This window comes from Malus domestica, chromosome 02 (assembly GCF_042453785.1).
Source record: "Malus domestica chromosome 02, GDT2T_hap1".
NCBI lineage: Eukaryota > Viridiplantae > Streptophyta > Magnoliopsida > Rosales > Rosaceae > Malus > Malus domestica.
Window position 1 is genome coordinate 21005536 of NC_091662.1, and position 65514 is coordinate 21071049.

Sequence of the window (65514 nt, forward strand, 5' to 3'; positions counted from 1 at the left end):
TGCCAAGAGAGTACTTAGGTATATCTCAGGGACCTTGGACTATGGAATCAAGTATGAAAGGGGAGAAGAAGCAATTCTGGTAGGCTTCTGTGACAGTGATTGGGGTGGCAGTGAAGATGACATGAGAAGTACTTCAGGATATGCATTTACATTTGGTTTTGGGATATTTTCTTGGGCCTCTGTCAAGCAACAAAGTGTTGCATTGTCTACGGTTGAGGCAGAGTATGTGAGTACTACAATGGCTACCTCCCAAGCTATATGGTTGAGGTTTGTGTTAAAGGATTTTGGTGAAATGCAAGTGGATGCTACACCACTTATGTGTGACAACACATCAACAATAGCTATGACCAAAAATCCTATTTTTCACCAGAAAACCAAGCATATCAAAAGGAAGTTTCACTTCATAAGGGAAGCTTTGCAGGAGAATACAATTGAATTGATCTACTGCAAATCACAGGATCAAATGGCAGACATCTTCACCAAAGCTCTACCAAAGGAAATATTTGTCTATCTCAGAGGAATGCTTGGGATCAAAACCAGAATTCATTTAAAGGGGAGTGTTGGAATTAAATAGAATTTGGTTTTGATCGAATGGTTGAGAAGGAAGGAACCAACAGTTAAGTGCATGCTTAGTCTCATAGGACAAGTGTATGCTTTAGATTATTGTTTGTTAATCAAGGGCTGATATTGCTCTAGAGTAGCTTGTAAGAGAAAAATCCAATGTGTTGATATTTCAATGAAAATATATGTGCTTGCTCCAGACAGAGAGAGCACTGCACTTTCCTTAAAAATTCCAAATTCTTATCCCTTGTCAATCCCCGAAAGTCATCATATCAAACTACAAATTAACACTCAAGAATTTATCATTTACGACCAACAAAAGTCTTCCCTTGTCTTCTCTGCTAACTCCCCACCTCACATTATTGAAGAGGCATGTGGTATCTTCAATATGACCCCATCCCTGGATCCTCAAATATATCTTGGTCTACCTACTATTTGGGGTCAGCAAAAAAAAAATGACTTTAGGGTTGGTCAAGGACATAATTATTCAAGAAATTCAAAGTTGGAAGCATTCCGCTCTTTCTCTATCGGGTTGTGAAGTCTTGATTAAAGCTGTGGCCATGGCTATCCCTACTTATCCCTTGAACTGCTTCATTTTTCCCATTACTTTCTGCCAGGACATTGACTCTCTGATAGCTCGTTTCTCGTTTCTGTGTCCTCATTAGAGTAGTTAAATGATTCCGGGGTCCTATGGGTGGTGACTGGAGCTGCGCTCCTAGTCTTCTTTATCCATCCTTTAGGCCCTCGGCCTCCCTTATGTATTTGCTGCTGTGTACCTCCTGCTTTGTTCTATCTAATGCAAAACATTCTCGTTCAAAAAAAAAAAAAAAAAAGATATGCAATGGTATTAAATGCTGCCATGCATCTGAAGAAGCTGACTAAGCAAGTTGCTGTGTTTTGGCGACAGCAGAAGCAGCGTCCGAAAGGCTAATAAAGTTGATGTGATGACGATGCTTACGGTTTTGGTGGCATTGCCTACTCCATTTGTGTATATTATCTTTGAGTCCATTTTTGCTCACCCCCGATAACTGTTACCCCCTCCCTAAATTTACACCACATTTTTAAAAATCAAACTGTAGTTAGTATATTCATTAAATTATTTCTTAAAGATTATTCACTGTATTTAAAACATAAACAGACTTCAATTCTAAATAGATATCAACCTAGATCTATCTATATATTACATAATATTCGATCTAAGAGCTGCCTTAATTATATGGTCATACCAAAATTTTACTACAATCATCTTATTTATGAAATTATGTTGCATGTTGTTTCCAACTCTTTCCAACCTACTGCCAAAAATTTCTAAATATTTGTTTAAATATAATTTTGTCCTTGTACTACTATTTACTTGTAATTTGCCAAGAAAACCTACACAAAGTAATAAGTTGTCTTTATTTTCTATCATGTATAATTATCCAGTTCTTGCTTTAGTTGGTACTTTACTAAATCTTTCTAAATTTCTATTTTAGTTTATCCTGACCTTTCTTTAAATAATCTAAATTTTCAATGATCCTTTGATCTGTAAAGAGATGTTATTGGATATTTCAAAATACATGAATATATAATGTGAAGTTTATGAATTCTCATTAATCTCAACGTAAGCTATTACAACTGTTTTATACAGAGAGAACTCTTATCCAAGTGAGAGTCCTAGGGCTAGTAAACAACACACATTTGATTTAAAAAATACAACATCTAATCTTATCAACATTCCATCGCAAACTTGACTCCGTCAAGGAGATCAAGTTTGAACGTAGTAGTTGAAAATGAGATTTGGAAAGCCCTTTCGTGAAAAGATCAGCAAACTGCGATACAGATGGGCAAGAACTGAACCTTGTGGCTTCTTTCCGTAACACGTTCCCGAACGAAGTGATAGTCCAAAGCGATATGTTTCGTACAAGAATGAAAGACTGGATTCACAGCCATGTAAGTTGCACTTAAGTTATCACAGTGCATCAAAACAGGTGCAGAAACAAGAACTTGCAGCTCACGAAGCAAACTCATGATCCATATCGTATCAGCACTACGAAATATTTGTAGAAACAAGTTCATTTGAGCAACATCTATAACATGCAATTAACAATTAAAGGCGGAATCATGCTTGTATGCACTCAAAAACAAAACTTTACCCATGAAATTCAAGGCCTAGTGAGTGTGGTGAACCAAGACTCAACTCAAGAACAAAGTGAGTTGAGAAATATTATACATTTGTTGATTCCTCTTTGCATAAGCAAAGGCTAATCACCCAAGAGATAGGCCTTCATTCCTTACTTCTTAGCTCCATGGATTTCTTGGATGAGGATGGTAGAATGGATTCTCCAAGTTCCCAAAAAGGGAACCTCTAAGTCTCCACACCAAGGAGAGCATTGATGAGGAGATGAGTGACCTAGGAAGATTTAGATGATAGTAAACCCTTCATAGGGTGGCCGGCCTCTTAGAGAGAAAAGGGAGCTTGCGTTCTCATCTTTTCTCCAAAAGAAACCCTGAGGATGAAATGGCTATAAAATTGAATTTATACCACCTCACAATGGAGTGGCAAACTTGCAATTAAGCGAAGTTCACTACCCCTCTCTATATGGCCGGTCATTAAGGGTTCATTGGGCTTTCAAGCCCTCTGTGTTTTCAAGTTAACATACAACTTGAGTTAATGGGCTTGACATTCAAATCCCATTGGGCCTTGCGGCCCAAAACTAACCCGAGGTCTATAACGAACATATTCGTTTGATTAATTAACATATTAATTAATCCTAGGCATAAATAATTGAACCATTTAATTATCCTTACTCATCTCCGTTGTTTCTTCAATCTCTACCTTACTCAGTGTACGATCCATTAGGTTCCTTTTAGCGAGGCAGTGGGCGATTGTTACCTCTTAACGATCGATTGTGAATTGAAACATAATTTCAATTCTCCCTTTAGTGATTACTCACCTTTAGGGCTTCCACAAACCATGAGTGACATCTAGCAGTATGTCATGGTTACCCAAGCTAATCAGAAGAGGTGGAGAACCTATTCAGTTTAGGATTACAATGCAATACAGTCTTTCTCTAATACAATACTCTTGACCACTTTGTTTGGTTTGATAGTTTATTCATGTCTACTATCCAATGTGATTCTCTTACTTATATGATTACCTTGAATGTGATTTGGAACGACTTTCTAAATCTCATTCATACTCTAGCCAGAGATTCTTAATCATATCATAGAGTATTCTCCCTCAAAAGGTTTGAAGGTTAGAGATCCCTTGTTGCGCATTCACTTGTCTCCATGGCTAAGTGGTGTTGGAAATGTGCCCTAAAGCCAATCATATGATGATACTTTACGGACATTTCACATGTTAAACTAATCTAGTTTAATATCAAGGGCAAAGATTATTGTTTGAGCCGTCTCATATAAATGTTATATGCTTAAACGATAAGTCCAAGGAATATGTGATTGGGAGAATGCAATCTAAAGAAGTTAGATTCATGAGACCATTCTTTCGTAGACACATCCTAAACGTTCCTGATCATAGGATTGCCAATTGGGCATTGACAGTCCATTAAGATCAGTACGTGCTATGTCTTCTCTCAGGGAGAGTGACTAGTCTCGAGTCATTGGTGTGTGTGACATCAAGACAAGTACGTAGGTGCTCAATAAAGAATGAGTTCACTGAACACGATCAACGAAGAGTTCTCATATTCATGTCACATGAGAACTCATGGTTGGGATAATGCAAAGTAGTCATTTGACCTAAGGCATCATAGTTGTCTTGTGGTTAAGTCCTTGATCTTTGATTATGTCAAAAGTCACTCCAAAAGGAGGGTGTCCACGGCATAGTTGGGGTTAAGCCACTTAGCCATGGAGGCAAGTGAATGCGCAACAAGGGATCTCTAACCTTCAAACCGTTTGAGGGAGAATACTCTATGATATGATTTAGAATCTCTGGTCAGAGTATGAATGAGATTTCGGAAGTCGTTTCAAATCACATTCAAGGTAATCATATAAGACCACGAATCACATTGGATAGTAGACATGAATAAATAAACTATCAAACCAAATAATGTGGTCAAGAGTATTGTATTAGAGAAAGACCGTATTGCATTTGTAATCCTAAACTGAATAGGTTCTCCACCTCTTCTAATTAGCTTAGGTAACCATGATATGCTGTTAGGTGTCACTCATGGTTTGTGGAAGCCCTAAACGTGTGTAATCACTAAAGGGAGAATTGAAAGTAAGTTTCAATTCACAATCGATGTGAAATGGTTTTAATCGCCCACTGCCTCGCTAAAAGGAACCTAATGGATCGTACACCGTGTAAGGTGGAGATTGAAGAAACAATGGAGATGAGTAAGAATAATTAAATGGTTTAATTATTTGTGGCAAGGATTAATTAATATGTTAATTAATCAAACGAATAAAGTTCGGTAAAGACCTCGGGATAGTTTTGGACCTTAAGGCCCAATGGGCTTCGAACGTCAAGCCCATTGACTTAAGTTGTATGACAATTTAATGAATAAAGATTCACAAAGGCCCAAAAGCCCAAATCCCTTATGTTGCCGGCCATGTGTGTTGAATTAGTGTTTTTGGTTCTTTAGGTCATTTAAAGAAGTGACTATATAAAGAACTTTATAGCCCAAAATTCAAACAATGCAAAAAGGGGTTCTTTTGGAGAAAATTGGAGAGAACATGTCTCTCCTTTTCTCTCTAGGAGGCCGGCCCCCTTGGAGGGTGCATCTAGCAATCCCACTACTCCAAGGTCACTCATTTCTTCTCCAATCTCTCCTTGGTGTGGAGACTTAGAGGTTCTCAATTTTGGGAACTTGGAGAAACCTTTTCATCCATCCAAATCCATAGATTTTAGATGCAAGGAATGAAGGCCCTCTCTTTGGGTGATTAGCCTTTGCTTATGCAAAGAGGAATCTACAAAGGTATAATTTCAACTCACTTTGTTTTGAGTTGAGTTTTGGTTCACCAATCTACTAGGCTTTGAATTTCATGGTTAATGTTTTTTTTTTAATGCATGCAAGCATGATTCCGCCTTTTAATTGTTAAATGCATGCTATAGATGTTATTCAAATGAACATGTTTTCACAAAATCATCCTTCAAGTGGTATCAGAGCCTAGGTCTAGTAGTTGGTGAATCCTTTTGGGTTTTGTAGTTCATAGTTTGTGATTTAAAAGTTGTAATATGTTACAAGCTTTATTCTTGTTTCTTTGAATGTAAATTTTGTTAGAAAATTTGCCATCTCAAATGTTGTAGATGTAGTTCATATGAGCATGAATATTGGAGCTAAAATTTGGTGCCATGTTTTTGGGAATTTTCGGCCAAATCCAAAGGGTGGATTTTTGGGTTCTTGTTTGACTTGTTAAAAGTGTTTTCAAGTGACTTTTGGAACCCCTATGTACCCTAGTTTGGTTATATGTTATTTCCCTAAAGTTTGAATGGTTTTGGGATGTTTTTGGAGTAAAAATGTTCATGGAATTTTTTTGGGTTTTTCATGAATGTTCTTCATTGTTCTTGACATTTTTGCCAAGAACAAAAAGTTTTGTGTTTTGATTCAAAGTTTTGTTTTATTTCATAAAGTTTATGTTTTATGTTTTTCAAATGTTTAAATGTTTTAGATATTTGTTTAAATGGTGTAAGAGTTGTAAGAGATATTATGGTGGGTGTGAAAGGATTAATTCCCTTTCACACACACCACTTGCACCACTTGCATGCTTTATGTCAAAACTCACAAATCAACACACACATCACTCCATTTCTCTTCCAAAACCGGCCCTCCCTCAAGTGGGAGTACTTTTGGGACTTTTATGCAATTACATAAAGTTTTGATACTTTTGTGTATTTGCACTTTGGCCCAAAAGTTTACGCTTTTACGTTTAGGTCCAAAAACGCTAAAGGACAAATTGTTTTGCTCCTTTAATGAAGTTTTTGCATTGTTTAAATTTTGGGTTCTAGTGTAATTACATGAAGTAGTGGACTTTTGTGTTCTTACAAAGTGACCCCAAAAGTTTATGTTTTTGCAATATTGCCCAAAGGTTGTGGTAATTGCATTTTGGCCCAAATTAGGTTGAGAACAAAATTGTTTTGTCTCTTTAAATGAGAATTGGATTTTCATTTCATTTAGCTCCATTTAAATCAATTTTATGGATACAAAAACCAAATGAAAATGTTGCATTCAATTTAATTAGTTAAAGTGTTAATTAATTAAAGGGTGATTATGAACCTAAGCCTAATATAATTGAGCTATGTGAAAGGCCGTTTCAAATTTGTTTGAACCATGGGAATGTGTAGAATAGATTTTGGTTGTAATTTGATTTGATCAAATGTTGTAAAAGGGCATAAGCCCTTCTTTACTTTAAAGTAATTTGTTTTATGCAAATGTTGTAATGAGCATAAGCTCACCTTTACTTTGAAGTACTTCTTTCTTGCTTTATTTTATATGCATGAAAATGAAGTAGTTGGGTCCAACGCCCCTAAGACAACACGCCTTAATGTGATTAAACGCGTAACTAAAATCAATCACCATCCCTAGACCAAGATTCAACACAAGGCTCGTGTTGGATCTAATTAAAAGGTTCATAGTCATCCTAAGGCCCTAAGGCAACTATATAGTCCATCAAATGAATGCAAAAGTTTATGTTAGTAGTATCATATACTCTTGCTTTAAAAACGTTTTATAAGCATAGTGGGAGTATTATATACAACTAAAAACAATCATATGGACTATTAGTTGTAATAGGACCAAAATTGTTTTAATAGAGATTAAAATGTATGTTTATATGTGATGAGACCTAAAACCCTCAACCAAACCATTATTAAGTTGATAAGCGTGAGAGTGCTTTGAACAATCTTTCGTGGCCTTCCACCGTGGTAGGCTCCAATCGTTTATGACTTGTACACCGCCTTCACCCTATCATGGGGGAGTGCAAAGTGCATGCTTATACTCAGGAGGAGTCTATATACATACTTGATGAGGTGAGTGTAGGCAACGAGGATGGCCGACATCGTATCATCGTGAGGCTATTCTTGAACCCCTTCATGAACTAAGCATGGTAGGAATGACTTAACTAAGTGCAATGGAGCCAACATCATATCATTGTGAGGTGACATTCTCTAGAGGCCAAATAAGATGGGTACTTGCAAGTGATGCAAATGAGTAAGCGTACTCTCTCATTATTATTAATGCTAGCCAACATCATATCATTGTGAGGTGGGCTTGGTAGTAGTGAGTCTCCCATACCCTACTAAGAGTTTCATCCAAAACTCTCGAATTCCAATGAGGGATATGGAATTTGCCAAAAATAGTGGGTGGTGCTATTTGATTTAAAGACCCAAATCAAATGGCTTAAAATCAATCAATTTATATTCGTTATGTATTTGTTTACCAATATATTTGCAAACGCTATCCAACACTTGACAAATAAAAACCGAAAGCTTTAGTTTCCGGACTTGGTACTACAAAACCATAGATTGTCTTTAATGGCTTGTAAATGTACCTAAGTAGTCTCATCCTCACAATCTTCCTATTGATAATGTATCATTAGAAGAATATGTTAGAAAAGGTCTATCATAAAGAGGACAACACTTTTAATGTCATAATTCTTCAATTACAAATTGTTGTATGAAGAAATAAGAGTTGCTTTGAACAACCCTTAATCAATGCAAACATTAGTGCTTGTTTCTTTGTTACATGAACAAGGAACTTTAGAAGAAAGCACAAAGGCATGGACACTTAATGTGCCATGATTCTTCACTTACAAATTGTTGTATGAAGAAATGAGAGTTGCCTTGAACAACTCTTGAAAGTTTGTAATTATGTTTAGAACATAATGGTTGGTTGACAAAAACAGTCCATCAACATGGACTTATGATGATTTTGAATCATTGAGTGTTGAAGTGATAAACCACTTAACGAGACGGAAACTAGGCAAGGACTTCACCTTTGTGTCCATATCCTAATGGTTCACTTAGTTTATTGTAAACTATATAGTGACCAATATCCACACGCTCTTCAAAATTGTTTGATGTGTATAACACAATTGAAATAAGTTTCAAGAGAGATAGTGGGAGTTTAGGGACCATGACTAATGTAGTCAAAGGTGAAAGTCAAATAAATAAGATAAAAATAACTCCAAGGGAACAAACTTTCTTTATGAAAGGATGGACATTGGAAGGGGTATTTGCAAGAAATGTCTTGCAAGTGTCAAGAACACACCTTTCGAAGGTGTTGTAAATTGTTCTTGAATAGTTCAAAACAGTTGGTTCTTCTACTTGAATGCTTGATTCCGTATTAGTAACTATGTTTTACAATCGTTGTAAAAGTGTGACTAATAAGAAGTAGAAGATATATGAGAGAAGAAAAGGTACTTCACATTCGGAACGTGAATAAAATATAAATCTCTGCGAAGGCTGATAGTACTTACTTCCTCATATGAACTACCAAAGAAATTGGAAAAACCAAAGATTGTCTTTACATTCCAATTTTAAGGAATTTAATTCCGTCACTATAGTAGAGATGGATGAATGTTTTGTTTGACAAAACATTGTTCTTTATTAATCAATGATTGGATTATAGTAATCTAATTGATTGTCTCTATAGTAGAGATGATATGGTAGTGTTAACTGTTTAGAATATAACGATGCTTAAAATCCAAAAGGTTGCGAGGTAGTGACTAATCTCAACTAAATTGTGATACCTCTAAATCATAAATTACGAGTTGGTCAAAGATGGATGCTTTGGATCATTAGATCCGGATCCAATACCTTCTTGTTAAAATTGTATAGAGGTGAAATGTTCGAATCTTTATTCTTTTGGAAAGAAGAAAGAATCACAAAGTTGTTGAGGTTAATTCACTTAGATGTTAGTGGCACTTGTCCACAACATAATACTACTCATGTTATATGACATTCACCGAAGATCACTCTCGGTTGGACTATAGTTTATTTTGAATAAACACAAATCCGAATACTTTGCAAAATGTTTCAAAGAATTCAAGTAATGTAAGTTGATGAGTAAACGTCTAAAGTATTTACCTCCTTAGATTTGATCCAAGATAAGGTAACACTTTAGAACAGTTTCCTTGAAAGATATCAAGGAAAGAAGCATCATAAGATAATAAATTTCTCCATTAAGGAGAAGAACGAACTTAAATAAGATTTAGTTCGTTGGATGTTATCTATTACCCATATATAGGATATATACTTCTAAAAACAATATGATTGTCAATTAGAAGATCTTCCAAATTTTTCATAACTCCATAAGATGTAGTTGGATAGAAAGACAAATCTTAAGCTTATTAAGATTTGGGGTTGTGAGCTAATAAGCAATATTTGTTTGATAACAATCTTGTGGGATATCCTTAAATTAACTTTTGGATATCACTTCTATAAACCAACTAACAAATGTTGTTTTGTTGGGTAGTTCATTGTAATTCTACAATATGATTTGCCTAAACGCAAATGGACGAAAGATAGAACTCAAAGAATGGGTTCTTTGAGAGACAAGATAATAATCGACAAATATAACAACCTAATTCCTATACCAAAAGCTCCAAGGTAGTCAAGAAGGATTTATAAACCGTCTCAGTTGAATGGTTTGAACTTTATGACTATGTCATAGAGTTGCACCTCTTAATTCGAAAGAAATAAGAATGAAAATCCTTATGACTACATTGAATGTATATACGATATATACTCAAGGAAATGGTAAAGTACCATTTAACCCAAAATAATGAAACCTTCATAGCTAAATGGTAGCTTAAGGTGACTACAATCAAAGAGAATGGTTGACTTTGAAGAAACCATCTTTGAGATAGTCTTGGTTTCAATTAATTCGAAGAATGCTAACTACAACTAAATGGTGATTCAATGTTTGGACATAATATGGGTTTCTGAAACCATTATTAAGATAGTCTTGATAATATATGTCTAAAACTATAAATCACAAGACATGTAAGTTGTAGAGATCCATCCATCATGAATCTTAGCAAGCTAGTGGGAGCTATAAGCATCTTATGAGAAAAGGATCAAATCGTTTGATTTCTCATAAAGATTTAAATGAATCTTTTGTTTACTAGGTTTACAAAAGATTAGTGGCAGTTAATCATGTTCCTAAAATTTAAATATATATGATATATTAATTTTGGAAATGAAAAGAATACTTCTTCGTTAAAGTTATGACTTTAAAACATTATATGAAGATAGAATGTATATGGGAATTAATCATGTTCCTAAAATTTAAATATACATGATATATTAATTTTGGAAATGAAAAGATTACTTCTTAGTTAAAGTTATGACTTTAAAACATTATATGAAGATAGAATGTATATGGGAGACATAGTCTATATACATGGGATGTAAATCTATAATGATAGATTTTAGGATATAATTGGATTATATCAATTCCTAATAATAGACAAGAGATGCTAGGAAGTTTCTCATATAATGATAAACTTCAATTAGAAGGACGATTCTAGTGAGACTAGCAAGTTGCCCTTCTCAAAGGGAACGTACCCTTTGACTCCCAAAGAAATAATGCGTAAATAGAATCCTTTATGCGTAAGCAGAAAGGTGATTTATGTATTTCATATTGTATGAAAAACATTGATATGAGTTGTACCTAGAATGGTACAAGACGATATCAGTGAAAGCCCAGGATCAGAACCATGGCAACTGTCAAGTGAATCCTTAAGTATTTAAGAAATACTAAAGGATAGATTCCTCAAAGAAGTGAGGAAGAATTAGAGTAATGTAATGGAAGCGCAAATGTATTAGATTGTGAATCTAATCCATCATTGGATGTTTCTTCATTATGAATGAAAAGATAAACAGATATCTCTTTATTATGACTAAAGAGATATTTGGATGGAAACATTAAAGTAATGACTTTAGTGTGTTCCATTATGAATGCAAAATATATTGCCATATAGAAGTTTACAACACTGTTGTTTGGATGGGAAAGTTCATTTATGAACTCTCTATTCGGTTCCAACCAGAAAGTGTATCTAGTGTACTGACACTATGACACTAATGGGGCGATAGCTCAAGCCAGGGAATCAAGGTCTCATCAAGGTCCGAAAACAAATGAGAAACTGAACCACATGATTGAGAATCATGTATAATGGTGACGTCGTTATTCTCAAGGTTGCTTCTATGGATAACATATAGATATCCATTGTCTAGGCCTACTATTCAGCCATTTATGAAATGACTACAGAAGAGGTATCATAACTGATGATCAAGCTGATTGGCTCTAGTGCAAGTGGGAGATTGTTGGGAATGTGCCCTAAAGCCAATCATGTGATGATACTTTACGGACATTTCACATGTTAAACTAATCTAGTTTAATATCAAGCGCAAAGATTATTGTTTGAGCCGTCTCATATAAATGTTATATGCTTAAACGATAAGTCCAAGGAATATGTGATTGGGAGAATGCAATCTAAAGAAGTTAGATTCATGAGACCATTCTTTCGTAGACACATCCTAAATGTTCCTGATCATAGGATTGCCAATTGGGCATTGACAGTCCATTAAGATCAGTACGTGTTGTGTCTTCTCTCAGGGAGAGTGACTAGTCTCGAGTCATTGGTGTGTGTGACATTAAGACAAGTACGTAGGTGCTCAATAGAGAATGAGTTCACTGAACACGATCAACGAAGAGTTCTCATATTCATGTCACATGAGAACTCATGGTTAGGATAATGCAAAATAGTCCTTTGACCTGAGGCATCATAGTTGTCTTGTGGTTAAGTCCTTGATCTTTGATTATGTCAAAAGTCACTCCAAAAGGAGGGTGTCCACGGCATAGTTGGGGTTAAGCCACTTAGCCATGGAGGCAAGTGAATGCGCAACAAGGGATCTCTAACCTTCAAACCGTTTGAGGGAGAATACTCTATGATATGATTTAGAATCTCTGGCCAGAGTATGAATGAGATTTAGGAAGTCGTTCCAAATCACATTCAAGGTAATCATATAAGCACACGAATCACATTGGATAGTAGACATGAATAAATAAACTATCAAACCAAACAATGTGGTCAAGAGTATTGTATTAGAGAAAGACCGTATTGCATTTGTAATCCTAAACTGAATAGGTTCTCCACCTCTTCTGATTAGCTTGGGTAACCATGATATGCTGTTAGGTGTCACTCATGGTTTGTGAAAGCCCTAAACGTGTGTAATCACTAAAGGGAGAATTGAAAGTAAGTTTCAATTCACAATCGATGTGAAATGGTTTTAATCGCCCACTGCCTCGCTAAAAGGAACCTAATGGATCGTACACCGTGTAAGGTGGAGATTGAAGAAACAATGGAGATGAGTAAGAATAATTAAATGGTTTAATTATTTGTGGCAAGGATTAATTAATATGTTAATTAATCAAACGAATAAAGTTCGTTAAAGACCTCGGGATAGTTTTGGACCTTAAGGCCCAATGGGCTTCGAACGTCAAGCCCATTGACTTAAGTTGTATGACAATTTAATGAATAAAGATTCACAAAGGCCCAAAAGCCCAAATCCCTTATGTGGCCGGCCATGTGTGTTGAATTAGTGTTTTTGGTTCTTTAGGTCATTTAAAGAAGTGACTATATAAAGAACTTTATAGCCCAAAATTCAAACAATGCAAAAAAGGGTTCTTTTGGAGAAAATTGGAGAGAACATGTCTCTCCTTTTCTCTCTAGGACGCCGGCCCCCTTGGAGGGTGCATCTAGCAATCCCACTACTCCAAGGTCACTCATTTCTTCTCCAATCTCTCCTTGGTGTGGAGACTTAGAGGTTCTCAATTTTGGGAACTTGGAGAAACCTTTTCACCCATCCAAATCCATAGATTTTAGATGCAAGGAATGAAGGCCCTCTCTTTGGGTGATTAGCCTTTGCTTATGCAAAGATTAATCTACAAAGGTATAATTTCAACTCACTTTGTTTTGAGTTGAGTTTTGGTTCACCAATTTACTAGGCTTTGAATTTCATGGTTAATGTTTTGTTTTTGAATGCATGCAAGCATGATTCCGCCTTTTAATTGTTAAATGCATGCTATAGATGTTATTCAAATGAACATGTTTTCACAAAATCATCCTTCAAGTGGCTTAACCCCAACTATGTCGTGGCCACCTTCTAATGGAGTGACTTTGACATAGTCAAAGATCAAGGACCTAACCATAAGACAACTATGATACCTCATGTCAAATGACTACTTTGCATTATCCCAACCATGAGTTCTCATGTGACATAAGTATGAGAACTCCTTGTTGATCGTGTTCAGTGGACCCATTCTCTATTGAACACCTACATGCTTGTCTTGGTGTCAATCACACCAATGACTCGAGACCAGTCACTCTCCCTAAGAGAAGACATAACACGTACTGATCTTAACGGATTGTCAATGCCCAATTGGCAATCCTCTGATCCGGAACATTTAGGATATGTATACAAAAGAGAATGGTCTGATGAATCTAACTTCTGTAAATCACATTCTCCCAATCACATATTCCTTGGACTTATCGTTTAAGCATATAACATTTATATGAGACGGCTTTAAACAATAATCGTTGGCCTTTATATTAAACTAGATTAGTTTAACATGTGAAATGTTTGTAAAGTATCATCATATAATTGGTTTTAGGGCACATTTTCAACAATCTCCCACTTGCACTAGAGCCAATCAGCTTGGTCATCAATGATGATACCTCTTCTAAATTCATTTCATAAATTGCTGAGTAGTGGGCCTAGACAATGGATATTTATATGTTATCCATAGAAACAACCTTGAGAATAACAACGTCACCATTATACATGATTCCCAATAATGTGGTTCAGTCTCTCATTTAAGTTCGGATCTTGATGAGACCTTGATTCTTTGGCTTGAGCTATCGCCCCATTAGTGTCATAGTGTCAATACACTAGAGACACTTTCTGGTTGGAACCGAATGGAGAGTTCATAAACTTTCCCATCCAAACAACATTGTTGTAAGCTTCTATATGGCGATATATTTTGCATGTATGATGGAACACGCTAAGTCATTACTTATAACGTTTCCATCCAAATATCTCTTTTAGTCATAATAAAGAGATATCAAATTATCTCTTCATTTAAAATGAAGAGACATCCAATGACGGATACGATATTAGATTCATAATCTAATACATTTATGCTTCCATTGCGTTACACTAATTCTTCCTCATTCTTGAGGAATCTATCCTTTAGTATTTCTTAAATACTTAAGGACTCACTTGACAGTTGCCATGGTTCTGATCCTGGGCTTGCACTGATATCGTCTTGTACCGTTCTAAGTACAACTCATATCAATATTTTTCATACAATATGTAATACGTAAATCACCTTTATGCGTATGCATAAAGGATTCTATTTACGCATTATGTTTCTTTGGGAGTCAAAGGATACGTTCCCTTTGAGAAGAGCATCTTCCTAGTCTCACTAGAGTTGTCCTTCTTATTGAAGTTTATCAGCATATGAGAAACTTCCTAGCATCTTTTGTCTATCATTAGGGCTTGATATAATCCAATTATATCCTGAAATCTATCATTATAGATTTCCATCCCATGTTTATAGACTATGTCTCCCATATATATTTTATCGTTATAGAATGTTTAAAATCATAACTTTAACGAAGAAGAATTCCTAAAATTAATATATCATAAATATGTTCAAATTTAGGAATATTATTAACTCCCACTAATCTTTTGTAAACCTAGTAAACAAAATATTCATTTACATCCTTATGAGAAATCAAACGATTTGATCTTTCTCTCATAAGACACCTATGGCTCCCACTGGCTTGCTAAGATTCATTATGGATGGATCTCTACAACTTACACATCTTATGATTCCTAGTTTTAGACATATATTATCAAGACTATCTTGATAATGGTTTTGGAAACCCCTATTATGTCCAAACATTGAATCACGGTTTAGTTGTAGCTAGCAATCTTCGAATTAATAGAAACCAAGACCACATCAAAGATGGTTTCTTCCAAGTCAACCAATCTTGTTGATTGTAGTCACCTTAAGCTACCAATTAGCTATGAAGGTTTCACTATTTCGGGTTAAATGGTACTACACCATTTCTTTAAGTATATGTCGTATATACACTCATATGTAGTCATAAGGATTTTCGTTCTTATTTCTTTCGAATTAAGAGGTGTAACTCTATGACATAGTCATAAAGTTCAAACCATTCAATGGAGATGGTTTATTGATCCTTCTCGACTACCTTGGAGCTAGTGGTGTACGAACTTGGTTGTTATATTTGTTGATTATCATCTTGTCTCTCAAAGAACCCATTATTTGAATTCTATCTCTCGTTCATTTGCTTTATGTTAAGCAAATCCTATTGTAGGATTACAATGAACTACCCAACAAATAACATTTGTTAGTTGGTTTATAGAAGTGATATCCAAAGGTTAATTTAAGGATATCCCACAAGATTGTTCTCAAACAAATATTGCTTATTAGCACACAACCCCAAATCTTAACCCGATTAAAACTTGTCTTTCTTTCCAACTACATCCTATGGAGTCATGAAAATTTTGGAAGATCTTCTAATTGACAATCATATTGTCTTAGAAGTATATATTCTATAAATGGGTAATTGATAACATCCAACGAACTAAATCTTATTCGAGTTCGTTCTTCTCCTAATGGAGAAATCCATTATTTTATGATGCTATTTTCCTTGATATCTTTCAAGGAAAGTCTTCTAAAGTGTTATTTTTCCTTGGATCAAATCTAAGGAGGTAAATACTTTAGACATCTTACTCATCAACTTACATTCTTGAATTCTTTGAATCATTTTGCAAAGCATTCAGACTTGTGTTTATTCAAAATAAACAATAGTCCAACCGAGAGCGATCTTCGGTGAATATCATACAACATGAGTAGTATTATGTTGTGGACAAGTGCCACTAACATCTAAGTGAATTAACCCCAAAAACTTTGTGATTCTTTATTATTTCCAAAAGAATAAAGATTCGAACATTTCGCCTCTATACAATTTTAACAAGAAGCCATTGGATTCAGATCTAACGACCCAAAGCATCCATTTATGACCAACTTGTAATTTATGTTCATTAATAAAGAATAATGTTTTGTCAAACAAAACATTCGTCCATCTCTTAAAGTGATGGAATTAAGTTCCTTATTCAAATTGGAATGTAAAGACAATCTTTGGTTTTCCAATTTCTATGGTAGTTCATATGAGGAAGTAAGTATTATCTGCTTTCGCAGAGATCTATATTTTATTCACATTCTGAATGTGAAGTACTTTCTCTTCTCTCATTAATCTTCTACTTCTTATTAGCCACACTTTTACAACTATTGTAAAACATAGTTACTAATACGGAATCAAGCATTCAAGTAGAAGAACCAACTATTTTGAACTTTTTTAAGAACAATTTACAACACCTTCGAAAGGTGTGTTCTTGACACTTGCAAGACATTTCTTGCAAATACACCTTCAAATGTTCATCCTTTCATAAAGAAAGTTTGTTCCCTTGGAGTTTTTCACCTTCTTCATTTGACTTCTCCTTTGACTACAATAGTCATGGTTCCTAAACTCCCACTATCTCTCTTGAAACTTATTTCAATTGTTTTATACACATCAAACAATATGGAAAGTGTGCAGTTAATGTTCACTATATAGTTTACAATAAACTTAGTGAACCATTTGGATAGGGACACAAAGGTGAAGTCCTTGCCTAGTTTCCGTCTCTTGAAGTAGTTTAACACTTCAGCATTCAATGATTCAAAATCATCATAAGTCCATGTTGATGGACTATTTTTGTCAATCAACCATTATGTTCTAAACATAATTGCAAACTTTCAAGAATTGTTCAAGGCAACTCTCATTTCTTCATACAACAATTTGTAAGTGAAGAATCATGGCACATAAAGTGTCCATGCCCTTGTGCTTACTTCTCAAGTTCCTTGTTCATTTAACAAAGAAACAAGCACTACTATTTACGTTAACTAAGGGTTGTTCAAAGCAACTCTTATTTCTTCATACAATGATTTGTAAGTGAAGAATTATGACATTAAAAGTGTTGTCCTCTTTATGATAGACTTATCTAACATGTTCTTCCAATGATACATTATCAATAGGAAGATTGTGAGGATGAGACTACTTAGGTACATATACAATCCATTCAAGACAATCTTTGGGATTATGGTACCAAGTTCGGAAACTAAAGCCTTCAGCTTTTCTTTGTCAAGTTTTGGATAGCGTTTGCAAATATATCGATAAATAAATACATAATGAATATAAATTGATTGATTTTAAGCCATTTGATCCAGGTTTTTAAATCAAATAGCACCATCCATTATTTTTGGCAAATTCCATGTCCCTCATCGGAATTCAAGAGTTTTGGAGGAAAGTCTTAGTAGGGTATACGAGACTCACTATTACCAAGCCCATCTCTCTGACGACGAATTTCTAATATGTCGTTGTTAGGAGTACCCCTTTTTCATCAGGCTTCCATCATCAACATGGAGTGAAGCTGAAGATGTTGACCTTCACCAAAGCTAGGAGTCATTCGTGTTAACACGCGACAGTCCTTTGGACTGTGATGCTCGTCGAGCGAGCTGGGAAGTCTACTATCCCCATTTCACTGCTCAGCAACTCGACTATCTCCAAGGTTGCCTGGTGCCTCTATTCACTTCTTACTCCCTCCTAAGCTGAGGATGCCTCTCTGGTTCTTCGGAGAAAGAATGTAAGGAGACAGCAAGTGAATTTCAAGAGAGGTGCCAAAAATTCCATCTTCGACCGCACGTCCCTGAAACCCTCTGTACCGACACCTTCGTCGATTGGTGGGAAACATATATTCAGGACTTTTTTCACACACCGGTCGAGAACGCCATCAAAAAGGTTTTCAGCGACTGCCCAAAGAAAGCCCTTGCCCCAAAATCTAAAAAGATAGCTCGAGGTATTTATCTGCGTCTATCATTTCACTTTGGTCGTTTGTTCAAACTCCCTTTTGATTTGATTTTAGCTTTTTCAAGTAGTTATGCGGATGCGGCAGCTGCGGCCGTGGCCAAGAAAAAACTTGCCCTCTCGCTAAAGAAAACTGCGACTTCTTTGCCGACCTTGCCGAGTAAACGGTCTCGCCCAGAGGCCTAAACAGCTAGCGATGCTCCCCATCCTAAAAAACGTGTCAAGAAATTAACAAAAAAAAAGAGCGGGAGATTCATGTCATCTCTAGCCAAACCACAAGAGCAACCGCTGAGTCTTTTCGCGCTTTTACCGTTCAAGCCTCGATAGACATGCAACCAAACCCTCCTACCGGTCGAGCATCTGAGGTTCATCCCGTTCGACAAGTTGTGGTTGAACCAACCAATGATCTGGTGGTAAAGGAACCTGCAGCACCAGAGCTGGCCGTTGCTCCTGTCTTGGAGGAAGTGGCCACCTTGGCCGAGAAAAATCTCCCCCTAAATCCAAAAAAAAACCAGCGGTCATTCTGGAAGAAGAGGTATGATTATATTGCTGACAACTTCTTCTTCGAATAGATTCTGAATACTAATAACTCTTATTTCAAGACGACGACAGCGAAGAAATCCCACAACGAGTCACCCTCGACCAACTAAACCTCCTAGCACTAATCCTCCACATGTAATTGGGGTGACTGACCAGGTCGATCCTCCTATAGCTGATCATTGAAAAAGGCATCTTGTCGAACCTAAAGCGACAGCGGAGACACCAATCCATCTGTAAGATCAAGACATTGGCATTCCTCCACAAGAAATCACTTCGGTTTTTGTAAAGCTCGATCCCTTTCTCTCATTAATTTTACTATAACAAGTCTGAACCGAGAAAAATATTAAATGTCAGGTGCCCGATTATTCATTTCACCAAAAATTCTATGCGACGAAAGGTGTTATCTATATTTATTGGCCACCTCAATAGCCGTCAAGCGTAGATAACCTTCATCGGCTGCGTGAATTGAGAAACAATCTTAAACATTGGGCTTAGCCATTAAGCTCTCTAGGTTCGAGCAATGAACCAAGAGACATGGCCTAAGTCTCCTCTCAGCAAGTCTAAAACAAATTCTCTCTGTTATATTCTTTACGATTTTCCTTTTGCCTAAAACCTTTTCACGTGCAACCTTCATGGGAAGTCGAGCTCAACGCTCTCTTCTCAAATACTTTTGGAGTAGCCAGGCTATTTGCCGCGTCGGTCGAGCCTTCCGTGGCCAAATCCAATGCCTTCACCAAGTTGCAGAAACTCCTATCCTTTTCTACCTCACAAATCCTTCAATGTAAAGGCCTTAACTCTATATGAGCGTGCCTGAACGATCTTGCAAGTGGTGGCTTGCTGAGCACCACAAATTTCGTCCACCTATCCGATATTCTGGAGCGGACTCGGCAGTTCTTTACTATTTTTTAAAAGGCTTTCCGGGCCGAAAACTACCTAAAGGCTGCAAAGACCGCTCACGAAGCTAGTCAGCTGGAGGTTGAGGCCATTAAAACAAAGAAAACAGAGCTAGCCAACTTTGATCATCAAATCGCCGAGCTACAACGTCAAATAGTTGAACTTCAACGGTAAAGGTTGGCCGTTGCTTCGGATCTCAAAAAGAATTTTGAAGCAAATAAGGCTCGTCTAATAGACTTCACAGCTTACACAAGGCAGATCCAGCAACTTCAGTTTAACAAAAGGACGAGGCAAGCCGAGGTCACAATAGGCGAGGTAAGGTGGTTAGAACTGAAGACCACTCTTGAAGCCTTCCTTCCTTCGACCCCTTCGGATTTTGGCTTTTAGGAATCTTTTGTAACTTCACTTGTACACCCCTTTGAAAAATTAATGAAATGATCTTTTATTCTTACATCTCCCGAGTGACTGGATAATCACAACAAGAAAACAAGGCTTTTGTGACGACCAACATTCGTCACATAAAAATGAAAAATCATCACATTTGACTATATATGACGAAATTTCAGCGCCACAATTAACATCACCTATACAGCGTCACTGATAGTTTAAGTGACGAATATTGGAGTCGCCACATATTTTCTTTTTACATGACGCTTCTTCCATCACTTATTATTCTAATATGTGATTAAATTAGCATAAAAAAATACAAAATTTAGTGACCTATGTTTTTCATCTCATATCAGACTTATAAGTGACGCTTTTTGGGTCACTCAATATGATCCCAGAATTATATAATTATACTAAGTGACGCTAAAATCGTCACATATAACTATTTAGGAATAATATTTGAGGAATCCATTACTTATTCGTGTTTCGTAATCTAGAATAGCAACTCATAACAATTATAAGGTAATACTTCCCATTTTCATTAATCAACAATTAAACCACATAAGTTCGAATATGTTCAACAACTATACATTCAACAAAATAACATAAACATCCCAAAATCAATCTAACCCATGGTGACCTATCTTAATAATAGCAATTTGTGAAGAAGGGTACCAAGGTCTATACATGGACCGTTTAAGGTACTAACTAACAAAAGAAAAGTCTAAGACACATTGAGGTGCTAACAAAAAGGTTTACCATATGCATACTTAACTAATAACAAAAGACATAACTATCGAAATCATTCTTCTTTCGAGTAATGTTCTTCCATTTTAGGATAAACATTTTCACTAGAAGAGTTATTACCATCAGATTCCTTCGAGTTGTTGCTGGTTTGCCCTTGACTTGCAGCCAAAAGAGCCATAATTTTTTATGCCAAGGTTTCATCATCATTTTGTAAATTCAACTGAGCTCTCAATTGTTCATTTTCCTGTTGCAATTTGAGGAAACCATCTAATAGAATCTTGATCTGATCACTCATATTAGTTAACTCAGAACTTGAAGCCATAGAAGAAACACAGCTAAAGGTATCTGTATGAGGGAAAAGACCTACACCGTTAACAGATTTTCCCTTCCTTCCAAGGTTCTCAGCCATGATTCCAAATTCATTTTCCAATGGTACTTGTATGGAATCAAATATAGTACCCTGAGGCGCTTCTTGGATTAGCTTCTCCTTAAATTCATCCTTCTTTTTTTCATGTTATCCTTTCATATTAAAATACAAACAAATAAGTTTCTTTTGTTTCAAACAAATCAGCCACAATATGCTTAAGAAAACACCACTTAAATACTCGGATGTGATCCTGAACTGATGTAGAAGCAAACCATTGGGTATAAACTGTCTTTACATATGATTTTGTAGTTTATGCTTCAATGTGTTTTACATAGGATTAGGCAACATACAACGTATAAACTTTAAAGTAGTTTATGTTTGAATGTATGTTAGGTATAACCTTTTAGCTTCTAGCTAGTTATATTAAGTTTTTGTTCAATTCAATCTTGCATGTTCACTTTATTTTTGTTTCCTAAGTTGTATAATGTCAAATTTGATTTTTTTTAATCTCCATCTCCCTTAAAATGACACAAATGATAAGTCTGTGAATGACTTACATATTTGTCCCGGGCAACATCATTTATCCACTGACCGTTCTTGTCTTTATGGAGAGCCCCCCAATTGTCAATCACAGATAATGGATTTCCTTTCTGCTCAATAATGCAGAAACATACATTAGAATATGTAAATTCCATAATGAGTATAATAAGTAATTTAATTTCATTACCATTTGGGCCTTCCTAGCGTGTTGGATAAATGGCCTTGCCCTTCCTTTGTGGCGATACTTCTGTTTCTTCCTATTATCAGCATTTTGCTTTGAAAGCTCCTACATTACACATTTGGTACATAACATACAAAAGAAGATTTAGTTAGCTATACATGTGTACAATTTGGAAAGTTTCAAGCTCTCAAACTTGTTATATATAACGTCATGTATTTCAGTTGTACATATTCGTTCACCTTAGATGGCTATCTCACCTCACCTTCTATATTCTCTCGGTCAACAATGTTAGAAACATCACAAGCTAAGGAGAGAAATATATAAACACCAAGCTTAAGGAAATTGAATGGAAGATACTCTTTCTTCTACCAAGGGCATTAGGCTAACACAGTTAGTCAAATGAGTATATGATAACCATTTTCAAACATTAAATTTTAACTCTAAATTACCTAAGTGTCAAGAAGTAACAGTCAACAAACTTCAAATTTTGACTCAAAATTACCTAAGTGTAAAGAAGTAACAATCAATTTAACCACAAGGTGAAATTCATTAATGCATGTTAGGATATTTTTATTTCAAATATGGCTATTGAAACTATTAGACGATATGGGGTGACTGATGCTACATATAACTAATTTTACATGACAGATGATGTATACATATGGGGTGACTGATTATTAAACGATAAGGGGTGACTGATGTTGCATAACTAATGTTGCATATGACTGATGTTGCATATATATAGGGTGACTGATGCTGCATACTGACTGATTATTAGACAATATGGGGTGACTGATGCTGCATATGGATATTAGATGATACGGGGTGACTGATGCTGCCAAATTTTATGTTTCCTCTTTCCATGGGATTCTCTATTAAGTCTAGTCCCTTAATTTGAGGAAGTTTGACATCTAGATGACTTGTTGATAGTTGTGTGCTAGCTACTTGCTGCACTTTCTTTATTTAAGGAGTGACAGCTTTATGGTTTACCGGGTTAGTAGGATTTCCAAGGTAGGGTTACTTGTAACCTTCTACCTCATTATATATCCCCCCCCCTTGTACATTCAATCAATCTATGAAAAATACATTCAAACAAGCTTAAAATTTCCACTGAATCAAAGGTTATATTACCTTTGCCATATTCCTAATTCTAACCTAATTAAATAGGTGTTTGAGCATATTTGAAAATTACAAGTAAAAAAGTGTGTGGCTGTATAGCCAAGTAAGCTAAGATACATAAATCCTATCCTAATAAAATATAAACGTTATAGACAAACAACATGAGATCTTAATCACACTCAAAGAAACAAAATTCATTTAAAACAAACAGTTGAAACACTAATCGGTGGCCTGCAAAATGACACTAAGTAGATGAGTTCCATAAGAACAAATTAGATGAATAAAGCCACCAACTACTAGACAGGGAAAATCTCAATAAATAAAAGGAAAATATGAAACAAAAAGTAACAAAGCCAAGATGCAGAAATTTTAGCCATAAATACTGAATTTAAAGAACGAACACAAAAAATGTCTATGAATTTCACTTTGTAAGGATTGACCAGCCTACAACTAAAATGAAAATGAAGAAACATATAAGGTAAGAGCTAGAATGCAAGAGTTATAACTAGAAACACTATATTCGAAGAACATAACAAGTCACAATTTCACATTGGAAAATTAAGCAGATGACAACCAAAATGAAAATGAAGCATAAAAGGTTAGAGGTTCTGACTATAAAAATTGAATTTGTATAACATGACAAGAAGTCTTCATGTTGAAAGAATTGGTTTCTAACTTGGATTTATACTAGAAAATATTATATAGAATACATACCAAAAAGAGTGTAGTATTGCAAACATTATCACATAACCAATCACAATGACTCTTTGGTCTCCCATTCCATATCATATCATTTGGAAGCTTAGCTCGTCCTCTTGCAGGTGTCCCACATGACAAGTAGTGCAGATGCAACCGGTGCCTAAACTGGGAGTACAACTTTGCCATCTTCTTGTGAACATATTCAATAATCTTCGAATGGGATATGTCCACAACAAATAATACCTATTGTTAAACATAAATATATGCAAGTGAGTGCTTGAAATTACAATGAATAAATTGAATTAAATTCAAAAATCACAAGCAACTTCTCTTGCAGTTTCATCTTTTCTGAAGCTGGGACCTTAAACCATCTCTCATAGCAAACCGGTGAATAAGTCCGAACAATATTCCTTATCTCGGACGTGAAAAAACCTGACACAACTGGATCACTTGGAACTTGATGTTTAAAATCAAAGATGATTGGCATCTTCAGCCTGTTATTGGCCTCCAAAATATCATGGACGCCTTTCCCACATGAGTTTCCACAAGTCATCTTTTTTGCAAAAAAATCAATATCTGCCTCTAGAAAAATATACGTATCTCTAATCAATGTAATGTGTTGTTTAAAACTATGTTAATAAGGAAGAAGTAAATAATTGTAACTACCTTTCTTACCTGGGTTAGTGTTTATTGGCGAAGGTGCAGGTGGTGATGGAAAAGGTGTTGGTGCATGAGTTGCAAGTGCATCATTTGGAGGAGAAGGTAAGGGATCCCTCACCCGTTTCACCCTATTTCCTCGCAGAGGTGTAGGTGGTGGTGGAGGTGGTGGTGTGGTGGTGGCGGAGGAGGTGGCAGAGGAAGTGGTGGTGGCGGTGCAAATGCATCATTCGGAGGAGGAGGTAAGGGATTCCTCACCCGCTTCACCCTCTTTCTGAAGGATTATTTTGTGAAAACATGTTCTTTTAAGCAACATCAATAAGCATGCAATTAACAATTAAAGGCGGAATCATGCTTGCATGCACTTAAAAACAAAACTTTAACCAAGAAATTCAAAGCCTAGTAGATTGGTGAACCAAAACTCAACTCAAAACAAAGTGAGTTGAAATTTATACCTTTGTAGATTCCTCTTTGCATAAGCAAAGGCTAATCACCCGAAGAGAGGGCCTTCATTCCTTGCATCTTAAATCTATGGATTTGGATGGAAGAATAGGTTTCTCCAAGTTCCCAAAATTGAGAACCTCTAAGTCTCTTCACCAAGGAGAGATTGGAGAAGAAATGAGTGACCTTGGAGTAGTGGGATTGCAAGATGCACCCCCCAAGGTCTCTTCATTTCTCTCTAAAGAAACCCTTAATGAATTTTGGCTATAAAGTCATATTTATACCTTTATTCATTTGAGTGGCAAACTTGTAAATAAGTCCAAGTTCACTACCCTAAACTATATGGCCGGCCATTAGGATATTTTGGACTAATTGGGCTTTTGTGAATCATTATTCATTAAGTTGTCATACAACTTAAGTTAATGGGCTTGACGTTCGAAGCCCATTGGGCCTTAAGGTCCAAAACTATCCCGAGGTCTTTAACGAACTTATTCATTTGATTAATTAACATATTAATTAATCCTTGCCATAAATAAATGATTAAACCATTTAATCATTCTTACTCATCTCCATTGTTTCTTCAATCTCCACCTTACACGGTGTGCGATCCATTAGGTTCCTTTTAGCGAGGCAGTGGGCGATTAAAACCATTTTACATCGACTGTGAATTGAAACTTACTTTCAATTCTCCCTTTAGTGATTACACACGTTTAGGGCTTCCACAAACCATGAGTGACACCTTGCAGCATATCATGGTTACCCAAGCTAATCAGAAGAGGTAGAGAAAACCTATCCAGTTTGGGATTACAAATGCAATACGGTATTTCTCTAATACAATACTCTTGACCACATTGTTTGGTTTGATAGTTTATTTATTCATGTCTACTATCCAATGTGATTCATGTGCTTATATGATTACTTTGAATGTGATTTGGAACGCATTCCTAAATCTCATTCATACTCTGGCCAGAGGTTCTAAATCATATCATAGAGTATTCTCCCTCAAACGGTTTGAAGGTTAGAGATCCCTTGTTGCGCATTCACTTGCCTCCATGGCTAAGTGGCTTAACCCCAACGATGCCATGGACACTCCAGTGGAATGACGTTTGACATAATCAAAGATCAAGGACTTAACCACAAGACAACTGTGATGCCTCAGGTCAAAGGACTACTTTGCATTATCCCAACCATAAGTTCTCATGTGACATGAATATGAGAACTCTTCGTTGATCGCGTTCAGTGAACTCATTCTCTACTGAGTACCTACGTACTTGTCTTGATGTCACACACACCAATGACTCGAGACTAGTCACTCTCCCTGAGAGAAGACATAGCACGTACCGATCTTGACGGACTGTCAATGCCCAATTGGCAATCTTATGATCAGGAACATTTAGGATGTGTCTACGAAAGAATGGTCTCATGAATCTAACTTCATTAGATTACATTCTTCCAATCACATATTCCTTGGACTTTATCGTTTAAGCATATAACATTTATATGAGACAGCTCAAACAATAATCTTTGCCTTTTATAGTTAAACTAGATTAGTTTAACATGTAAAATGTCTGTAAAGTATCATCATATGATTGGCTTTAGGGCACATTTCCAACAATCTCCCACTTGCACTAGAGCCAATCAGCTTAGTCATCAGTGATGATAACTCTTCTGTAGTCATTTCATAAATGGCTGAATAGTAGGCCTAGGCAATGGATATCTATATGTTATCCATAGAAGCAACCTTGAGAATAATGACGTCACCATTATACATGATTCTCAATCATGTGGTTCAGTCTCTCATATGAGTTCGGATCTTGATGAGACCTTGATTCCCAGGCTTGAGCTATCGCCCCATTAGTGTCATAGTGTCAGTACACTAGATACACTTTCTGGTTGGAACCGAATAGAGAGTTCACTAAATGAACTTTCCCATCCAAACAACATTGTTGTAAACTTCTATATGGCAATATATTTTGCATTCATAATGGAACACACTAAAGTCATTACTTTAATGTTTCCATCCAAATATTTCTCTAGTCATAATAAAGAGATATCTGTTTATCTCTTCATTCATAATGAAGAAACATCCAATGATGGATTAGATTCATAATCTAATACATTTACGCTTCCATTACGTTACTCTAATTCTTCCTCATTCTTTGAGGAATCTATCCTTTAGTATTTCTTAAATACTTAAGGACTTACTTGACAGTTGCCATGGTTCTGATCCTGGCCTTACATTGATATCGTCTTGTACCGTTCTAGGTACAATTCATATCAACGTTTTTCATACAATATGAAATACGTAAATCACCTTTCTGCGTATGCATAAAGGATTCTATTTATGCATTATTTCTTTGGGAGTCAAAGGGTACGTTCCCTTTGAGAAGAGCTACCTCCTAGTCTCACTAGAGTTGTTCTTCTGATTAAAGTTTATCATCATATGAGAAACTTCCTAGCATCTTTTGTCTATTATTAGGGATTGATATAATCAAATTATATCCTAAAATCTATCAATATAGATTTCCATCCCATGTATATAGACTATGTCTCCCATATACATTCTATCTTTATAGAATGTTTAAAGTCATAACTTTAACGAAGAAGTATTCTTTTCATTTCCAAAATTAATATATCATATACATATTAAATTTTTAGGAACATGATTAACTCCCATACACATTCTATCGTTATAGAATGCTTAAAGTCATAACTTTAATGAAGAAGAATTCTTTTCATTTCCAAAATTAATATATCATATATTTGCATATATATATATATATATATATATATATATATTCAATTTTTGGAACATGATTAACTCCCACTAATCTTTTGTAAACCTAGTAAACAAAAGATTCATTTACATCTTTATGAGAAATCAAACAATTTGATCTTTCTCTCATAAGACGCTTATAGCTCCCACTAGCTTGCTAAGATTCATGATGGATGGATCTCTACAACTTACATGTCTTGTGATTCATAGTTTTAGACATATATTATCAAGACTATCTTAATAATGGTTTCGGAAACCTATATTATGTCCAAACATTGAATCACCATTTAGTTGTAGCTAGCAATCTTCGAATTAATTGAAACTAAGACTACGTCAAAAATGGTTCCTTCAAAGTCAACCATTCTCTTGATTGTAGTCACCTTAAGCTACCAATTAGCTTATGAAGGTTTCATTATTTCGGGTCAAATGGTACTTTACCATTTCCTTGAGTATATATCATATATACACTCAATGTAGTCATAAGGATTTTCATTCTTATTTCTTTCGAATTAAGAGGTGCAACTCTATGACATAGTCATAAAGTTCAAACCATTCAACTTAGACGGTTTATAAATCCTTCTTGACTACCTTGGAGCTTTTGGTATAGGAACTAGGTTGTTATATTTATTGATTACTTTCTTGTCTCTCAAAGAACCCATTCTTTGAGTTCTATCTCTCGTTCATTTGCTCTTAGGCAAATCACATTGTAAGATTACAATGAACTACCCAACAAAACAACATTTGTTAGTTGGTTTATAGAAGCGATATCCAAAAGTTAATTTAAGGATATCCCACAAGATTGTTATCAAACAAATATTGCTTATTAGCACACAACCCCAAATCTTAACATGCTTGAGACTTGTCTTTCTTTCCAACTACATCTTATGGAGTCATGAAAATATTGGAAGATCTTCTAATTTACAATCATATTGTTTTAGAAGTATATATCCTATATATGGGTAACAGATAACATCTAACGAACTAAATCTTATTCGAGTTTGTTCTTCTCCTAAAGGAGAAATCCATTATCTTATGATGCTTCTTTCCTTGATCATTTTTCAAGGAAACTATTCTAAAGTGTTATCTTTCCTTGGATCAAATCTAAGGAGGCAAAAACTTTAGACGTCTTACTCATCAACTTACATTTCTTGAATTCTTTGAAACCTTTTACAAAGTATTCGAACTTGTGTTTATTCAAAATAAACTATAGTCCAACCGAGAGTGATCTTCGGTGAATGTCATCCAACATGAGCAGTATTATGTTGTGAACAAGTGCCACTAACATCTAAGTGAATTAACCTCAACAACTTTGTGATTCTTTCTTCTTTCCAAAAGAATAAAGATTCGAACATTTCGCCTCCATACAATTTAATAAGAAGGTATTGGATCCGGATCTAACGATCCAAAGCATCCATCTTTGACCAACTCGTAATTTATGTTTTAGAGGTATCACAACTTTAGTTGGGATTAGTCACTACCTTGTAACCCTTTTGGGTTTTAAGCATCATTTTATTCTAAATAGTTAATACCACCATATTATCTCTACTATAGAGACAATCAATTAGATTACTATAATCCAATCATTGATTAATAAAGAACAATGTTTTGTCAAACAAAACATTTATCCATTTCACATAGTGACGGAATTTAGTTCCTTAAAATTGGAATATAAAGACAATCTATGTTTTTTTTTTTTTTCAATTTCTTTGGTAGTTCATATGAGGAAGTAAGTACCATCTGCTTTCTCAGAGATCTATATTTGATTCACGTTCTGAATGTGAAGCACCTTTTCTTTCTCTCATATATCTTCTACTTCTTATTAGTCACACTTTTACAACGATTGTAAAACATAGTTACTAATACGGAATCAAGCATTCAAGTAGAAGAACCAACTGTTTTGAACTATTCAAGAACAATTTACAACACCTTCGAAAGGCGTGTTCTTAACACTTGCAAGACATTTCTTGCAAATACCCCTTCCAATGTCCATCCTTTCATAATGAAAGTTTGTTCCCTTGGAGTTAATTCTTATCTTCTTCATTTGACTTTCACCTTTGACTACATTAGTCATGGTCCCTAAACTCCCACTATCTCTCTTGAAACTTATTTCAATTGTGTTGTACACATCAAACATTTTGGAGAGCATGTGGTTATTGTTCACTACATAGTTTACAATAAACTTAGTGAACTATTAGTGTAGGGAAACAAAGGTGAAGTTCTTGCCTAGTTTCCGTCTCGCTAAGTGGTTTATCACTTCAACACTCAATGATTCAAAATCATCATAAGTCCATGTTAATGGACTATTTTTTGTCAACCAACCATTATGTTCTAAACATAATTACAAACTTTCAAGAGTTGTACAAGGCAACTCTCATTTCTTCATACAACAATTTGTAAGTGAAGAATCATGGCACATAAAGTGTCCATGCCTTTGTGCTTTCTTCTCAAGTTCCTTGTTCATGTAACAAAGAAACAAGCACTAATGTTTGTATTGATTAAGGGTTGTTCAAAGCAACTCTTATTTCTTCATACAACAATTTGTAATTGAAGAATTATGACATTTAAAATTGTTATCCTCTTTATGATAGACTTTTCTAACATATTCTTCTAATGATACATTATCAATAGGAAGATTGTGAGGATGAGACTACTTAGGTACATATACAATCCATTTAAGACAATCTTTAGGATTGTGTTACCAAGTCCGGAAACTAAAGCATTCGGCTTTTCTTTGTCAAGTTTTGGATAGCGTTTGCAAATATATTGGTAAACAAATACATAACGAATATAAATTGATTGATTTTAAGCCATTTGATTCGGGTCTTTAAATCAAATAGCACCACCCACTATTTTTGGCAAATTCCATATCCCTCATTGGAATTCGAGAGTTTTGGATGAAACTCCTAGTAGGGTATGGGAGGCTCACTATTACCAAGCCCACCTCACAATGATATGATGTTGGCTAGCATTAATAATAATGAGAGAGTACGCTTACTCATTTGCAACTAATGCAAGTACCCATTTTATTTGGCCTCTAGAGAATGTCACCTCACAATGATATGATGTTGGCTCCATTGCACTTAGTTAAGTCATTCCCACCATGCTTAGTTCGTGAAGGGGTTCAAGAATAGCCTCACGATGATACGATGTCGGCCATCCTCGTTGCCTACACTCACCTCATCATATGTTTATGGATTCCTCCTGAGTATAAGCATGCACTTTGTACTCCCCCATGATAGGGTGAAGTCGGTGTACAAGTCATAAATGATTGGATCCCACCACGGTGGAAGGCCTATGAAAGAGTGTTCTAAGCACTCTAACGCTTATCAACTTAATAATGGTTTGGTTGAGGGTTTTTGGTCTCATCACATATAAACATACATTTTAATCTCTATTAAAACAATTTTGGTCCTATTACAACTATTGGTCCATATGATTGAATTTAGTTGTATATAATACTCCCACTATGCTTATAAAACGATTTTTAAAGCAAGAGTATATGATACTACTAACATAATCTTTGCATTCATTTGATGGACTATATAGTTGCCTTAGGGCCTTAGGATGACTATGAACCTTTGTTTAGATTCAACACGAGCCTTGTGTTGAATCTCGGCCTAGGGAAGGTGATTGATTTTAGTTACGCGTTTAATCACATTAAGGCGTGTTGTCTTAGGGGCGTTGGACCCAACTACTTCATTTTCATGCATATCATATAAAGCAAGAAAGAAGTACTTCAAAGTAAAGGTGAGCTTATGCTCATTACAACATTTTCATAAAACAAATTACTTTAAAGTAAAGAAGAGCTTAAGCCCTTTTACAACATTTGATCAAATCAAATTACAACCAAAATCTAATCTACACATTCCCATGGTTCAAACAAATTTGAAACGGCCTATCACATAGCTCAATTATATTAGGCTTAGGTTCATAATCACCCTTTAATTAATTAACACTTTAACTAATTAAATTGAATGCAACATTTTCATTTGGTTTTTGTATCCATAAAATTGATTTAAATGGAGCTAAACAAAATGAAAATCCAATTCTCATTTAAAGAGACAAAACAATTTTGTTCTCTACTTAATTTGGGCCATAAAGCAATTAACCTCAACTTTTGGGCTATATTGCAAAACTTTTGGGGTCACTTTGTAAAGACACAAAAGTCCACTACTTCATGTAATTACAATAGAACCCAAAATTTAATCAATGTAAAAACTTCATTAAAGGAGCAAAACAATTTGTCCTTTAGCGTTTTTGGACCTAAACGTAAAAACGTAAACTTTTGGGCCAAAGTGCAAATACACAAAAGTATCAAAACTTTATGTAATTGCATAAAAGGCCCCAAAAGTACCCCCACTAGGGGGTGGCCGGTTTTGGAAGAGGATAGAGTGATGTGTGTGTTGATTTGTGAGTTTTAGACATAAAGCAACAAGTGGTGCAAGTGGTGTGTGTGAAAGGAAATTAATCCTTACACACCCATCACCATTTCCATCACCATTTCCAAATAAATATCTATTGCAATAAATCATTTGAAAAACATAAAACATAAACTTTATGAAATAAATCAAAACTTTGAATCAAAACACAAACCTTTTTGTTCTTGGCAAAAATGTCAAGAACAATGAAGAACATACATGAAAAACCCAAAAATTTTCCATGAACTTTTTCCACCCAAAAACATTCCAAAACCATTCAAACTTTAGGGAAATAACATCTAACAAACTAGGGTACATAGGGGTTCCAAAAGTCACCTTAAAACACTTTTAACAAGTCAAACAAGAACCCAAAAAACCACCCTATGGATTTGGCCGAAAATCCCCAAAGTCATGGCACCAAATTTTAGCTCCAATATTCATGCTCATATGAACTACATCTACAACATTTGAGATGGCAAATTTTCTAACAAAATTTACATTCAAAGAAATAAGAATAAAGCTTGTAACAATTACAACTTTTAAATCACAAACTATGAACCACAAAACCCAAAAGGATTCACCAACTACTAGACCTAGGCTCTGATACCACTTGAAGGATTATTGTGTGAAAACATGTTCTTTTAAGCAACATCAATAAGCATGCAATTAACAATTAAAGGCGGAATCATGCTTGCATGCACTTAAAAACAAAACTTTAACCAAGAAATTCAAAGCCTAGTAGATTGGTGAACCAAAACTCAACTCAAAACAAAGTGAGTTGAAATTTTATACCTTTGTAGATTCCTCTTTGCATAAGCAAAGGCTAATCGCCCAAAGAGAGGGCCTTCATTCCTTGCATCTTAAATCTATGGATTTGGATGGAAGAATAGGTTTCTCCAAGTTCCCAAAATTGAGAACCTCTAAGTCTCTTCACCAAGGAGAGATTGGAGAAGAAATGAGTGACCTTGGAGTAGTGGGATTGCAAGATGCACCCCCCAAGGTCTCTCCATTTCTCTCTAAAGAAACCCTTAATGAATTTTGGCTATAAAGTCATATTTATACCTTTATTCATTTGAGTGGCAAACTTGTAAATAAGTCCAAGTTCACTACCCTAAACTATATGGCCGGCCATTAGGATATTTTGGACTAATTGGGCTTTTGTGAATCATTATTCATTAAGTTGTCATACAACTTAAGTTAATGGGCTTGACGTTCGAAGCCCATTGGGCCTTAAGGTCCAAAACTATCCCGAGGTCTTTAACGAACTTATTCATTTGATTAATTAACATATTAATTAATCCTTGCCATAAATAAATGATTAAACAATTTAATCATTCTTACTCATCTCCATTGTTTCTTCAATCTCCACCTTACACGGTGTGCGATCCATTAGGTTCCTTTTAGCGAGGCAGTGGGCGATTAAAACCATTTTACATCGATTGTGAATTGAAACTTACTTTCAATTCTCCCTTTAGTGATTACACACATTTAGGGCTTCCACAAATCATGAGTGACACCTTGCAGCATATCATGGTTACCCAAGCTAATCAGAAGAGGTAGAGAAAACCTATTCAGTTTGGGATTACAAATGCAATACGGTCTTTCTCTAATACAATACTCTTGACCACATTGTTTGGTTTGATAGTTTAATTATTCATGTCTACTATCCAATGTGATTCATGTGCTTATATGATTACTTTGAATGTGATTTGGAACGCATTCCTAAATCTCATTCATACTCTGGCCAGAGGTTCTAAATCATATCATAGAGTATTCTCCCTCAAACGGTTTGAAGGTTAGAGATCCCTTGTTGCGCATTCACTTGCTTCCATGGCTAAGTGGCTTAACCCCAACGATGCCATGGACACTCCAATGGAATGACGTTTGACATAATCAAAGATCAAGGACTTAACCACAAGACAACTGTGATGCCTCAGGTCAAAGGACTACTTTGCATTATCCCAACCATAAGTTCTCATGTGACATGAATATGAGAACTCTTCGTTGATCGCGTTCAGTGAACTCATTCTCTACTGAGCACCTACGTACTTGTCTTGATGTCACACACACCAATGACTCGAGACTAGTCACTCTCCCTGAGAGAAGACATAGCACGTACCGATCTTGACGGACTGTCAATGCCCAATTGGCAATCCTATGATCAGGAACATTTAGGATGTGTCTACGAAAGAATGGTCTCATGAATCTAACTTCATTAGATTACATTCTTCTAATCACATATTCCTTGGACTTTATCGTTTAAACATATAACATTTATATGAGACGGCTCAAACAATAATCTTTGCCCTTTATAGTTAAACTAGATTAGTTTAACATGTAAAATGTCCGTAAAGTATCATCATATGATTGGCTTTAGGGCACATTTCCAACACTTTCCTCGTTGTGTAGAAGTTGTCATCTAAATATGAAACATAAAAGTAAATAACACAACCAAAATATTAATATATACAAACACAAACCATTATAAGCATAGTGACTATTTGTAAAATGATAGGCAAATATATTTCCTCCTCCTTCTTATCCCTCTGTAGCCATAGCATTCTTCGAACCTCCTTGTTAATATTAAAAGATTCAGGATCAACATCATCTCTACATAATGATATATCAACTTCATCGTCATTATGGACCCACCTTGTAGAATTTTCAATTTTATCTGGATACTCATCATCGTCTTCGTCAGTGGCATTGTCCTCCTCGTCCTCATCATCATATTTCTCATGAGCATCCCAAATGTGTCTATGTTGTATCTTTTGCACAACTTTCCATGGATGACCCAATTTTAAGTCATCAATATAAAATACTTGATGTGCTTGCTTAGCTAACACATACGGATCACCATTGTACCAACGATTAATTACATTCAATGATGTAAGATGATAATCCCTTATAACTTTTTTACCTCTTGTATCTATATTGTACCAATGACATTTGAAAAGAATCACCTTAAAACCTCTAGTAAATTGTACTTTAATGACATTAACTAAGATGCCATAAAAGTTACATGTTTCACCATTATGCGGCCCCGGCGTCATAACCCCATTGTTTTGTGTTGTATGGTTTTGATCAACATGTCTGACCAAATATCGAATGCCATTCACAATACAACCTATGTATTGGACAATACATTGATCTGGACCTTGGGCTAATGTAAAAATCTCTTCACTAACCAATCTAGGCTCTTGATAATACAACGACATGACCTGCTGCCTAAACCATTCCGGAAATAATTGTCTATGCCTTTGTTGTACATTAGCATGACTATCTCTTTCCAAAATCTCGATATGCTCATTGCATAAATAAATAAAATGTAAGTGAAAGTTGTGGAATTATAATTATTTAAATAAATGTTTAACTATTACTATCACATACTTTCTGAAGTCTTCTATTTCGTCGCAATTATCTAAGATATACCAATAAGCCACTTCTATATCTTCCCTTGAAAGTTGAACCATTACATGAGCACCAAATGGACGTGCTTTTTGAGCAAACACTGAAATGAGCGCATTGGGATTACTAACATCATCGTTTCTTTCTGGTCGGGTGAATTCAGTCTCAACTTCGCATAAATACATTGAGCAAAAAGTTGAAGACTCATATGCCAAGTGTGCTTCCACAATAGAGTCTTCAGGACGAGCTTTGTTACAAACAAATTTCTTGTACGAACCCAACAATCTAGATAAATGAACAATTGTTAGTACGTAGAAATAAAAAAATTATGCAACTAACAAAAACATCATGGCCATTTACCTTTCTACAGGATACATCCATCGATATCCAACTGGTCCTGCCAATTTTGCTTCGCGTGGTAAATGCACTGCTAAGTGAACTATGGGAACGAAGAATGCAGGCGGGAAATTTTTTTCTAGTTTGCACAATATGAGGACAATGTCTTCTTCCAATTTGTCAAGATCAGTAATAGTCAGAGTCTTTGCACATATTTGTTGAAAAAAAACTAGAAAACTCAACAATTGGACCATATATATGCTTTTTCAAATATTTTCGAATTCCCACAGGAAGCACACATTGCATCAACACATGACAATCATGGCTCTTCAAACCAAATATACTTCCTTCGTCCACATTCACTTTATGTGATATATTTGCTGCATAACCATCTAGAAATTTAATTGATTTCAACCAATGCAAGAAATCTTTACGCTCATATGGCTTAAATACATACTAAGCCAAAGGCTTATCCAATGTGTTATGTGCATTTAGTTTCAAATGCAAACTCGCTCTAATAATCATGTCTTGTAAATCGATCTATGCCTTAAAGGTATCCTTCGACTTCCTCGTATTCAGCAATGTCTCAATCAAACATTCAAATATATTCTTCTCAATATGCATAACATCAAGATTATGCCAGAATCTTCAATTTGGACCAGTATTCCAACTCGAAAAAAATATTCTTCCTTGTCCAATTTAATTCTTCGGTATTTCGCTTCCTCTTCTTATCTTTATTAGTACAATGCTTGCCAAGTGTACGAGGTAAAAGGGAATCAAGTTGATCAAGTATGTCATCACCTGAGAATTCTCTGGGATGATGTCTCATCTCTTGGCGACCATTAAAGAGTTAAGTATTTTTGCGCCATGAGTGATACATAGGTAAGTAACAACGGTGCCCAATATGACAATACTTGTCTCTTAACTTAGTGTGAGATCCATCCTCATTGTATACTGGACATGCCAACTTGCCATGAGTGCTCCAACCTGATAAATTTCCATAAGCTGGGAAGTCGTTAATGGTCCACATAACAGCTGCACGTAAATTAAATGTACTCCTAGTCATCTTATCATGGGTTGGAACACCATTTTCCCACAGTTTCTTAAGCTCATCAACCAATGGACGCAAATAAACATCAATCTCATTTACAGGTGCTTTTGGTCTCGGAATTAATAAGGTCAGAAAAGAAAAAGGTTTTTTCATGCATTTTCATGGGGGCAAATTATATGGAAATACAACAACTGGCCACATACTATACGGCTTACTTATATATGAATAAGGAGTAAACCCGTCACTCGTAAGGCTCAATCGGACATTTCGTGGGTCTTGAGCAAAATTAGGGTACATTTGGTCAAATTTTTTCCAAGCACTCGAGTTTGCTGGATGCCTTATTGTGTTCCCATCATTGATTCTTTCCTCCTTGTGCCACCTCATGTCTTTGCTCATATGTCTCGATATGAACAACCTCTGTAGCCTTGGCTTAAGTGGAAAGTATCGCAACACTTTTCTTGGAACTTTCTTCCTCTGCTCATAATGACTATCCTTATACCTTGGCTCATTACAGACTGAACATCTATCTTTCTTTTCGTGTTCTTTATAAAATAGTGCACAATCATAATAGCAAGCATGTATATTTTCACACCCCAATCCAAGACTTTTCAATATCTTCTTGCACTCACGAAATGAGTTAGGAACATTGTTAGGCTGGGGACACATCTTCTTCATCATTGCTAACATCTTATCAATTGCCTTGTTTGTCATGTTGTTGTCAACTTTATTGTGAATCAACTCCACGACGTATGTCAAAACTATATATTTCTTACATCCAAGGTATAGTTCCTTTTGAGCTTCACCAAACAACATCTCATAAGTATCAACATCTGTCCACGCATTGGTCATATCACCACCCCACATGGTATTTTGGTTCCCCATTGTATCTTTATCATCATCATCATCATCATCATCATCATCATTTATTCCTTCAAAGACATCCTCAATCATATTAAACATGTTGACATTAGAGTTACTAGTTGGCTCATTGTTCGTAGATACCGAAGATTCTCCTTGCATTTGTTGGATATGCTCCCCATGATATATCCATTTATCATAATTCATATCCATACCAGAATTCAACTACGTGAAAAAATGCATTATGGCAAACTCTACAAGGACATGGTATTTGATTATTCTCTTTCACATGGTGACAAGCAATGTCAATAAATGACTTGATCCCTTTTCTATATTCGGAACTAAGGCGATCCCGACTACGAATCCATTGTCGATCCATAAAATCATATCACTTCAATCCTAGTATTGAGCTACACATTTTGACATATTTCAATAGGTTGCCATAATAGAAAATATATATATGAATATATATGTAAAATTGTTAAGATAGACATATAATATAACAACCAAAAACGTCAAGAAGCTCAATTGAAAAATTCACATATCCCAACTCAACAACAACTAGATACTAAAACAAATGTACTAGAAAATAGAGAAATCATACAAAAATCACCATGCTAGATACTAAATTTGCAATAATCTAACAAAAAAAACCACCATGCTTTCAGCATATACATGCACAATACTTTGTATTCATCATTACTATTCAAATGCAATGATTATTTGGCTAGCGGTAGCATTAATAATATGTTATTGTAAATTGCAAGCATTAAAGACAACATACCAACTTGGAGCTTTTGTCTGGTACTTAAGTAATCTCGACCTTGGGCACCTTTAATCCTGAAAATCATGAAAGTATAAAAATTTCATATATGTACAAAGATAAATGTGCATTAGAGTATAGTTAGATGAGAGCGCAATCGTAAGGTGTTACAAGGAGTCCAATCTGCGGCTCTTAATCCATCATCTCAAACTATCATATTCACATTTTCCCACCTTTCCTCTTCATGTCATACAAACACCTTTTCTTCCCCCAAATCACAATGAAAAACTGATGTTACATACATATGGGGTGACTGATGTTGCATAACTAATGCTACATATGACTGATGCTGCATACATATAGGGTGACTGATGCTGCATACTGACTAATTATTAAATGATATGGGGTGACTGATGCTGCGTATGACTGATGTTGCATACATATAGGGTGAATGATGCTACATATGACTGATACTGCATACATATGGGGTGACTGATGCTACATATGGATATTAGACGATATGGGATGACTGATGCTGCCAGATTTTATGTTTCCTCTTTCCATGGGATTCTCTATTAAGTCTAATCCCTTAATTTGAGGAAGATTGACATCTAAATGACTTGTTGATAGTTGTGTGCTAGCTACTTGTTGCACTTCCTTAATTTAAGAAGTGACAACTTTAGGGTTTACTGGGTTAGTAGGATTTGCCAAGGTAGGGTTGCTTGTAACCTTCTACCTCATTATATATCCCTTCTTGTACATTCAGTCAATCTATGAAAAATACATTCAAACAAACTTAAAATTTCCAAAGAACTTTACGAGTGATTTGCGGAGCTCTACTGGAGGGATGTAAGTAGTTTTAATCATTTCTTATATTTATGTGCTACCAGATCTCCTACCATCACCCATTTTCAACCAACCAAAACACAAGAAAGTACATATCTAAAGAATTCCCGGCACAAGTAGCTAGTAAGAAACGACACTAAGATCATTGTAGGCCCTACCCAAAAAATTTCAAGGCGAACCTAGTCTTGACTCTTGACAACACACCTCTGTCAAGAAAGACAACACGCAACTTAATGGTTACAAACTTCCAACATTTAAACAAAAACAAAAAACAAAAAGATAACACTTAGTCAGGGGACTAAGAAAAAACTATAAAAACATATAATAACCACCAAGACCAAAATTTTGACTCCAAAGAGTAAAGAAGAATCAAGACTGGAACAGAAAACTCACTGCTAGTATAACTCTCCCTGAAGCAGAGAACAGTTCACCAACAATAGGATCTTTAGCGAAAGAAAATCAGAATCTGGGGAACATTAAAGAAAAAAATATCTAAAAACAATTAAAGAAATATAGAGAAACAAAGTACCTTGTTGTCAACTGAAAGAACTTGTGAAAAAAATCGAACTTCTCTTTCCCCAATTTGATCTTGTTATGTCATAGAGATAAGAGAGTTAGTAAACGAGAAACAAAGGGTGGGAGAATGGCTGAGGAAGGGAGACGAATGAGAGGTGGCAGTCACCGTCGCTGGCAACCACCAAGTAGCCGGTCATCGAAGTTAGGGTGAAGGAGTAGACGAAAGGGTGTTAAAGACTGGGAAGAAATGAGAATAAATGGATAGGTTTTGTTATTGGGGGTTTTGATAATTGCATCTATATTTTTTATTTTTAATTCAATATTATATGTAAGGAATGGCCAGGTGGCCTTCCCTCTTCTTATGTGATGAATTTAACATGGCGTCACTTATTAAAATTTTGTTTGGTGGTAAACTTTCCCACCTACTTTTTTGTGGCAAATCCAAAAGTATAAGTGAAGCAAAATAGCGTCACTTGTTTTACCTATATGTGATGAATTTTCACGTGCCACAAAAAATTCGGTCACTTAATCCCTGTTTTCTTGTAGTGAGTATTTCTTTAAAAATTTCCCTTTGATTGGCAACTTGTGAATTAAACCAGTCTGATTTTTTAGGCGGTATGCCTCCTTGCCGAGAACTTGGTGAATGACGAACAATCCTTCCCAATTCGACAACCATTTGCCGAACCAGGGGTCTTTAATCCCCATAGGCAGCACAGTTTGCCAAACCAACTCACCTTCTCTGAATGTTTTTTGTCTGACTCGGTGATTATAAGCTTGCTCGGCAATCTTCTTCTATGCCACCAATAAATTATAAGCGTCAAGCTGAATTTCTTCCATGTCATCTAACTTTTGTCTCATGGCCTGACTATATTCGACACTAAACAAACTACTTTGTTCAATCACTCGCAACGAGTTTATACTTAGCTCGACTGGTAACATAGCGTCGTGTCCATAGGTTAACACATATGGAGTCATTCTAGTTGCTGATTGGAGTGAAGTTCGATAAGTCCATAACGCTTTGTTCAACTTTAAATGCCACATACCACGCCTTTCTTTTATGATTTTTTCAAGAATACCGATTAAAACCTTATTACTTGTTTTGACATGTCCATTCGCCCACGGATAATATGGCGTAGACTGCTCAAGTCGAATTTTTATATTTGCCGTATACTCCTTAAGCCTGTCGGATGTAAAGATCGTACCATTATCCATTATGATTGTTTTTGGTACGCCGAATCTAGTCACGATGTTTTCTTCTACAAAATTACAGATTTCTGTAGACATTAGCTAGGCATATGACTTGACTTCGACCCATTTGGTGAAGTAGTATGTTGCAACGAGTATCCACGCATGCTTAGCTACCCCAGAAGATGGTGTAATTTTACCGATTACATCCATGGCCCATCCTCTGAACGGCCATGGTTTGGTGACCAAGTGGAGTAATTTGGCTGGAACTTTTTATATAAGCCCATGAATTTGACACTGCACACATCCCCTTGTGTACTCGATACAATCCTTCAGTATACTAGGCCAAAAATAGCCGTGTCATCGAAGCAACCAACGCATCTTTCATCCATATTGGTGAGCCTTGCAAATTCCTTCGTGTACTTCTATAATTCCTTGGGCAGCCTCTTGTGGGCCTAGGCATGGTAACAATAACCCATCCCCACCTTTTTTATACAGCTCATTCTGGTATGACACGTAGTTTGTGGCATGAACCTCTGTCCATCGATCATGTTTATTACTGGGGTTATCAAGATATCGCATAATCGCCTTTCTCCAATCGTTTGGTAATGTCTCGACAACGCAAACCTCTATAGGGTCCTTTTGCTTCAACAACAAAGGTAAGGACATGACTCATGTACGGATCACGCTATCACGTTGGAGAACTTACTGATTAACCAAGGCCGGGTGTGCCCGTCGTGACACAGGTATTTCTCGGCCTAGTTTGCCCTCTAGGAGTTGTGCTCTGGAGGTGATTTGAGCTAATTCGTCTGCATCAATGTTTCAAACTCGTGAAATGTGTTTGTAAGTGACGCCGTTGAAAGATTCGGCCAAATTGCTGGCAACCATATGATAGGGTGCCAGAGTGCAACTCATGCAACGAAAAGTCTCATTGAGTTGGTTAATCACAAGTGCGGAATCACCAAGGATAAGGACACGAGTTGCTCGCAAGTTGTGGAGGACACCAAGGCCGATGATAAGGGCTTCGTATTCAGCCTGATTATTCGTATAATCGAAATTAAGCCTGAGAGAAAAATACCAGCGGCTGTGATTTGAGGATTGAATAGCGACCCCAACGCCAGCCAAGATTGAAGTACTAGAGCCATCAAAGTACATCATGCAGTGATTATCACATGTTTCTACCATGCCGATTTCAACGTTATTGCCCGTAAAACCATATGGTGAGGGATGTTGGGCCAAGAAATCGGCCAATGTTTGGCCTTTGACAGCTTTTTGGCTCACGTATTGCAAACTGAATTTAGACAATGCCATTGTCCACTTTCCAATTTGGCCTTTTACTATCGGCCAAGTGACCATGTAACGAATGACATCGGTTTGGGCAATAACCTGAGTGATCGACAAGAGCATGTAATGCCTGAGTTTTGATGTAGTGAAAAATAAGGCTAGGCAAAGCTTCTTTACAGTGGAATAATTAATCTCTGGTGGGTTAAGATTTCGGCTAAGATAAAAAATGGCATGTTCTCGCCGAGCATCATTTTCTTGTGCAAGAAGGCATCCGATGGATTCTTCAGCTCTGAGATGTACAGCTTGAGAGGTCTGCCATGTCGTGGTGGGACTAGGACGGGTGAAGCGTGAGGGAGACCTTGATCTACATAAACGCCTCTTGGTGTTCTGCATGTCATTCGAAGCTGTCAGAATCCTTAAGTTTCAAGAGCGTGGAAAAGGCTTTCATTTTTCCCGTCGAATTGGCAATGAATCGACGAAGAAAGTTAATCTTGCCGAGCAACGATTGTAGTTGTTTCTTAGTTGTCGGATGTGGAGCGTTGATGATTGCTTAAGTCTTATTTTTGTCTACCTCAATACCACGATGATGTACAAAGAATCCTAAAAAATTATCGGCTGATACGCCGAAAACACATTTGGCGAGATTCATCTTAAGGTTGTGCATGCGCATACGCAAGAAAGCCTGACAGAGATCATCCAAATGTGTCTACCGACGCTCTGATTTGATTACAACATCATCAATGTAGACTTTGACGATGGTACCAATCAAATCATGGAAAATAATATTCATGGCTCGTTGGTATGTGGCACTGGTGTTCTTGAGGCCAAATGGCATGACAACCCATTCATATGTGCCGAGTACCCCCGAGCAACGAAAAACGGTCTTATGGACATCAGCCTCAGCGATGAAAATCTAGTTAGAACCAGCATATCCATCCATAAAGGATAAGATCTCATGGTTTGCTATTGTGTCGATTAACAAATCTGAAATTGGCATTGGATATTCGTCTTTAGAAGTTGCTAAGTTCAAATTTCAAAAATCAATACAGATACGCAGGCACCACTTTTCTTTAAAATTGGGATGATGTTTGCCAGCCATTCGACGTATTGAGCTATTCGAATAAACCCATCTTTTAAAAGTCGAAGAGTTTGTCTTTCTCCTGGGATATCTCCAAAGATTGGTCTGAGTTGTACTTCGGTTGAGAATCGTTGAGGTGGTTGGCGGAATGGTTTACACCCAGGTTTGATGCGTAATTCATGTTCAAGTAGTGTTCGATCTAAACCAGGTATCTCATGGTAACTCCAAGCAAAACAATCCTTAAATTCTTTGAGCAAATTACAAAGCTTGGTTTTTACATGTTAGAGTAACAACGCACTAATGAACAAAGGTCGTGGGTCTTCAGCCATTCCAACATTTATTTCCTTTAAAGGATCTTTGACTTGAGGTTGACTATCCTCGAGCTTGGCTGGTGCAGCCTTAACTTTGTCTAGTGAAAGTACTATGCCGTTGTCTTCTTCGGCCAAAAATTTGACTAAGTTAAATCTCAAATTTGGTTGCTTGGAAATAGCATACCAATGAGCCAGTAGTTGTTCTATAGTAGATGAAACCGCGGCCCGACGTCTGTCTTAGCTGTTTTTAGACATCAACGTTTGCGACCAAATCGGCCAACCCCAGTCTCGACGCCTACCTCAATTACTTTTTGTACTGAAATTTGAGTTAGCCATCCTACCTCATTTAAACATTGTAAGGTAATATAGCCGACATGATCATCGTAATATCGTACCTGAATCATATTGGCTTCAAACGGTTGACTGTCGGCTGGATGAACCACAACTGATTTGCCATCCTAAAAGATAAGAACTTGATATAATGAAGAGAGAATGCAATTGGTTTGATAGATCCAATCCCGACCGAGCAAGGCATTATACTCGATTTTGGAGTCAACGATAAAGAATGCAATCATATGATTACGACCTGCAACGCTTACCTCCAAAGGGAGCACTCCTTTGGTCTGGGACTTCTCGCTGACGAAACTGCTCATGGTTATTCCTGATGGAATGAGTTCATCGTTAGATCGTCGTAGTGCCTTCATAACGGATACGGGCATGATATTGATCGTCGCCCCATAATTGATGAAAATTTTGAAGATTAGATAACCTTCAATGTGAGTCGTGACATACAACGACTTCAAATGTTGAAGATTACCCGAAGACGAGTGAGGAAACAGTACAGCCAAAGCTACTTTAAGTTTGTCATCTGTACTATCTTGCCCATCGTCTTTGATGGCGATGAAATCGACTTGTGTTGCTTCCTCAACAACCACATACCCATCCAAGAAATTCAGTTGGTGTGTGGTTGGTTGAAATTCAATAGGTAGAACATTGACCATGCTGATTTCCATATTTTCGAGGACTGAATAGCCCATCGGGTCTTGGTTGTCATCCTCCGAGTTATTGAGTGCAGTATCATACTTGGAGCATCCTCGACCTGATCATCTTTTGTCTCATCGAATACTTGCTCTTGTGGTATGTAAACTGAACCTGTTTCATTCTGGTTATCGTCCTCGAGCTTATTCGTTGTTGGGGTTTGATTTTGTCCCTACAATGCTTTATGGGCTCGTTTTTCATAGTCGATTCGGGCGTCCCTTGTGTTTAGGTAGGCATCTAAACGCGCCACACGATCCTTCTCATCAATAGTAAGGTCGAAAAGAGATACGGTCGAGAAGACTCCAAAATGACATCGTAAATACTGAATGTCCTCAAGAGAAAAAATGAGCTCGGTGGTGTCTATGTCTGTGTATGGGTCGACCTCAAAGCCAAGGACTCGAGCTTCACGTATATGCTGGAACCTAGCCTTCATTGTTGGATCAATGGTTTTCTGGATAATCTGTTCAGCATCAGGGCAAGTTAGTGCCAGGTCGAGAGCTTCTTAACACGCCTTGGGTAGGCCGTACAAGTCATTAGCAGAATGTTTCTTGTGAAATTCTCGCATGTACTCCAAGGATTCGTCGAGGAATAGAGGGTGTAGATTCCGTCGAACTTTTATTAACGGCTCTTGCTGGGGTAATGGGGGAAGTTTACTTTCGGCTTCTTTTCTGAAATGCTCGAAATGAGCTTTCATCTCCCCGGGCCGAAGGAGGAGTTTGATGCGTTTCTCGAATTCTTTAATGGTGGTTTCAAAGTCACGATCAATTACCCTTTTTCCTTTAAAGTAATTTGGCCATGTCTATCGGGGTTTGTCGGTCATCTCCACTTCCTGTTGTTTTTTTTTTGCTGCCATTTGGTAGCCGAAGTAGCTTGTGCTACCTATCGTCGAGCAATGGAGTATATCCGTTGGCGTCTACATTTTTAAGATTTGGATAATCCAGTATACATGCCAGCGGGAGAATTGTAACTATACTAACATTAGTCTTATGGCGCAGATGGCTTGAAAGTTTTTTGATTCATTGATGAACTTAAGTTGCGGGAGTTACGCGAGTAATAACCCTCATTATAAAACGGTGTGTCGAAATCAAGACGTCGTCTGGCTGAGGTGGGGTCGTTTGTTTGTGTTTGAGGGTCGAGCCTATCAAACACTTCCGGGAGCTGGCCTCTGCCTAGTTCCTTTGGAGGTGTTGTCGTGGCCTTGGACAGTTGTCATGGTGTTAGAGCCTAAGATGGTCTCTTTTTTGGTTCGGTTAGGATGATGCGTGCTTTACAACTGCTACACAAAACCATCGGTTCATCATTTTTTTCTGCATTGGAGTCTGACATAGATTTGACTATGGCTAATCCTGAAAACTTTACGGGTGGTTCGTTGGAAAATAGATCAATCTTAAGTCACGGCCGAGAGTTCTACTTTGGGACATGTTGTATTGGAACGAACTCGGCCTTCCATTTCCCTTTGCTCTTCGGCAAATGAGCATCTACCATGCCAACTGTCGTCAAGGGGAAGGTACTTGCAATACGGAACACGACGCAGTTGTTTGTGGTATGCTTATTCGAGTTATGGTACTTGCAATACGTTTTTGTTTTCAACTTTTTAGCCTTAGGAATGTTGTGTCCTAGCCACAGTTTGATGACCTTTGCCAGCAAGAACTGGTCGAAAATTGCATCGGCCTTGGTGATATCAAAAGTGTAAACTTTTGATGTTTTAACTGTCTTTTCAGAGGTCGGGCGGGTTTTGGCATCCTTGGAATTAATTTGAGCCAATGCCTTGCAAACGTACGATTTATCTATCACTATCTCGTTCGCGTCCACACTTACGTATTGGGAATCCTCGCTTTTAGCCGATGCGTAGCTAACCGTGGGATTTTTGTAAATCGTTCCCCGAGATGGGGACTTCGAGATCTTTTCCTCTCGGAGTAAATAATCATATTGCTCGACGTGCGGGGCCAGTTCGAACATATCTCAGAAGTTTGCCCACAAGAATTTCTTTATATATTCCACATCCAAGCCATTCAGAGCGATTCTGACAAATTCAACTTCAGGAAGAAGTACTCGGCACCAGTTTCTGGCCGATTTGAACCTCGTTAAGTATTCCATTGGTGATTCGTCAAACGCTTGAGCCATCCTAGCCAGTGATGAGACTGACATTTCCATCCCCGGCCGATAGAATTGTTCATGGAACTTTTCGACTAGTTCCTCCCAACTCTGGATGGAATTAGGTGAGAGGTTGATGTACTAAGCAAATGCTGAACCAGTTAGCGAGAAGTTGAATAGTCGCAGTTTATGAAAGTCGCTATAAATGTCTCCGTATTACGCAGTGAACCGAGCCACATGTTCTAACGAAGACAGGGACGACTCGCCAGCAAAAAGGCTGAAGTCTGGGATTTTAAAACCTTTAGGGTGCGTTTGTTGCGCCGGACTGTCTCGGACTGGACTAGTGCCGGGACTAAGCTGGACTGGCTTAAACTGGACTAAGCTGGACTAATTTAGTGAAGCGTTTGGTGTAATGTCGGACTAAGAAGCAGGATAAGAAAAATAGTACTGTTCACCAGATTTGTGTTTGCTTAGACTAGGACTACAAATTTTTGCCATTGTGTAATAGAGTAATGCTACAAATCTCATGATATGGGTTAATTGGAGCATATTTTTGCCATGTATATTATGAATCTTAAAAAAAATTGACAATTGTTTTGTTTCTATTACCTGCTAATAGAATTGGGTTTAATTTGCAAATGTAGCTTGGTTTAAACTCTATCACCCAACAGAAGAAAAATAATAGTGCCCAATACATGCAACTTCAACAAATACAAGTACATAAGAAGATCTCCATAATTTAGAAAATCTTAGTTAACATTAGTTAACATTAGCCAAAATAGATCTCCATAATTTACAAAATGGCTAGTTAACATAAGCCAAAATACTAGTGCAAAGCTAAGTTATAAGCCATAACATAAGATTGTATGATTAATAAAATACATCCATGTTAACATTAATAAAATACATCCATGTTAACATTAGCCAAAATCCTCATCCGCTTGCGTTGTCGCTTAAAAGCCTTTGGACGAACACTTTCTTGAGTTTCGGTTTGATTGCCCTGCACACACACACACACACTGCATACATACATACATACACACACACACACACACACACACACACACACACACACACTGCATACATACACACACACACGCACGGCATACATACATACACACACACACACACACACACTGCATACATACACACACACACACGGCATACATACATACACACACACACACTGCATACATACACACACACACACACACACACACACACACACATTGCATACATACACACACACACACACGGCATACATACATACACACACATACACACACTGCATATACACACACACACACACACTGCATACACACTCACACACTGCATACACACTCACACACATACTCACACGGACATACACACTCTCACACACGGACATACACTCACACACACCCTGCATACATACATACATACACACACACACACACTGCATACATACACACACACACACTGCATACATACACACACACACACACACACACACACACGGCATACATACACACACACACACACTGGTCAGATGCACACACTGCACTCACACGGACATACACACTCTCACACACTGACATACACTCACACACACCCTGCATACATACATACACTGCATACATAATCAAATTGTACAACTTAAGTTGGTTCAAACTTACACACAATACACACACACATTACACAAACACACACACACACACACACAATACACACACACACACACATGGCCACAATACACAAACACACACACACACACACACACAATACACACACACACTACACAAACACACACACACAATACACACACACACTACACAAACACACATACACACACACACACACACACACACACACACACACACGGACACAATACACAAACACACACACCCACACACACAATACACACACACACTACACAAACACACACACACACACACACATATTACACTTACACACACAAAGATTACACACACACACACATAGATTACACAGAGAGAGAGAGAGATTACATACATACACACACACACACACACACACAAAGATTACACACACACACACACACACAGAGATTACACAGAGAGAGAGAGAGATTACATACACACAGATTACACACACACACACACAGAGAGTATACACACACAGATTACACATACACACACACACACAGATGCACACACACAGATTACACACCCAAATTTTTACTTGGATGCTCTACCAGGCCAAATCAGTCTTTCAATCTCAGCCGTTTAAGAAAATGCATTGGTTCCCAGATTGGACCACATCATCTACCAATCTTCTTCCCCACAAAAACAAAAATAACTCAAATAAAGAATAAAACCCATTTAACAGAAAACCAGCGGCGGCGCCTGGGGTGCTTACGACGGCCGCCAACAAAGTAGTGAATGTTGCAGCAAATAAGGTACTAGATGATACACAGCCTGAACAATCATGGGTAGATCCCTTGCCTGTAATTAATTGAAATCCAAAATGATACATAAAATTCAATATACTATACTGTATATGTAAATAATATTTGAACGTAAAATCTTCAAGGTACATAAAATAATAACATGCAAGACTGTCAATTAGAAATTTCATATAGAAACCTTGAAGGCACATCCTTCTTCGAGATAACAAGGAAGGGAGGGGAACGCGTCAAGATACTTACAACATTAGTCTGGACAATTCCAGGTGAAACGCACACTACACTAATGCCAGATTCAGCAGGCAGCCGCTTATGTAGGACACTACTAAACATAATCTGCAATCCATATACGACTAGGTTAGAGTAGTCTTGTTTTAGCTTCGAAAATTATATACATACCACCGCAGTTAATTGACATTTAATTATGTGCAAGTGTCCAGCCTTGGGTAATAGATGACCAGCTTTTACAAACTAATAGAAAAGAGAGATCAAAGCAGAAGTTGAAACCATAAAAATTAAAAAAATTAAAACAAAATTAAAAAAAAAACACAAGCAGATTATAGCACCCAATCATCAAGCACTTGATCAATGTACAGGTCCAAGTAACTAAAAAGATCTAAATAAAGACAGAGGCACCTGTATTTCAAATATATATATATATATATATATATATATATATCGCACAAAGTAGTTAAACTTTACAGATCAAGAGGACCTGAATTCATTTCCACAAAGATGGATAGGAAGAAAAGCTTGTAGCTCTTACAAGCTTGTTCCAGCTAAAATATGGAAACCATCAAACAATAAAGACTTTCAAGACCACCTGTGCCAACTTGCTGCTTGAGTAACCCACTAAGCTTGTATATTTTCTTTTCCTGGAAACAATGTTCATGTCTTTTGTGTCAACAAAGCCAACATAATGCATCTATATAAAGAAAGAACGAGCATTCTCAGATTAACATAACAATAAAACAAGAATATCAAACTATGAAATACATTTATAGTGCCAATCTAAAAACCTAAGGATGTATCTACAACTAGTTAGCATATATGCCAACTAGTTTTTCTTTCCATGTGTGTGTACGTAGGTGTGCGAATATTATATATATCATATATACCCAGAAAAGCAAAACCAGAAGAGTGTAAAATTTTATGCATGATGACCATGGAACTTACAACGGAATTCAAATTAACAATTCGACTCGGAGATCCTCTAATAAGGGAAGGCAATAGCAAGACGGATAGCAACGCTGGAGCCAGATGATTCACTTGCAAGTGTTCTTCGTAACCATCTTTAGAAAACTTTTGCGGCTCTGAACACACCAAAGACAGAGTAGTCCAGCAAATGACCGATCAGATTCTGAAGGGATGAACATTTGAAATCAGGTAAAAATGTCAACAAAGCGATCAACCTCCAATTGAAAATATCCCAGCATTGTTGATAAGAACATGGAGAGGTCCTAAACGAGCATTCCATGCTTCGGCAAATCTCACAACAGAATCCAATGAAAGCAGATCAAGTTCCATTACCTATTAAAGTTAAACAATAGTATTGTTTGTATATAATTAATGAAATGTAGATATTAGCGTTGGCCCTGTTAATAAGTTACCTCAATATTGAGAGGAAGCCCCATTCCAGACCATTCATTTTGCCACTTCTGGATCAGCTCATTAGCTGCTTTCGTATTCCTCACCGCCATTACAACATGCGCGCCTGATTCCGCCAGCTGCCTGTTCAGTTTTCATGTTTAAGCAAAACTAATTCAAAATTCACAATTGAAACTGAGAAATGGGCACCAGGTTATCAAAATTCTCAGTAACCAAACGGTGGGACCCCTAAGTCCCAATGCAATCTTGCAAATTGAGTTGATTTATTTATACTAAACAAACAAGCTAACAAGAAAACTGAAATCGTCAATGTTTGGAGATTTGAAGGAAAGAGAAGGAGGAGACCTGGCGATTTCACGGCCGATGCCGCTGGTGGATCCAGTGACAATGCAAGTGAGATCGTTGATGGGAGGCAAAGGCATGGGGTTGGGCACCAACGAGAAGCTTTCGTCGATGAGGGTGAGGAGGACGACGACGAGGAAGCAGGGCAAGATCGACGACGAGCGACGAGCAGGACGAGGGAAATTGGGGATCCTCGCAGAGATGAGGACGACCAGGACGTTGGGGATCTTCGCGGTTTTCTCTCCGTGCTTACGAGTCCGCCCAAAATTGGGGTTCTTCGTTAAGAACTCGTAAGGAGGCGTGTAATCCGAGCGAGTCCCACCTAAGCCCATTAAAGCTAATCCGGTTGCACACCAAACACAGGACTATAGTCTAGTCCAGTCCAAGCCTTGCTAATCCTGTCAAACAAACGTGCCCTTAGGATATTCGAACTTTTCCATATAAACTGGATATGGATGGATGAATTTCGAGAACTTTGGCCTCTTTTTCAAGGCCGAATCGATCATCTTTTGGACCTCGATCATATCGACGAATGCTGTTTCTTCTCTCTGGTCGAATCTGTCTAATCTACTGCTTGATCCTCCTCTTTTTCCAAGTCAATCTTTTTTAGCTGAGTGGATCCTGTTTCGGCCTGTGGCGAATTACTTTTGAGTGGAAGTTGTTGGGACTAATCAGTAGGCCCTCATTCGAATGCTCTACTAACCAATAGTTCGAGCAATTTGGTATGTGTATCACTATTATTTTGTATCACCTCGAGCAAACTGTCTATTTAACCTGCCGAGATTGCTCGTCAAGTCGTCTTCGAATAAACGACCTAGTTAGGGGATCAGAGCCTTCACCACCATCTTCATCGCAGTCCTCCAATATCCCTTCAATGAAAACACATGCGGTTTTGTTGGGAATTTTTATGTTGCAAGGCTGGGTACCGAGACAAACTTCCTTTTCTTGGTGTGTTACACTTGCTGCCTCAGGTATCACAGTAACAAGAGGATTTTGTGCATGTGACAAATTTTGTCCTGGGCTCTGAACTGGTAGGTCGATCATTGACTTTCCCATGATTTCTTTCTTTTGTACTGACCGTGTCTCAATGGTCATAAACTCTGAGGCTTTAGCACCTGTCCCACTGGGCGTGCTAAAATGTTGACCCTAAAAACTACCAAGCCTACATGGCGCATATACCAACTAATTAATAAGCTAACTACGTCCTTCGGTTATGTAAGGGGTGTGCCAACTCGATGTTGCGTTGAGCACGCTACTGACTTCTTAATCTTGTGACTGCGGTCGAGTAAGGAACACGTCTCGGCCTTCAGGTTCTAGAGCCTGAAGACAAGGCTGCTAGTCTGGCGAAGTTCACGGATTGTCGGCACCGGGTTCGATCACGGTGATTATATACATAAGAGTATAAGCACGCCGAACTGGCTCTAAACTTTACGAACACAAGTACTCAAAAGAGATATATGTCTTGATGGTGAATGTGGTTCGGCCGTTAGAATGTCGAACTCTAAAACTTACTTGTGAATATCCAATCATAAAACAACTCGGCGTTTAATGCGTTGAGCCCAGTAATCTGTAACACCTCACTTCGCCGAGAAGGCTAATGAGATGACCTCTACCAATAAGGATTCAAAAATCCTTCTCGACCGAGACTTGGATAGATAATCAGTCGGCCTCGACGCAGTGCTATTTATCCAAACTGAAGGTGCTCCGCGGTCGGCTGATTCTACGGCAACAATGTTGTTTGTCTAAACTGAAGGTGTTCACCGGTTGCCTTCACAGTGCTGTTTATCCAAACTGAAGATGTGTCAGCGAAAAAGAAAATAAAAATCTCAAGGTTGTTGAGAGGTTTCGCATAGAGTGAGAGTTTGTGCAGGGCAGTTTGTGTGTTGAGTTGGAGATAGTTGAATGATGCACACCCTCCTCTATTTATAGCAGCAAACTGCAGACGAGCCAGAAGCATAGTCAAATTAGGATTCCTTAACCTAACCTGACCAGGCCTCGGCCAATCTTAGTGCAAATAGAACTTTGAACCTGTTTTCCTAATGGACTAGATTCATTCCGAGTCTTGGCATGTTTTCAACTCCACATCACACTAGGTCTCGATTACTCCCTTATCCACATCAATCTATCCTGCCATGGGACTCGACCAACCCCGACTAGGCGGCCTATGACCCAAAAAACCCACGATAATTCTAGAAAAATCACTAGGCCGAATGCAACTCCAAATTTGGCCCAAATCAATATTTCGGGCCCAAACACCTATTTAATTGAAGAATTATAGAGAGTGAGAAAGAGGTGCGGCGGCAATTGGATGAATTCTAAGATGTGTTTTTTCACTCTATTGTGTCTTTATTTATAGTAGTAAACAAGATAAATTCTATAATACAATAAGAAAACTATCTAAAAAATACTACATAATCTCAATAGAATCTACACAATCATATTTCTAATCTAATTAGGACTGCAACATATTGGGGTGAAAAATTTCACCTCCAACGATTGCAACACACCATTTCCTCCACCTCTAATGACCATTCCGAGTGTAGAAGGTAAGAAATTTCACCTTAATTCAAAATCAATTCATGTGTTTTTTTTCCAGATTTTGAAATTGATATTTGGGGTTTTTTAAAATCGAATTAGATTTTCGATTGGGATTTTAAAATCGAGGGTTTTCAATTAAGAGATTTTGAAATCAAATTAGGGTTTAATTGAGTCTGTTATTTCTTATTTGCAACTATTGGCTATTGATGATCGATGATGATCGATGTTTGAATCCTTCTGCAATTTGAAGCATGATCAAGGAATTTCAGTTTCCGTATCCGACTAAAACCTAAATGGGTACGAGATATTTGAAAACCGAAAATTTGAGATCAGAATTAGCTTTTTTCTTCTTCAATTGTCGACGGCCACTTTTCGATTTGGTTACCAAACCAAAACCAATCCTATGTAAACACCACTTGCAACCTTTTTACCGTTTTCCACCTAGAACTGAGAACAGCCACTGTTTCTTGTCTTGTCATTTAGCACCTAGCACAGTGATGACTCAGAGAGAGAGAGAGAGAGAGCGCACCAAACGATCTGACCATTAATAAAGAAGCATTTGGTTAGGGTTTTAGGGGTTTCGGGACATGGGCTCCTAGTAAATACCAATACAATAGAAATGGGAAAATTTTGATTTTGATTTCCCAATTTCCTCAAAATCTTTTTTCTCCACATTTTTGTTTTACTTGTACAACACTTGTATTGTCAACTTTATTTTCAAGCTTACCAACTAAATTTTCATTCATCAAAATAAAATGATTCAAAATTTCTGTTTCTATATCATATTCTATCAGTAAAATAAGAAAATTATGATTCATGCACTAAATCAATTTTTTCGCAATCATTTAACTAATTGGGCTAAGAAAGTGTGTTCGCACTTGTCAATATTTTTGTATGCGAACTTTTCTTAGCATAATTACCGTTAGACAACAACGTATTTATGATTAAACTAGAACCTTGCTTAAATACAAAAGTAAAATTATCTTTTCACCATAAAAACTTCGAGTTTCAAAGATATACTTGTAGAATATGAAAGACCAACTTATATTAAAATAAGAGTAACGATACAAAAACTAAATTTACAAGCTAAATGATGTGTCATCAATAAAAATGAATATGTTTATTAGCGTTTAAGTTATAATCTAGTTATTAACTATCACGCTATTTGATTTACAAAATTTTATCTACAAATTTAATCTATTATAAATAAACCACCTCAATACATTTTGCCAATCCTCTCTCCCATTTCCTTTGTTCCCTCGTTGGTAAAAAGCGAACTTGTGTATCAGTATTTGCCAGGCACCGTTTCTCTCTCTCTCTCTCTCTCTCTCTCTAAAGTCCAAGTTTTCTCTCTCTACGATACCTTACTTCTCCGCCAATATCTCCTCCTTAAACCCTGACCACAATTGTCACACACTCTCTCTCTCTCTCTCTCTCAACAAAAACGAAAAAATGGTGGGTTTGTCTCACTGCCTCTAAATTCTCCAACTTTAATTCATCTATCTTCGTGTGTTGGGAAACTAATTAAATTCTTTCCATTTCTTTTAATTTATGTGGTTCATAGTTTGGTCCTGCAAATCTTCTTCCCCACTGGCTGGAGGTCCTGCTGACTGAGAAGTTCTTCAACGCTTGCATAATTCACGAGGAGGCAAAGAAGAACGAGAAGAACGTCTACTGTCTGGACTGTTGCATCAGCCTCTGCCCCCACTGCCTGAAGCCTCACACCTCTCACCGACTTTTGCAGGCAATAATTCCTTAAGTTTTGAACTTTCCCTCACAGTTTCACCGCTTAAATAAAAATTACACTCAAAGTTTTGATGTTTCATGCTTAATTTCTTCTGAGAATTTTCAGATAAGGAGGTATGTGTACAACGATGTCATAAGGTTGGATGATGCTGCCAAGTTATTTGACTGTTCTTCCATTCAGGTGAGTAAAAATTTCCCAACTATTTTGCTTAATTTAACTTTCTGGGTTTCTTTATTTCTTCATGCAGATCATGATCTACTATAAGTTGGGGTTTTTCTTGTGAATCCCAAAAGCCAAAAATTTTTAAGTTTATTTTTTGCTTGCTTAAAAATTGAACTATGTTTGGATTCAAAACAACAAACAACCATGTTTGAGTTCAATTCTTTGATTCTAAAGCTCCCTTTTTTCTGATATTCTTTGTGTTGGTGAGCATATTCTCACAAAGGGCCACTGTTTCTCTCTCTCTCTCTCTCTCTCTCTCTCTCTCTCTCTCTCTCTCTCTCTCTCTCTCTTAACTTTCTCTCTCTACAGTCATACATAACCAACAGTGCAAAAGTGGTATTTTTGAACCAGAGGCCACCAACAAAGAATTGCAGAGGCTCCGGCAACGTCTGCATTACCTGTGACAGAAACCTGCAAGACCCCTTTCTCTTCTGCTCCCTCCACTGCAAGGTTAACTTTTTCATCCCCCATAAACCCAAAAAACCCCAACAATTGTTCGATTATTTTCACTTGGGCCTCTCTGATTTCTCATTCTTTCTCAGTTTTCTCGAAAACCCTTTTTGATTTTCCAGTTATTCTCTCTCATTTTTTGGTTTTTTGCAGATCGATCACGTTATAAGAACAGAAGGTTGCCTTTCCAAGTATCTCCGCGAGTGCAAGTTCATGGCTTTACCTGAATCCGGTTCAGACGACGGTCTGATGACACATGACTCGGTTCTCGAACCCGCCGGTTCAACCCGAAACTCTTCAGGCTCATATGGGTTGGGCGAGGTGGGCTGTTTGGCCTTAGCTTGCACTGCCACTACTGAAATTGTGAGGAAAAAGAGAAGTAACATGTCGGCATATCGGGCTGCTTGTCGGCCGGTTTTTTCACCCGTGTTGGAAATCTCGGCCGGGTTGATGAACCGGAGGAAGGGGACTCCACACCGGGCGCCGCTGTATTGAATTTGTGCATGAAAATTGGAAAGTAGATAGCATGAGTAAGTAAAAATCATATGGAGAGCAATTTTTGGGGCATGGATTTGTAAACCTTTGGTAAATTAAGTTTATACTCTTCTGTCTTGGACAGTCTTCCACACGAGGGTCACAAATTAATAAATAGATGACACTTAGTTATGGTTAATTATGTGTAATATGTTGTAATTACCTTTAGCCATGGGTAATTTTTAGGTGTCATTTTTCTTATTGATTGGTGTGGTGATAATATCGGGGTGGTTGATTCTGTTATAGTTGTCTTGCCTAGTCTTAATAGTCATCTTCTTTATGGTCTTGTCTTATAGTATAAAAGTTTGATCACAAGGAATAGGAGTTGTAATTTGTAGCATGTTCATAGATAGCATAATTTTAGTAGCTGACGGAGTTAGCCAAATTGAGGTTAAATAGTAAGATGGAATTTCAAGAGCTTGCGGAATCTCTTTATTATTTAGTTAACTTTTTTTTATGACAGCTCTGGAGTTACAGAGCATTAGTGCTTTGTTTTTCTTTCATGTTATCAAGAGAGAAAATAAGGAAAGATTAGTATCAGATCCTTAGTTACTAATGTATTTGATTGAAACCTTATTAGGCTCAAGGTATAAAATATCGATGATATCGGAAATATAGGTAGTCCAAAAACACGGAAATATCGATGGAAATATCGAGATATTATCGATATCGATAGAAATTGATTAAAAACCACGGAAATTGTAAGAAAAACTTGGAAATTTTTATTGAAACTTTGGAGAATGTTTATTTAGTCAATTATCTATTAGTTCATAAATAAAAAATTAGAAGGAAATGCATTACATGATGGATTTAACTGATTTAAGTTGATTATACAGCGAGCTCCCAAACACTGTGAGTGTAGAAAATATGTAGTAATTAATGAAAAAAAGATTAAACACACCATAATCATTTATATATAATGATTTACTACAATATTTTACACTTTATGCATTGCATGTGCAAAAGAAATTGTCAAAGATTCATTGTCATGTGCAAATTTGTTTCTTGCAAAAAGAATTCAAAACAAAACCATATATATAAATATTTTAGCATATGTTCACAAAAACATAAGTGATATGATGGTTAAGGTCGAATCCCCTTGGTGTTATTTTAGCATATTTTCATTGTCATATGCAAATTTGGGTTTTATCTCGCGATATTATCGATAATATTGCGATATATTCCCAAATAATGTATTAAAATCATTGAAAATATCGTATCTCGATATTATCGCGATAATATCGATATTTTAACGATATATTAATGGATAGTGTATAAAATATCGCGATATGAAAAAAATGTTAATATCGGCGATCCTTGATTAGGCTTCAAGATTTTGATCAAGGTCCCTAGCATTAATGCAATAATGAATTTACATGTCAGTTACATAATTTTTAAAATAAAAATTAATAATTGATTTAGGATTTTAATACTCACACCTTTATTAAACTCCTAAATAATTTTCAATTCAAAACATTTCCAAAATAAAAAAAAATAGAATAAGTTTGTACCCCTTAATTTTTTATAAAAAGGTTTCCAATTTTTTAATCTTATATATACCCATTCATGTAATTTTTCAAATTTTTAATCTTAAAATGTACCCATTCTTAAATATATCAATTTGTTGTAGTAAAATGAACTCTTTTTTTATATAAAATCTATTTAATTTTTTTCTAATCCATTTTTAAACTTATATGGGTACATTCTTTTTCTTGATTTGAAAATGTATCCATGTCAAGTTTAATCAAAGAAATTTACTAATGTTATTCAGCCTAATATCTATTGTTTTTTTGTTAATTTTGATGAATGTACCCATGTTTATATACATATATATAGACACACACACACACAAAATATATTGGAGAGTATAATTTATATTTTAATAATTTTAATCCACAAATTATGGGTTTTTTAATTTAAAATCTCATTAATACAAACAACTATAAATTTCATATTTTAATTAAAAAATATAGTAACCTACATAGAAATACATTATCACATTAATTTCAAGGACTTCGATCAAAAATTGAAAACCAACAAGGTTTCAGTCAAAGAATATTAATAGTTAAGGACCGCATTCAAAATGTTTCAAAAAAAAAAATATCTCCCAATTTTAGAGGGGCTTGGATTTGCTCTCTGTTGTACTGGGTAGGTTAATTTCAAACCGTTGGATGTGGCTTATCTTTTTCTTTTTCTTGTTTACAGAGTAATGATGAATAGTGACAGTGTGCTGCAGTGTGTAATGGTGGAACAGTTACTATTGGTGGTAAAAAGTTTATCACTTTATACTCAGTTTTTGCTTTTTTTTTTTCGGTTCTATTTCCTCCAATTTTGGGGGGCTACATTTAAATTTCGCATACCTTTTGTGCTTTTTTCAGTTATTGAAATAAATTTTTTTTAGCAAATCGATATTTTTATACATTAAGACTTACTTTAACCTTTGAAGTAAAATTTAAATTTTTAGGTTTTAAACTTATTTCAACTTGTTCCAACTCTTCGGCAAATATAAGTTTTAACCCAAAACTCATTTATGGGGCAAATTTAGCCAAAGATTCCTTCTGGGTTAGTGGAGCTAGCTCACTATATATGTGTATTTTTTTTATTTTTGTATTTATAAATTCATTTAATTCAACGGCTAAGATCTAATATGATCAAATTCAATTGTAAAAAAAGATCTAATAGTCTAAATTTATAAAATTAAATTAGGATAGTCTATATAATTTTTTTTAAAGTTAATTTAAGAAAAAAAAATTATCCTAAATTCATTGGTTAATACTTCCGGGCTAAAATTTTAACCCATAAAGGGTTGGAAGAGAAAAACTATTTATGGATTAAAACCTAAATTTTCTGGGTTAAAAATTGTAGGTTTTAACTCAAGGGTTGGAGATGGCTTAAGGAGATGGTGAGTTTGGTTGAGCCAAACAATGGGCAACCTAATTTTGTATCCAATTCGTCATCTACAAGATTCGAACATAAGACCTCTCACTTACAAGTGAATAGGAATACCACTAGACCGTAATGCTAAGAGCCAGTTTGGGATTGTTGTACTTTTTTAATAAATTGTTTTTGCTGTTCTTTAAGAATAATCAGCTGCAAAATAAAGTAGTTGTGCGTTTGATAAACTATATTTTTAAATGTGTTGTAAGTATGAAAAACAGTGTAAAAGCAATGTCTAGAAGGAAAAATAATGTCATTGTTTAAAAGGAAAAATAATAAAAGGGGCTTGAAAACTTTGAATTTTAACGATAAGAACAAAATAAAGGGTAAAATAAATAGTACCATGATTGACTTTTTAGTGTAAAAATGTGGTTTTTCGTTAAAGTGAACAATACCGAGAGTTTTTCGTTAAAGTTCCCTTGTTTAAAATTAATGAGCTTATTACCAGAATTAAAAATATTTCAATCTCAACTCCACTTTTTATTAAAGCATCTTTTAAAAGTAACCTACAATCTGCTATTAAAAGCTATTGTCTGGAGGCTATTAGTCTTAAAATAAGCAGTCTATTTCATTTTTATCAAATACTTTTTTACTGCTTAACTTTAAAGTGAAACAATTTTTGGCAATGTTCTAAAACACAGCCTAGGCGGCACCTAGTTGCTGGGCGGTTGTGAACTTGTTGTACATGTGTCATCCTACAATACTCCTCACTATGGTTTACTCTTTTTCCATTTTAACATTCTTTTATTATCTTATCCATGAATTTCATACAAGTATAATTTTTTTTAAGTGTCAATATGCACTTATTTACAAGATATACAAGAAATTTACCTAAATCCGCCTATGGGTGACACACCCCGACCGAGATCAAGGCATGTTGGCCGTCACGTGAGGGTGACATAGCCATGTGCACAATGCAGAAGCAATAATGATAATAGAGAATATAAATAAATGAAAACCAACTCATAAGAGTATTAGTTAAGACAAGTGCTGGAATATATGTGAATACACAATCAAAGCGTAAGTAGCCTAAGTTCAGTTTAGAAAACAAGTACAAATTAAACGACACCCAAAGATGCCCTACATTTGTGATAGTCTGTCAGAACCTCCACTAATCCTCGTGAGCCACCAACGAACAAGCTTATCTAAAACCTAGAGGGGCACAAAACATAAAGTGTGAGTAGGACAAAACAAAGCTTTTCAAAACCATTTCATTTATCAAATGCTCTAACCCCTCGTCGTAAAACATGTATAATTTTCCCAGAAATAGAATATAAATATATGTAGATATACAAATCATGCTTCACATAACCATATTCATAAGTATGCCATGCCAAAATATAAAATAGAATAAGTAACTCAGGTGAAAAAAATTTCATGGATAATTAACATATTAGCCGAAACCTCTGTAGAAGTCTATACGACGGAATTCATAGCTCATTAGTCAATCTAGCCGGAGTCACTGCAAGTGACCTATACGGCACTACAATGCACATGAGTCGGAGCCACTATAAAGGTCTGTACGACAAGAATGGGTGTAATATAATTATGCTCAATGCTACGCTCTCATTATAGCTGTGCGATAAATCGCTAGTCACCTACGAGTCGGAACCACCTATGATGGTCTGTACGACAAGACTGTGCACCTAAATTGGATCCAATGTGAGCATATGGTGCGGGAGGTGACATTATATACAGGCATGTGCCATATCTCTGGCTAAATCACTAACAATGGGGTGCAGGTTTATGAGCTCAATGTTTCTCAATTAATCACAACCGTTATTCACATTCAAATTCATAAACTCACCTGGGGCTTACCTGAGGGTCCACAACACCACAATTATATGTATATGCAAACATCATATGCATATTTCTAAATGTAAAACATTTGGCATGGCAATTTAAATCGTAACTCATTTAAATGCATTTTCTGGGAAAGATACCAAGCATATACATATGTACTTAAAACCAAAAGCCCACTCACTGGTATGTCAAAGGGTCATAGCCCCCGAGTCACCCTTGACTGTGCTCGTCCTCGAGATAGGTCTTACCTATACGCAAAATAACTGAATAAACGTTATTTAAAGCACATAGACAAAACTAGTTAATAACTTCTCATACATTGCTCAAATGGGAGGTTTGAATATGCCAACGTGACCTACACAACCTCATGAACATCCCCATATTTTTAGAAAAATTTTCTGACCACCCACGCACCAGCCAAGGCACGGCCAGACGCGCCGCCCACGCGCGGGTAACCCTGATGGAATCCTAACTGTCGTTAGGAATATTCTGGGGAATATTCTGTTAAAAAGCAACATAAACCGTTAAGTCTACCTGACGGCGTTAGAATATTCCGTCAAGTTTGACGGAATATTCTCTGTCTTCTTCGTTCGAACTTCGGCGACCGTCGCCGTTGCCGGAACCTGGAAAATCTTAAAATCTTTATAACTTCTTCATTTTCACACCAAAACTCATGAAACTTATACCAAATTGAAGCTTACAATGAGTAGAACACATTCTTACCAATTTCAAGCTCCAAAAATCATAGAATCATGCTGGAAAATTCCTCGATAATCCTGCCAAATTGCAACTCGTCGAAACTAGGTCTCCCGACGTCCAAATTGCTTAGTTTTTCTTCTCCGAGCTTCGTAAGGATGTTCTAAAGCTTCCTACAAGCTTAAAATATCATGAAACATGCATAATTACGACCACATGACAATACTCAAATCAGGGGTGATGGTTTCTCAGGGTTTTGAGGGTTTCACGATCTAAAAATGGCATATATGAACTCAAAGACTGGCAAGGAGTTCGAATCTTACCTTCTTGACGTCGATCCGTGCGTGTATGGTTGGCTCCAAAGTTCGTCCATACAACTGTACGGATTTTCAGAAAAATCCGAGAGGGAGGAGAGAAAGAGAGCATGGGTGTGGTGTGTAGGTGTGTTATGTGGTCCTAGTTTGTCCCCAACAAACCAAAACAAAACACTTAAGTCCTAAGTATTCCAAAACTTAGGAAAAATTAAGAATGAAACCGCAACCAACATATCACACACCAAAAGGTTCAAAGGTATAATTGTAATTTCATGCCGTCGAAAATAATACTCCGAAACGAGCTATGACAAGGGAGCCTAAAGGCTAGGCACTAGCCTGCCGCCCGACTAGCGTCTAACATTTTTTAGAACCTTAATTTTTGGTAAAAAAAAGCAATACCAAACTACCTAAGTGGCATTGAAATAAGCGTTTTAGGCTACTAAAGTAATTTCAAATCAGGACTAATTAGCCTTTGGCATCTAGTGGTATTGATGAAGCTATCAAGTTTGGAGTACATGAATGACGATAACAATATATATTTGTAAAGTATTTAATATGTAATTGTGGTTGGTTAGTCTTATGATTACAAGAATATCGCTTTGTTGTGACACTTGTGGATGCCTGGTACAAATACTTGTGGATAACTTTTTCTTTGTTTGAAAAGGAAGTTACTTTAAATACAAAAATATTACTTTTATCATATTTTTTATATCATATTTGTACTATTTCTCTAATAGAGACGAGACTCACATGATACAAATGTATTATAAAATGTGATAAATGTAATATTACTCTTTCAAATAATGGAAAAAGAAATGTAAAAAGAATTTTGTATGTGTTGTAGTCATATTTAATATAAGAATATGATTGTGTAAATCCTAGTATATTTGGAATATCTATAAATATTCTCTATGGCTAGATATTAGCATATTAGAGTTGTAATCCTATTAGGGTAAGAAATTAACATTTGCTACAACTATAAATAAAGGCACAGTGAGGTGGAATACCACACACCTCACAATTAAATCTCTCTCTTCTCTCTTGCTACCGGTCTCCCCCTCTCCATTCCCCTAGAATAGTTCAGTAAATTAAGCCTACAACAGTTTGATAAATTTTTGGTTGAAAAAGAATTGTGGCTGATCTTGAGCATGTTTGCACATTTACTAATGACTCAAAAGTTTCTCTCTCTATTTATAACTGAGAGATCTAAAGTTGCCTAATTCAATACTAGAATTATAATTAATTTATAATGTGGCCATGTCTTACCTAAAATAGAATATCATTGTATAGAGAAATGTTTTCATGATTAAATTATATGGAAGGTATTATAAGGAAGAAAACTTAGATGAATTGAGTTTAATGTCACGTGGCATTCAGTTCCACTAAAATAATAACATGTGTTGAAAAACTTACACATATTATTATTTCATTGAAACAAAATATCATAATAGCATGAACTCACTTCATGTAAATCGTGATTACGTTGTACACTCTGTCTCCCAAAAACCTGGGAAACCTACTCTACAGTCCCTTTCCTTGTACTAAGAGCACTTCTAGTGTAGGAATGCCCCCCCCCAGGGCAACTACCTATTGTATCCCCTCCAATGAATAGTAACTGCCTTTAATGAATAGTAATTGCTTTTTGCATCTCCACCCCTAACTAAATAGTCATGGCAATAGGTAATAAAATATTAGTAGTTTTTACTTTATAAAATAATACAAAATAATTTTATTTGTAATTTTGGATAAGATTTTTAATCGTTCTAATTGTGCTACATGTCATTATCCGAAAATATAATTTTTGGTGATAGATTTTGATAAAAATTTTACCCAATGCCGTCGTGCCATGTGTCATTCTTTTTAGAATCGTTGATGATAAATTTCCAATAAGATTTTTAACCAATCACTTTGCACCACGTGTCACAATCTATTTGCAATCTTTGAGGATAGATTTCGATCAGATTTTTAACGAATGATGGTGTGCCACGTGGTACTATCTACAACCTAATCCTTTCTTTTTCTTCCATATAACCCACCATCCATCCTAAGAAATAACACACCAAATCAAAATCTTTATCCTTATTCATAGTTTCTGCTTTCTTCTTACAATGTCTTCTTCAAGGATGTTGTGGGAAATCGATAAGCAAGAGAAAGAATTGTTTAAGCAAAGGGAAGAAATGTTCAATCTCCAGGGGGCAAAAATGAGATGGAAGAGGAAGATGATGATGATGAGGAGCATAGTAGGAGAGACGACGAAGCAAGAAGCCAAAGAGCTTCACATTCTCGTCAAGTCATCCAAGATGTAGCTAAGATCTCCAATCCTAGTCGTTCCTCAAACATTGATAGAAGCAGGCAAAGACGATGTAAGGATCTCTTGGACTATTATTTTGTCGTAACATTGCATTCCCTAATACATACTTTAGACATCGTTTTAGAATGGAATGACATTTGTTCAACAAAATCATGATTGTTGTTTGCAACCTTGATTCTTACTTTGTGCAAAAGAACGATGCTTTTGGTGTTATGGGTCTCCTTCCTAAGCAAAAAATTATTGCTGCCTTGCGAATGCTTGCATATGGAGCATTTGCATATGGGAAAATCAACCATTCTTGAGTCCCTGATGAGGTTTAGCTCTGCAATCGATCTATCTACACCATAGAGTACCTCCGGGGACCTACAACAATGGACTTGCAAAGTCCTTTGAAGAAGGGTGAAATGCAAGGTTTTCTTGGCATGATTGGAAGCATCAACTGTATGCACTGGACCTAGAAGTGCATGGTAAGGAGCTTATAAAGAGAGAAAATAAGCAAAAAGTATCATTTTGGAGGCGGTGGCATCATTTGATACATGGATTTGGCATGCTTTT

The 65514-nt window shown here is 36.5% G+C and overlaps 2 protein-coding genes across 2 annotated transcripts; one reads left to right on the plus strand and one right to left on the minus strand.

Moving 5' to 3' along the window:
- Window positions 1–49407: 49407 nt before the first annotated feature.
- On the minus strand, window positions 49408–51226 carry LOC114823231 (dehydrogenase/reductase SDR family member FEY-like). The gene is made up of 6 exons (XM_029098692.2): window positions 51068–51226; window positions 50870–50987; window positions 50634–50770; window positions 50281–50382; window positions 49701–49793; window positions 49408–49497 (listed from the first exon to the last, which is right to left on the minus strand). The coding sequence occupies exons 1-6, from the start codon at window positions 51155–51157 to the stop codon at window positions 49408–49410; spliced, it is 630 nt and encodes a 209-aa protein (XP_028954525.2). The 5' UTR covers window positions 51158–51226.
- Window positions 51227–55262: 4036 nt separating this feature from the next.
- LOC114821203 (protein RGF1 INDUCIBLE TRANSCRIPTION FACTOR 1-like) lies at window positions 55263–57143 on the plus strand. The gene is made up of 5 exons (XM_029093176.2): window positions 55263–55400; window positions 55510–55689; window positions 55798–55872; window positions 56224–56364; window positions 56518–57143. The coding sequence occupies exons 1-5, from the start codon at window positions 55398–55400 to the stop codon at window positions 56857–56859; spliced, it is 741 nt and encodes a 246-aa protein (XP_028949009.1). The 5' UTR covers window positions 55263–55397; the 3' UTR covers window positions 56860–57143.
- Window positions 57144–65514: the final 8371 nt, after the last annotated feature.

Excerpts from the sequence above, each read along its gene's own strand:
- LOC114821203 (XM_029093176.2), top strand. Across the intron at positions 55,873-56,223 it reads TTGACTGTTCTTCCATTCAG|TCATACATAACCAACAGTGC; the intron begins GTGAGTAAAAAT and ends CTCTCTCTACAG. Across the intron at positions 56,365-56,517 it reads TCTGCTCCCTCCACTGCAAG|ATCGATCACGTTATAAGAAC; the intron begins GTTAACTTTTTC and ends GGTTTTTTGCAG.
- LOC114823231 (XM_029098692.2), bottom strand. The coding sequence starts at position 51,157 with ATGGCGGTGAGGAATACGAAAGCAGCTAATGAGCTGATCCAGAAGTGG. Across the intron at positions 49,794-50,280 it reads CAAGCAGCAAGTTGGCACAG|ATTATGTTTAGTAGTGTCCT; the intron begins GTGGTCTTGAAA and ends TATGGATTGCAG. Across the intron at positions 49,498-49,700 it reads GAATTGTCCAGACTAATGTT|GCAAGGGATCTACCCATGAT; the intron begins GTAAGTATCTTG and ends AATTAATTACAG.